Source organism: Mycetomoellerius zeteki, unplaced genomic scaffold (assembly GCF_001594055.1).
Source record: "Mycetomoellerius zeteki isolate Tzet28-1 unplaced genomic scaffold, Tzet1.0 scaffold564, whole genome shotgun sequence".
Taxonomy (NCBI): domain Eukaryota; kingdom Metazoa; phylum Arthropoda; class Insecta; order Hymenoptera; family Formicidae; genus Mycetomoellerius; species Mycetomoellerius zeteki.
The window spans coordinates 129,441-201,529 of record NW_017257571.1 but is presented as its reverse complement, the minus strand read 5'-3'; the positions used below and the strand labels follow the sequence as shown (position 1 = coordinate 201,529).

The 72,089-nt window shown below is 31.5% G+C and overlaps 4 protein-coding genes across 8 annotated transcripts in view; 3 read left to right on the top strand and 1 right to left on the bottom strand.

The window, feature by feature from the left end:
• Asx (transcriptional regulator additional sex combs) overlaps positions 1-6,329 on the top strand; it is a 7,266-nt gene extending 937 nt beyond the window's left edge. For both annotated transcript variants that reach the window (XM_018456203.1, XM_018456204.1), the window contains 6 exons: positions 593-852; positions 935-2,137; positions 2,665-2,943; positions 3,778-4,653; positions 4,771-5,010; positions 5,787-6,329. In XM_018456203.1, the coding sequence (XP_018311705.1) occupies positions 593-852; positions 935-2,137; positions 2,665-2,943; positions 3,778-4,653; positions 4,771-5,010; positions 5,787-6,203 (3,275 nt within the window). In that variant the 3' untranslated portion in view covers positions 6,204-6,329. The remainder of the gene's footprint in view (positions 1-592; positions 853-934; positions 2,138-2,664; positions 2,944-3,777; positions 4,654-4,770; positions 5,011-5,786) is intronic.
• A 7,387-nt stretch (positions 6,330-13,716) lies between these two features.
• LOC108727926 (mucin-17) lies at positions 13,717-50,977 on the bottom strand. 2 transcript variants are annotated; one of them, XM_018456233.1, is made up of 19 exons: positions 50,541-50,977; positions 46,811-46,898; positions 34,225-35,557; positions 32,940-33,607; positions 32,354-32,410; positions 31,837-32,007; positions 27,755-29,230; positions 27,347-27,499; positions 20,287-23,961; positions 18,716-18,889; positions 18,559-18,639; positions 18,036-18,227; positions 17,444-17,807; positions 16,985-17,121; positions 16,691-16,765; positions 15,642-16,380; positions 14,992-15,203; positions 14,642-14,890; positions 13,717-14,287 (listed from the first exon to the last, which is right to left on the bottom strand). In XM_018456233.1, exons 2-19 carry the CDS (start codon positions 46,895-46,897, stop codon positions 14,228-14,230), a joined length of 9,903 nt encoding a protein of 3,300 aa, XP_018311735.1. In that variant the 5' UTR covers position 46,898; positions 50,541-50,977; the 3' UTR covers positions 13,717-14,227. The 2 variants fall into 2 exon arrangements, with proteins under 2 accessions (XP_018311735.1, XP_018311734.1); XM_018456232.1 differs by lacking the exon at positions 31,837-32,007.
• A 5,514-nt stretch (positions 50,978-56,491) lies between these two features.
• On the top strand, positions 56,492-62,517 carry Pld (Phospholipase D). 3 transcript variants are annotated; one of them, XM_018456200.1, is made up of 14 exons: positions 56,492-56,831; positions 57,211-57,393; positions 57,910-58,105; positions 58,203-58,323; positions 58,393-58,816; positions 58,888-59,123; positions 59,288-59,555; positions 59,619-59,778; positions 59,848-60,340; positions 60,425-60,645; positions 60,707-60,943; positions 61,018-61,258; positions 61,851-62,180; positions 62,254-62,517. In XM_018456200.1, exons 2-14 carry the CDS (start codon positions 57,225-57,227, stop codon positions 62,353-62,355), a joined length of 3,198 nt encoding a protein of 1,065 aa, XP_018311702.1. In that variant the 5' UTR covers positions 56,492-56,831; positions 57,211-57,224; the 3' UTR covers positions 62,356-62,517. The 3 variants fall into 3 exon arrangements, with proteins under 3 accessions (XP_018311702.1, XP_018311700.1, XP_018311701.1); XM_018456198.1 differs by having other exon boundaries at positions 57,745-58,105; XM_018456199.1 differs by lacking the exon at positions 56,492-56,831 and adding an exon at positions 57,096-57,143 and having other exon boundaries at positions 57,745-58,105.
• Positions 62,518-68,589: 6,072 nt separating this feature from the next.
• LOC108727903 (uncharacterized) overlaps positions 68,590-72,089 on the top strand; it is a 31,072-nt gene continuing 27,572 nt past the window's right edge. The window contains 6 exon segments of the mRNA XM_018456196.1: positions 68,590-69,065; positions 69,459-69,911; positions 70,273-70,456; positions 71,042-71,195; positions 71,389-71,470; positions 71,810-72,089. The exon segment at positions 71,810-72,089 is cut by the window's right edge and continues 82 nt beyond it. Coding sequence (XP_018311698.1) covers positions 68,590-69,065; positions 69,459-69,911; positions 70,273-70,456; positions 71,042-71,195; positions 71,389-71,470; positions 71,810-72,089 — 1,629 coding nt within the window.

The window sequence follows — 72,089 nt, the reverse complement described above, 5'->3', positions numbered from 1 at the left end:
CTATATATGTGTTGTTAACTCTGACATACATTAATTTGCAACATATACCTATAATTCGATAGAATATTAACAAATTGTAATCTATTGATGTTTTATCAGTAATATTAGAAAATTACGAATAAAGAAGATTTGTTTTTCAGTTAAATAAAAAAATGAAAAAGGAAAAATATAAAGTAATGCTTTATATATATGTATAATAATATATACATTCATGTCTATTTATATATTACTTTGATATGATAAATTATATGTAAATGTCTCGATATTTATCATATTCAACATTATATTTTTTATTCTTAATTGTGATATGTTTATGAGAGACTGCAATGGATTTTTTAAGTAGTGAGAAAACTTTGATTAGTGTTTGACAAACATATATGTTTTGACAACATTTATTGCAAATACACAGATTAATATATATAACAATAACAATATTGATACTGTTATAACTTGAGCAAACATTAATTGTATAAGTTTATTTTATTTTCTTCAGATTATGCAAAATAAAGATTATAGTAAACAGTTTTATTTTTATTTACTAATGTGATAGTAACTCATTATATGAAATAATTCATATTTTGTGTGAATATAGCAGCGGAAGAACCTGCTGCCACAATGAGAGAAGTTTTGGCTAGTTTACCTGGATTTAGCTTAAAGTCAAGCCGCAGACGATCTACAAAGAGACTGTCTGCAACCGCGCAATTAGAAGCTGGTCTTGTAGATTTGGAATCTCCAGCGAGTATATTAGCAAGTACGAGCTTACGCGCGCTGTTAAATAGGCATACATTTCAAGGCTTGCCTCCACTGTATCAACGGAAGCTTGCACAACTCTTGCCTGCTGTAGATAGACAGGTACTAAACATAATTTCTCAGTATTATGTACCAATGAATTATTTGATGAAATTTAATTTATGTTATTCTATTTTATTTCTAGGATGCTGCTATCTCTGGACTGAATAATGAATTTTTTGCAAGAGCTTGCCTGGAATGGCGGAAACGTCTAGCAGAAGGAGAATTCACTCCAGAAAATCAGCAACGCCTGAAGATGGAAGCAGAACGAGATAAAAACAAGCTAGATCCATGGAAAGTGAAACATTTTGAACCAATATGGGGAGAAAAGCGAGAGCCTAAACTTAAATCGAATCTCCATTATATTAACGATTCACGTTCTAGTGGTGCAGTAACACGGTCAAGTTTAAGACTTCGTTTGGAATCTAGCGTGGATATTCCTACTGTGGATATTCCTACCGTGGATATTCCTGCCGTGGATATTCCTACCGTGGATATTCCTAGCGTAGATATTCCTACATCGGAACATGCTGTCTGTTCCATTGTAATGACAGATGATAAAGTCGATACTAGCTGCAAGACCGAAATAAGCATAAAGAGTACCGATGATCTAGTTAGTCCCGAAGAAGTGCAACAAAATTTAATGTCTTTGGATTATAATACATTATCAGACAATGTGACTGATGAGAAACATTTAGATAACTCCATGCAAGTAAATCCCATGGAAGTGACAGAAGATATTCAAATGCATGAAAGTAAAATAGAAGAAGCTGACAAGATTACAGATATTTGCGAGAAACAAGAATTGGTTGAGGCTAGTGATATTGCGAGACAATTATGTCAGGAAGCCATCTCAAATGTATACGAGGAAGAAACAAATTTTTCCACCAGCGAGAAAAATTTGCCACCTGTAGAAAATAACATAATCGAAGCATCAGAAGAAGACACTGTACTATTACCTGATGATAATTCATCACCCAGATCGAGTGAACAGATAGAACGTGCATCACACACGTCTGGAGAATCAATTTCGCAGCTATCCAATGAATATATATCGCAAGCATCCATAGATCAAATTTCTCAGATGTCAAAAGAACAGATTTCACAAATATCTAGCGATCAGATTTATCAAATATCGGATTGTGAAACCACGAGTATCCTTGAAAGTTCATCGCCACAGGATCAAGTTAGGCCCGCAGATATCGTTATAGAGGATACCAGTTTGATTAACAGTGATCAAACTGAAGTGACACAAACTTCTCATGAAAATACAGCGGACAGCGAATCACAAATTCCAGAAGGAATGGAAATCGATAGCGAGACTTTACAGCGTATTCATGAACTTGAGGTAAGAATTTTAATCCCCACTGCAAACGCGCTATTAAGAGATTGTAGATGTGTCATTAGCACAATCTCGATTGACTGTAATGTTCATGAAAATAAAAATAAACTAATTGTTAATGTGGCTCAATTAGAATAAATCAATAAATAAAAGAAGGGCAACGAGTCAATTATACTGTAAGATATTTAATAATCGTACATATACAAACGTTTCGACACCGATCGGGTCATTTTCAATGTAAAACAACAAAACATTTATTACATAAATTATCGGAAATTTTCGGTCACATTATAATGTCCAGTAAGCGGTCCATATTTAAAATATCTTAAAGGTGATCTCATCTCACTTTTCACAATTCTTAAATTGTCTTAATGATGTAAGTTAGACGCCGAGAAGAAAACGCAATTAACAAAGTTATGTTTAATAAAAAATAAGTCGTAATACTGTTGGATATATCCTCGACGATGTACAGCAACATAAAAATAAACTATTATAATATTGTTTCCGTCGTCCAAAATTTAATTATGATTTAGGTACGAGGAGAAATGCGAGAAATGTATGAAGAAATTTCGGGATGTCCAGAAGAGATAATATATCCTATTCTCGAGGGAATGGAAATGGCTTCAACTAATTCAGAAGTAACCGAGCCTCAAGTAGTAACTGGACAAACTGAAGATACTACGGGAACGGATGTAAATGCTGGTAACGAAGATGAAGCTTTGCGAGAGGCAAATAATTACGTCTGTTCTGAAATGTTAGAATGTAGCTGGACAGTGGATCCAACCATTAATAACATCAATAATAATAACAGGGTAAATATACACATAAATAATTTTTAACCCTTACAAGATCGGGTTACCGAACTCGATCACTAGTGATCGAGCGATTCCTGTTCGTGCAAGTTTCTTTAAGTCTTCCGGTAATTCTAAATTATACTACATTTTATTATTTTCCAAAATTGAGTTTCAATATTTATTCTAGAAAGTTGAAAGTATGTTAGTGAATTTTTAGAGATTTTTTGAATCATTCTGAATAGATGAAAAAACGGACAGATTCTAGTGATCCATGTATGGACGGATGAGGCAAATTGTACCTTGTATTGTAAGGGTTAATATTATATCATACAAATATATCAGTGATATTAAAAAATTAATAATTAAAGAGTTAATTTAAAAAATTTATATAAATTACATACAACACATTTGATTTTGTGATGAGTTGATATACATGTTATTTTTTTTTTGAAAATAACTCAATTCTTTAAGATACAAAATATTAGTATAAGATTTGAATACAAAACAACCGGGTCGAGTTTAGGTAATTAGAGGAAATCGGAATGTTTAAATTTAAAGACCAAGATAAGAAAAATTAGAATTCAGCACGTAATCACAAATAAGAAGCTCTAAACAGACGATAGTGATTGATTCTTTCTCAATGCTAATTAGAAAAATTCCATTAAAATAATTCTAGAATATTACAATATATTTATATTAAATAAAATTGTAATACGTAGAATATAGATCTTGAAGTTTAAAGAGAGATTTAATATAAGTATAAAGAAAAATTAGTTTGATAAATTTTGTTTATTTTCTCAAATATCCAACATTAACAAAGTTTTATATTAATTTATATTTTTCGTTGCAAAGACGCAAGAGGAGCTGCAAGTACCTTGGCCTTTAGTGGCGGCTGCTCTCGATGGATCTGTAGCGGCTAATATCACAGTAACAACGCAAGATGAATGCAGCGAAACTTCCACAACGACCGATTCTACAACTTCTTCACAACAGTTTATTAATGCGGATGCCAACGTGGAATCTGTTAATTGTATTCAATTACCGGTTGTTCAAGGAACCACATTTCAATCAGACTTAGCTATCAGCACACCGAGCAGCAGTTGTGTTATGAAGAATTTACAATCGCAAAGTCCGCCGATCATCACATTCCCGCAATTGCAATCTATTAGATTTGTGCAAACGAATTTTAATCCAGAACAAGAGACATCTTCACTGGCGAATAATTCTACTATCTCGGCTCAACTTCAGCCCCAGCAGAGTAACACTGCACAAGTTAACATGATACGAACGCAAGATACCATTACTCAAATAAATACTCAAAATAACAGTGCACGTAATAACGTGAATCAGAACACTATTGCAACGCAAGGTCAAGTACAAAATACTCTCCCGACTACGGTGGGAGTACAATCTCAGAATCGTGCACAAAATGCAATTGTTATTCAACATCAAACTGCTACTTCTGTTCAACCCCGACAAATTGCGGCTGTGCATCAACAACAACAGCAGCAGCAGCAGCAACAGCAAACACAACAACAGCAGCAGACACAACAGCAATATCCTGGACCATCACTAACCGTTTCGTCACGACCTTCGCGTGTGTCTAATCAAGGCAGCCAAAGAGGTTCTAGGAATAATAATAAAGAACAAGGAGGTAGATCGAGAAGCTCCACCAAAGAGCCTCCGGGTGCTGTCAATTTGGAACGCAGCTATCAGATATGTCAAGCGGTAAACTAATTTAGTATCCAGTTTAGAATTGTATGTGAATGTAATAAAGATATGAATTTATCGAACATGCGATGCGCAATTACATTGATAAATGTAGGAACACTGATATTATTTCAGGTCATACAAAGTTCACCGAATAGAGATCAACTGAAGGCCCATTTAAAACCACCGCCAAGTTTACTTGCTAGAGGAGATGGTGCATTCACAACCAACAAATCCGGTGGTCGCACCCTGACGACTGTTAAACCCCAGAAAACACAGCAAGCGATACAACACAATAAACAAGCTCAAAATAAGACACAAGCAGTTATGCTGAGACATGTATTCGCAACGGCGCGTCAAGCTGCATCAACGGAGGTATATAGCATTTATTACATATATTAATTATTAACATAGCTATTTAGATATTTATCTGTGCTGTTTTCTGCACATGTTACTTGCCATATCAAGGGTAAAGTATATTAATATCAAATTTCTCTGTCTCTCTCTCTCTTTCTTTCTCTCTCTCTCTGAATTTAACACTTATGAAACAAAAAAAAGTTAATTCTTAATACGACATACTCATAACAAATGAGATCTGATGAAATTCTACTAAAATTATAATAAATTTTACGAGAACAAATTAAGGAAATACATCACAGTAAATAACTATAAAAATACATACTTTATTATAAATATATCTTTCATTTGAGTTTATATCCTTTAATATTTCTCTTATATGAAATGTATGTACTGAACATTTTGACGTACACGCATACTATTTTATCCTTTTTTGTGTGTACAGTGCTAATCTCGCGGGTCTCTTGTGATGATCTCGGTATCGTACAGGTACCTAAAAAACAAGTCTTTACATTAGTTTTGGGTTTCTAAACGCAGTAGAGATAGTGCGTAATTATTAGATGCAATGACGCAGCAACGATTTTGTACAATGCTACAAAAATTTATTTATACAAGTCTGATAACAAAGATGATAAACGTACTTACGCAAACAGACTTAGAATGCTAATTGAAATGTTATTTGTTTAATATATTTCTATTATTGATTAAAAATAGCTTGAACGTGTAATATATCAGTTCAAGTTGCATAAAACATTTGTAATGATTTTGTTAATTAAATTTTTAATGCCTTGTAGGTTACAGAAAGCACTCCTATAGCGCAGCTTGGTTCCACCACCAGTAACGGTCTTGGGCAATATATACTTGTACAAAGGACGGGAGTTGGAGACAGTGCACCGAGAGCATCATCCGCACCTCCATTACCACCGCAGATCGCAGGAATGGGCGTTGGGGTTCATTTAGTGCGAGGAAGACCGGCCAGCGCCGGGGAGGGTTCCCATCAGGCTGTCACCCTGAAAGCAAGAGGCGCGGACAGCAGAGTGACAGGCGGAGCAGAACCTGGTGCACCCGGCATGATAATTGGCGGCGATCCGCCACCTCCATGTGAATGTAATATGCGAGGAGCCATGGTAATTTGTCGGCAGTGTGGTGCCTTCTGCCACGATGACTGCATCGGGCCTCAACGTATCTGTGCTACCTGCCTCATACGTTAATTCATCTTCAACTGTTTGTGTATAAAATTAAATCCGTTATAAGATAAGAGTGCTGAGCATTCAAGTTAGTAAACGGAAAATATCAAACATGTTATCGTATGAATTTATATATGTACATAACACAAAAACACATATAATATGATATATAAAGGATAAACAAAATAATATGAACACCTGAGAAATACACTATTTATTAATAAGAGATTGGCCCATCATTTGCTTTTAACATGTTTTAGAATAGAGTTACACAATGCTTGAATAATTGCCAATGTGATCCCTTAGTAGAAGATATTTCAATTGCTTATATAAATGATATTAGAGGAGGAAATTTCTTTCTCATTATTTTCTAAAATTATCTTCTGTTCTCCAAAACTTTAATATTTTTTCTAGCCAAGTAATCGCTTCATTTATATATCATCAAATCATTTGTAATTTTTTTTTATTTAAAGAGTAAAGTGAGAACCAGATTTTCTCTTTCAATATTTTCTAAGCAATTAAAAAATATTCTAGAAAAATAATATAACATTGCACTGTAGCAGTTATTATGCTATTTAAGCATAACTCTATTCTAACAAAGATAGAATTTATTAAAGACAAATGGTAAATCAACATCTTATCAATAAAATAAGCATTTCCTAAATATTTACGTTATTTTGCTTATTCCCTGTATATATGCATACATACACACATACATACAATGTAATATACTATAAAGTTATCACAAGGTAATCAAAAAGTTCGAACATCTTCTACATAACATTTCTGTAATTATTTATTAAATACCGCGATCAGCGTTTGCCAATATGTCATATTTTGTATGAGTAGTATTGCATTACAATTTTCATCCAATTTTACTTATTAATCAATGTTTATTAATAAATATACTCCGAACTTTTTTAGTCATACTATGCATTAATATGAATGTCAAGTTTATTTTATTCGTTCAGTCAAATGGATAAGATAAATGTTTCCAATTGCCCAAATAATTTATTTCAATCTCTCTTGTGGAATCGAGACTAAAAAATGATAAAAGATAGATTTAATTTGTAAGCTTTTACATATCTACAATATGATTTTTTATTTTCTTAATATATTGTATATTTAACAGAGGATTAGATTTTATCGTAATACAATGACTTTAAATAATTAGCTTGCAAATTAACTTGAGCAAATTTTCTTCACAAAAAGTATGAAAATTTATAAATTTATATTATAAAATGAAAAATATATAAATTTTATAAATTTTGTCATTCCTTTTCTAAATTTTTAAAATTTTCTCTTGCTTTGGATTATTATATATTATCATAAATAAAAAGATTTTATTTTTTCTTGTAAAAGATTATTTATATATTAGAAGTGCTCATATGTTAGAAATGCCTTGTGAATTTAGTATTCCAAAGTAGAAAATAGTAAAACTGATTTTGACAGTTTGTTATAGTAAAAATTAACACTATAGTGTATTCATATAAAATTATTTAATTTGAAAATTATAAAATATTGCCCAGCACTCTTATGTAAACGGAAGTCTTTGCAGATTAAGGGTAATGAAGGATACAGTTGTGAGTATTGCAAGATTTAACATCGCTACATTATACATCAGATAAAAAAATAATTACGGATCATTTTATTCTGTTATTTTGTCCATTATTTTTTTATTACAAATTGAATATCTATAATGATTTGCTAATATTCATAATAAAATTAATAGATTTCTATATAGACATTGTATACGAAATTATGTTAAGATAGTTCGTATTATAAGCGTAGCAATACTTACATAGTTATTTGGAATTGATACATGAAAAGATTAATCGTTGAATAATTAATTGGAATTTTATTGCTTCTTTGACAGTGTTTTGAGTGCTTTATTACTGTGTTAATTTATATATTATCACAATACTTCTGCTATACATTTTTATTAAAATATGCAAACAGAAAATTTGTTAATATTCAATATTCAATGAATAGATATACAAAAAAGTCCTGTGAAGATGCTTTGCGCAATGTTTATTTTTTTTAAATCATCAAACTCTAGTCTGTTTTATACATATACCTGTATATTCTTTCTACATTTATTTATTATGCTATTTATTGATGGTAATTTTTTTATAGTTTTTGTATTCTTTATTATATAACCATTGCCATTTTATATGCATGATTATCATGAAAAATATAATTACTTCATTCATAGTCATCTTATTTATTGATAATACTATTTTCATTTATTAATGCAATGTAATAATGTAATTTTAACTTCTAATTCCAATATTTCAACTGTATTCTTGAGACCCTTGCTCCTAAAAAGTTTAAGACAAAAAGTTTAATCTCTTATATATCGACCCTTAATACAGTCTTCCACTAAACATCACACTCTATAATATGTATGTTTGTTATTTATTTATTAACACACGAATTTATTTTTATTATAGCTGCGTAGAGGATATTCCTGTACATGTTGATCTCGAAGCTAAACGACGAATCCTTTGTACATGCTCTCTTTTAATCATTCCTTTGGAATATAGGATGATCTACTGAACTCCTCAAGTTTTAATGTAGCTCAGATTACCTTTTGCACATGTATTAGTACATGTTGTATGTCAAACTAATATTGTCAGACATTGTGTACAGGAGCAGTAATATATTATGAGAATGAATAATTGATTAAGATTAACGATTTATTGCAAATAATAGAGAAATAACTGAATATTCATAGTTCTAACATAGATATACATATGTAGCCTGTATCGTTCGATTTTATCTCCCACTTTGTTACGATTATACCCTAATGTTGTTAGTTATACCGAGGAATGATTTATTGAGAAATTGCGAAGAATATGATCATTAACATAATTTTATCTATGTATGCTCTGTAGTATATCTAGAAATATTCTGTGCAGTACAAATAATGCAGTAATGATCCTTTTAGGATCATTTAAAAACATCGTTTTTGACAGTCTTAGAATGATTAGTATCTTGAAATCCTAATTTGAATTGGAATATATATATATATATATATTATATTCAATGAGATAACTGTACACCTGAATGTTGCTGATAGATGCATGAAATGCACATGACAGTCAACTTTAGTTGTACCCATTTCTTCTTTTTATCTTTTTTATCTTATATGTATAAGATACATTTATTCCCTGTGTCAGATTAATGCAAATTGATCGGCAACTGAATATTATTTGCGAACATCATTATCCATAACTAAGTACGCATAAATTCAGATATTGTATATTTAAGAAAAGCGGCAGCTATTCCAGTGTTAAGATCAAAATATACATCGTAAATAATTCTAGAACCATGTAACAAGGAAGTAATTTATATAGTGAAATAAGTTTAAGAATGCAAGTAGGTAATGAAATTATCTTATTGCACTCGCTTAAATTTAATTTTAATTTAAAAAATTTAATTTGAGATTTAATAGTCAAGATACTGGAAATTTGAACTGATGATTTATTAAATTTTCTAACAAATTTTTTACATATTTGGAGTTGGCGCATTTAATAATGGATAAAAAGTGATATTTTTTGTCAGAAATACTTTCGACGAAATAAGAGAATTATTGTATTCTGCCATTTCGTCGAAAGTATAGTATAATATATAATATCTAATTTACATATAATATAGTAATTTGTAATAATTGATTACCAAAACACTAGTTTATTGTAAGAATTGTGCATAAAATTTGTGTCTGATGAATTCAGTATTTCATTTTATTCATAAGGATTAATATATTGCAACTTTTAACCAGCACTCATCTTTTACCGAGTTAATTTTTGTGCTAGTGCACAGTAAATACATACAACGCGTATATCTAAACGTATAATATTTGTATTTTATGTTATTAGAAAATCATTTACTATAGGAGTAAAGAAAGAACGAGACAATAGAAAATATAATGAAGACTGGGATTGATGAGATCATGGTGTGCAGTTGCAGCATTATAATACGTTTTATGTACATTATATTCATTATATTCATTCTATCTCATCTCTCTCTCTCTCTATGTACATACAATCAAATCCTCACTTGTCATTGTTACGATCACAGACTTCTATAAATCTTCTTTCTAGAATTCTGTGATTACGATCGTATAAGGATTTTAAATAATTAAAGAATTTTGAGGCAATAATATGCTAAATCGCAACGTAAAGACGTATCGGAGCTTAAGTTCTATAATTATTTGCTCTATCATATATTGCAATTTAAATCAATTATATTATTTTTTTGAAGAAGCAATATTCGAAGAAATAGATCTGATAAACTTTGGTAATTATTTAGAATAGGGGAGGCAGCACCGATGAGCTTGACCTTGACATATGTTATCGAGGTCGTGATCCTGATAATACGTTAATTTTTAAACTTCTTTTGTTAATAACTTTTTAACGAAGGACGAACGACGGTTAAAATTTGTCGGAGGTTACTCAGGGTCACGACCTTGATAACATATGTCAAGATCAAGGTTATCGGTGCTGCCTCCCCTATTCTAAATAATTACCTAAACTTTTTCTGTTATTGTCTCTGTAAAATTCATTTTGTATGATTTAACATGTTATCGCCCCGGCTCGTTAACTTAACAAAGTTAAAAAATACGCATTGCATTGTGTCATACTTCTCTTAAATATTTTTAATTATATTACGTATCGATATTGATTATCTGTCATGTCATTGTGATTATGACGTTTATTTTTTATCAGTAATGATAGCAACTAGTATTACTGCAATTCGATAGAAGTTACTCTGTATCCGTCGCTCAAATGTAAATAAAGTAACATACGTTTAATATGGGGAAGTTGTTTAATGTGCAAGTATATCACAATTAAAGAACGTTCGATACATACATTTTTAATAAATACTTTTGCAATTACGCATCACATATACAATTAAATCGTGGGTTGATAAAGTAATATCTGTTTAATGTGAGAAGTTGTTTAATATGCAAATGTACATTATAATTACAAGGTATTCGATGCGTATTTTGAATAAATATTACAGTAACTGCGAGAAAGGCATCATCTATATATCAAGATACTTTATAACTGTAATACAATTGGCGCCGTAATGTTAACTAATATTAGGAAGATATAACTTATTACGTTTATTACTATATGAAATATATAGGAATAACCGATTATACATATGTACAGACTTACACTGGGTGTGTAACTATATCATAACATATAAACGGACTGAATTATATATGCGATTTAAATAAGAAAAAAGATAATTATTGCTCATAAATATTATTTGATTTTCTTACAAACTTCCGGTACATAGTATAAGTAAATAAATTATGAGTCAGGTTATATCGCGATGTATGGCATTTTACTTACGCAGCCAATTAAACAAATTTTATAACAAACCATTTCGATAAATTGTATTGTTTATATATAGTAGATATGAGTAGATAATTATATATATATGTATATATATAGAAAATTATTTATTTTAATATCTTCACAACCATTTTTAGTATGCAGCATTTTATTACTCACCGCTGCGTTTTGTTGCTGGAAATCGCTTGCTTATCTTGTTCATTCTAATTAGAAGACAATAATTTATCTCTCTCCGCAGAAGTTCTATATTTTAAAATAATAATAAAATTAAAAGGGATAAACGGTTCGCGATAAACGATGCGCAGTTCTATAATAAAAACCTTTAATAATTCAATAAGTCAACGATATTAATAATTAAAGTTTTAAAAATTAATAAGCCGCAAATCCGGTTTATTAACTTTTATAACTTTAATTGTCAATATCGTTAACTTATTATGTTATTATATAAGAATTTTTTAATTATAGAACTGCGTACCGTTTATCGCTCTGACTTCCAATGTTCCTTTTAATTTAATTGTTATTTTGAATTATCGGAAACTTTTATTATTGCGTTTGCATTATATTTAATATTTTATTCGTGTATTTTTTGCCTGCATGCATATTGTATAGGTCCATGCATTCACAGCTCCGTAAATCCACAGTTTTATTTTGTAGATTTCAATAAACATAGAAAAACATTTTTCGCTCGATTTTTCAGAACAGCATCGAATTATAATTATCGTACAGTTTTAATATAATATATTAACATGTTAAATGATTGAATTAAGATTGTAATTAATTTTGAACCGAGCTCATCACTCAAATATGTACATTAATGTAATGTAGTATTACAAGGAATGACAATTATTTCGTGCTAACGAGGCTACTAGTTAAAAGATTACGAAGTAATGTCGTACATTATTTTGACGCATATGTCGAGTTTTTTCATTCTATACATATAAAAAAAGAACATTTTACAGCTCAATTGCTGTAAAAATATTGAGAATTGGAAATTAAAAAAATTTATTAAATAAAATTTCTAATACCTACTTACATTAAAAATATCTAAGTAATTACATTATTTTGAGTGGAGAGTCTATATTAAAAAATATTAAGTTTTGTCTATACCTTATTAATTACGAAACATACCGAACCATCAGAATGGGGACAACATCAAAATAACTCTCTTTTCGATCGAATAAACATGACATCTAAAAGTCATCTGAAGAATATCTCTAAATGAATATTTCTAACCTTTTCAAGATTTATATCATTTAAATTTTTCAGTTGCCTAAAAAAAGATTGCTCAAAATAAATTAGTTAGTTTTGTCCCATTTTTAATCTTTCTCAATCGCTCTCTAACATTATTCACATACATTAAAAAATACTATTACGTTTCACTCCCTCCCTACATTAAAAAATCTTAATTATGTTACTCTCCCTTTCTCTCTAAAAACAATTTAATTTAATAATGTACAATTTGCGTATAATATATTAATACGCGGATGCAAGGCGAGATGTTGAAGAAGTAAGAGCTCTCTTCTGAAATTGCAAAAGTATTGATCGAAACATATACAATTTTTTATTTAAAACTTTGCATACAGATGATGTGCGCACAGTTCTCAGTGTCTATTTATTTAACTTCTCACAGTTAGACTTAAAAAATTTAAATTATCTGTCACGAAGTTAACTTGCTAAATACCATCTTTCGCAGTCATTCGCATGCAAAGTATTAAGACGTTAACGATCCACTGAGCACATTCACCGTTTAACCGAAAGAAGGAGACAGTAGAAAAATAAGAAGAAAAGCGTAGAAACAAGACACATCGATAGAGCACAAGTAACGATATGAAAAGCGTCGCGCTAGTATATTATCTTAATTATAATGATCGTTACAAACATCTCCACAAGTACACCCGGAGGAAAATCGATAGGCTTACTTTGGAAATGTTTGCAAAGTTTTAGGATTGTTTCGACGTTCGAAATCGTCGTTGCGAATTATCACTGAACATTTTGTCACAAGATTATCTCAAGAAATATCGAGAAGGAAAAATTTATTCAACAATATCTTCAGCTTTCTATCGGATCTTTTGAATTAAAAATGAATCGAATTCTTTTGAATTAAAAATGAGTTCGTATCTAAATGTGAACTTTATAAAAAATGGAATGAATTAGTATATTTGATCAATTTTCTTTTTCGAATTTCAATGAGAATTGTGTCGGTATTAAATTTAGTGATAATTAACAACAACGAACGAAATATTCATTTCTTAAATTAGGAATCGACAAGAAATGTTCGATCAAGACATCGAGTACATCTTTATACATCGTACCAGTCAATTTACAATTATTTAAGTACTATTTATATCGAGATTTTGTTATTCAATATTTAATACTTTTTTATTTGTTTACTCCGACGCGAAAATGGTTTTTTTTTTTCAGGAAAAAATTTTTTTAAATATGATTTTGAAATATATTCACCTATGGTATTATTCGTAATAATCCTCGTAAAAATCCTAATTGAGCAAGTTTACTTCATGTTGTCTTGATTGAACTTTCCTAGCGTTTTGTCGACTTCCATGTTGCCATTATATGCACTTTCAACAGCAAGCACGATATTAATTAATAACTATCTCAATCCTGACATTTGTTTTCAGGTTGATTGAAAATTGATGTATATTATTCTTTTCCATTCTAATGTTATCCGGCTGCGCTTCTGGTACTATTTCTTAGTAAAGATTGTAACTGTTGAGCTGCACCCTAAAAGCCAAAATAAAAATGTTAATGACTAATATAATGAGATGATCTTTTTAAATAATTAATTCAATACGTATAACATAAAAATTTTTAATGATAGTAACTTGAGAATATAGAAAATAAAGTGGTTAAAAAAATTTTTAATTTGTTTTCATAATTTATTTTTAATTATAATTTATTATCCAGATAATTTAAATAATATTTTTTTGTAAGATAACTACGCAAACTCTTTGCAAAACTTTATTTATGTATTTATCTTCATTATACACAGAATGAAGTAGAATAAATTTTAAATTTTCATTAAATTTTCTTATTAATTAGTTAAAAAAGTGAAATTTCATGAAAAAGAATGTTTACCGAGATGGCAGCGCCAAGGAATCTGCCTATGGCTCTAGTAGCGGTAACCAGCCCGCTACCCGATCCACTTCCTCCGAAGAGAGGAGGCGGATACGTTGAACTTGGAGCCCATGTCGTAGTTTGTAATATATTCTCTGTTGGTCTTGGTCTCGCAAAAGGTCTTGATGTCACTACTTGTTTCGCTATGGTAGTCGGTCTAGTGGTTGTTGGCCGAGTCGTGATCGCATCCGGCGCAAGCAGACCTTGACTCTGATCGAGAAGATATACATTTATACATATATGTTTATCGATATTTTTCAATAAATCATATACGCAAAATTTCAGAGTATCGTGAAAGAAATATTACTCACTGATAATTGTAATTGTTCCCTAAGTTTCGTTACTGGTGTTGTCGGTTCTATTCCTTGTTGTTTTAAGAGTAGAGCCAGCAAAGCAGCAGGATTCACTTCGGTAGAGGATGATGTTGTAGTAGAAATGCTAGCCTGATTACTTAAAATCGCTCTCAAAAAGGCTTCATCATCCTCACTTAATCGTGTCGTCGCCGAAGTACTCGTTTTTGTTTCTGCTATTAGATATTATTTATTATGGATAAATAAAAGCTATAATAATCGGAGTTTGAAATCAAAATCAGATTTAGGAAACTGTAGAAATTGATTTTGGATTTTAAAATGGTTCTTCTATTCTTGACTTTGTTAAATTAACAATTTTAAATTTATAATTAATTTATTTTCAAAATCTAACTATAAGAAAAAATCATTACTAACTATATAAAAATTGATTATTATTCTTCATTTCTTGCCTTATTTTTACAGTCAGTAAAAATAGTTATAAATCAATTCAATAATTTCAAAAATATGAGAAGACACTTTTAGATAATTAACGCCTGATTAGTGAGATATCATTTTGTATTTTAATTTTCAATTGAATAAGTGTAATTGATAATTAAGTGCATATTTTATTAAAATATCTCATTAAAAAAGAAAAGATGGAAAAAATTTACCCGTTTGTACTGCTTGCAGGAGCGCAGCCAAGAATTTCGCGTCGTCCTCGGGTGAATACGTAGACGTGGAGACGTCTCTCAATCTAGGATTTGGATTATTTAAAAGCATGGTTGAAACCGTACTTGTTGACAACTGCGTTGATGCGGAAATGATATTGTCTGCTAGCGATGTGCTCGAAGCTACATGAATGTCCGAAATATCAACGTTTCTTGGCGTCGTTGGCGATTTGATCGAGGTCATTACTTGATTCGACTTAATGATCTGCGCTGGTGCTTGGGTGGAGCTGGCAGGTTTTCGAGTCGTTGCCTTAATCGTGGGTTTCTTTTTTGCAGCGCTCGCTGCAGTGGTCGCGTCGAAAAAATTGTTGCCAAACAACGCTCGCCATAAACCTGAACCAAATCCTACAGGCGCTCGAGGGGTGGTAGCTTTGGGTCTGGCTGTCGTCTTAGGCTTGGCAGTGATAACGACTGGTGCTTTAGTCGTGATAGTCGGCGCGGTGCTAGCTTTTGTCGTCGTGATTGTTTCAGTGTACTTCTTCGTAGGTGACATGCTGCTAGATATGCTTGGCATAGGTGACGTAAGTGGTAACAAATCGATTATTATTGGTTCAGAAGACAATCCAAATGACGTGCTCTTTGATGGATTCTTGATTACATTCACATTTGCATTCGAATTTGCGGTTTGAATCGCTTTTGGCGATCGCGTTGGCCCAGGATTAGCCAGTGCAAGAGACAAAATCTACAAAAAATATATAAGTATTAGCTGAATTAAGAGTTTATTATAAAGATATGAATGAAATAAGAGAAAGAATCCTATTTTTAATCGGATTTTTGAAATGGATTTTGGTACTTAATAATAAATGTGAATTTTTAAATATACATATTTTTCAGTAAAATGTGCTCCGATTTGGACTTGAAACATAATATTAGTCAAAATTTAATATTTTGCTCATTTTATGTATTAATTTGGAAGATAACTGTACTAAAAAAAATATTTTCTCTTTTCCGTACTTATGTTTATTATAAATGTTAATGTTTATTTTGCTTACTCTGTTTGCTAATAATTGCTCTACTTCACTTAACGTTTTCGGCGTAGTGGACTTAACATCGTTGTTGTTTTGTAACTATAAAAGATAAAGAATTCTTTATTATATTAACTTATATAGTTCATTACATTACACAAGTATTTTACAATATTTCTCGATATTTAAAGGCAGAAATAACTCAGGTAACAAACATATTATTTATTACTATTTTAACGTCAAAATGACGATAAAACGTCTGTTTGCTATTTGAGAACATTAAAAAATCTCTAATATAAATTAAAAACAAACGAAATTTACCAATGAATTCAAGAAAGCCAAATCTCCGTACGTGCTACCAAAGGGATTCTCCATCGTGTTTGCTTGTAATCTGCTTAATATGTTATTCGTAGATATTGTCGATGCAGTAGATGACGGCGGAACTGTTCCTATGCTTGCTGTTATATACGGTACAGTGTAAGTATATGAAAGAAGTTTATGAAAGAAAAAGCTTAAGCTAGTCGGCCCTGGTGAAAAAATTTCGCTGAAATTATTACACGTTTTGGAACATGTCAGCGAAATTGCTGAAAATTTGCTGAAATTTTACTGAAATTTTTGCTGAAATTTTGCTGAAAATGAATTTTTCGGCTAAAAATCGCTGAAATTAAATTGAAAATATTCTGAAATGCTAAAATTTTGCTGAAAAATGTTTCAAAACGTGGAATAATTTCAGCGAAATTTTTCCACCGGGGGGAGAATAATAGTAAATGGTATATGTACCTGGCGTTGTCGTTTGACTTGTCGTGGTCGTTGCAGGAGTCGTTGTTGAAGTAGTAGTCGTTGTGGTAGTTGTAGTGGTGGTGGTAGTGGTAGTAGCGGCAGTAGTCGTTGCTGCGGTTGTTGTTGGTGCCGGCGTAGTAGTAGTACTAGTAGTAGTACTAGTAGTAGTAGGAGTAGTGGTGCTGGTAGTAGTAGTAGGAGTGGTGGTACTGACAGTAGTAGTAATAGTAGGCGTAGTAGTACTAGCAGTAGTCGTAGTGGTTGTGGATGGAGATGTTACTGCAGTACTCACGATTGGTGTGAAAATTTCCACCATGGAATTTACACGCGACACAATCGGTGCATTGTTCCCGGTCGGCTCGTCCTAAAAAGAATATATTTATGAATAAAAAATATAACGAAAAAACAGAAAGTGTAACAAATATTTAAACGTCATTCATTATCCTATGTTTTTTAAAATAAATGTAACAATTTTGGGAATCTATTATTTAATAGAAACTTCTAATACTCGTTCAATCATATTTTGACAATATTTGAACACAATTGTTTAATTTTTAAAAATATCATTTGTTATTTTATATGTAATACGCACTAGTTGATTTGTTGCCACAGATGCTGTTTGTATAGGTGAGTTGGTAGTGATACCGAATATCTGATCAAGGGAGTCTCCCCAAGGAAAACCAGGAGGTGCTGTTATTACATTACCACCCGATTGATTGTTCAGTAAATTTTTAAAAGACGGGTTCGATGCTGTAGATGATGCCGTGCCTTCGTTCACAGAAGTCTAACAACAAATTCGTAGTAATTTAGTAATTCTATTTTTATTTTGTATTTCTATATATCGACTATCTGCAGTTGTTATTGTTTATAAATTTTTTGCAATATTTATTAGTTTAGTAAGTCATTAAAAAGTACAATACTCGTATCATGACATTTTTAACAATAAATTATATTTAATGTATGAAATGAGATACTCATCTATATATATAGTAAGCAATAAAGAGAAGCGTGAGTAATTTTTAATTTCCAAATTGTTAACAAATAGAAGCAAGAAAATTTATTAATAAAAAGAAATTCAACATTAAGAAATATCGAATTATCATTCGATTACTTACAGCCACTGAATTTATTCTTACATCAACGACTTTTGGATTGATATCAGGTGCACCGTCAATCTGATAATTAATAAATTTATCCTGAAATATTTATGATTGTGCTTTCAAGTGTTTCCTCCTTCAGTAAATAATTACATAATGTGATTTTGTTTACTACCTGTCCGATATATACAGCGCTATTTTGATCAGACGTCACTCTTGTCCGAGAAGCTTCGTTTCTTTCGCGATCTTGGATGATCCTCGGAGGGCCTTGTACTTGATTGCTATTTGGCTTCTGATTACCGAATGAGTTCGGCAACGTACCCATTTGAGAATTTAATAAAATATCGCTCTGAAATATTTACATGCCGCATTTAATAATATTGCTAAAAAAACCTTAATATTGTGAATAGAAATAGAGCTCATAAACTTGCAATATTTTTCAAATATTATGAAGGGAACAAGATTAGTGCGATCGTGTCATTTGCTATGAAATAAAAATATACAACTTTCATGCCCTTTAATACTTTTTAGTAGATATTTTCATAATACCGTCAATTCTTTTAGTTTTTAATATCATGAAATTTTATTTAAGTACCTAATTATATAAATTTATAATAATATAATAAAAATTTAAAATGTATTTTGTGATTTTTTTAAGAACGAAACATTGTTTTTAATAAATTTATTTGAGATTAGAGACTGTAATAAGTCCCGTAATAATAAAAATGTACATTCATCTACACAGCTTATTTTAATGTAAAATATAAAAATATTTGAACACAGTTCTGATAAAAAATTCAGGAGAATAATAAAAAAAGTTTCTTTTTAACCGTAGCATAACACATGTCGTGCTCGTTAGATGACCGAATCTGTAAAATAATAAATCTTTATAAAATGTTTTTTATGTATTATGAAATATATCAATATTTAATAGTGAAACGTATGATTAGGTTGTGTATGCTACATCTAACAAAAGATACAGTGCGTAAAAGAATTTTAAAAGTGCAAATGGGCAAACGAGAGTGCTATAAATTGTCACAACTATTTACAAATTTACAATGATACTCTGTGTACAGCCGTTGTACAGCATTCGATATTTTTGACCTGGAAAAAAGTATTAAATTGCATTTCATTAAAATTACGAAAATATATAAAAGCATATATATTATGAGAAGAAAGTCTGTCAAAAGAGAAGCTATGAAGACAAGTTATGAAGTTATGCTAAGAAATTGAATTGTTAATCTATCAATATTACATAATAATTATCCAGCGAGAAACAGAAAGAGAGTGTGTTATGAAACTTTACGTTCAATAGGAATAAAAAGAATTAGAAATGCTGGTCGTTACATGAATATCCGCATTTCGCTAAGCATGAGATTATCTGCTTCTTATTAATATTATATTTAAATATAATTTTTAAAAATTTCAGGCTGTAAAACTGAGAATTGAATAAATATTTATATTCTATAAAATATGTGTACTAAAATAACGACTTTTAAAAATTGAAGATAAATTTGCAATTTTTTAGAAATATAAAAATTGTAAATAAAATTAGACACAGTTATTCTAATAAAATTCTGATTTCTATTAACGTTAAATCACTTCAAGTTATTTTCGCGTTGCAACGATTTCTAAATGTCTAAAGAGCCAGGAATCGCGACTCGTTTCTCAATTGCGATTTGATTCTTGATCAAATTCGTTGCACGTATAAAGTATGATTTTGATGAAGAGATGAGATAAAGATACCATTTTGTTTGTGCTTGGGATGCTAGCAGGGGGACCAAATGGTCCCGTGAAATTGGGGCCTCCAGGGGTAACGCCGATCGCATTACCAATAAGTCCAAAATCAAAGGATCCGGGGTTCTGGGCGTCTCTCGTCAGGTCATCCACGGGTCTACCGTTATTATAGTACACCGGGGCTTGATACTGGTTGTTATAAACGCCTGCTTGGTTAGCCTGGTTATAATATGGCCTGGGTGCTGGTCGGTTAGTAGTAGTGGTAGTTCTAAGCGTGAACACAACCTCGACCGGGTTCCTGGGTGACTCCGGTATTATCGTTCCGTTGGGAAACTTCCGAACTAGTCTGCCGTCCGGATAGATGCCGAATATCACGTACGGGCTGTCTACGTTCCTGCCGTCGATCACATTGTCTTCCGGCCGCTTCCGCACAATGGTCTTGTTGGGATAAATACCATAAATCAAGTAGTCACGAACAGGAGCCTTGGAAGAGCTGGGTCTCGGAAGTGGAGTCATTTGGCTGCCGCCGAAACGTCCCAAATAGGGCCCTGGTTGGAAAGGTGTAGATGCCGGAAATGATGATACTCGATTTAGCATAGTAGTCCGTGCGGTAGTTGACGTGGATGATGTATTATTTGTGCCATTTGTGGGTGGTGCGACACTTGTCGTCGTTGTTGTTGCAGTCGTCGTTCCTTCTCCGTCGTTTATCCTCGATATCATGTTCAGATCCTCCGATTCAGTCGGGACGGTCGTCGTGCCTCGCGTAGTCGAGATATCAGTCGTTGTCTCAGTGGAGACGAGATTATCGTTTATGTCGGCAGTCGTAATGGTCATTTCGGACGTCGATTCGACAGTGGTAGTGAGATCGGATCGCGACGTTTCCGTTGATGTCGTTCGGAAAGTTGTCGATGTCGTCGTCGTGGTCTCCGTTGTCGTAGTTGCTATGGTTGATTCGACTGATGAGGATGGGATGGTTGATGCGTTGGTAGAGGATACGGGGGATGTGGTGGAATCGGTTGTTAGTGCGGTTGAAGATGTGATGTTAGGGACGGTGGTAGTGATGATGGTTTCGGTCGTTTGCTCGGGTTGGATGATTCTCGAACCAGCCGTCCCTTGGGCGGTTGTTGTATCCTGTAAACGGGCAATAAAATTTGGCATCTCGCTTACGAGATCGGTTAGCGTTTGAGGGGTGTTTGTTGTTATGTCGTTGAGTTGATTAGTGGTAGTGTCGGTGAAGCTTACTAAGTTACGAATTGATTCCGTGATAGGAGATTCTGTATCAAATGGCTGAGTATCGCTTGTATCGGATACCATTGGAAGTATTGTAGTGATATCCGATGCTATGAGGGATTGGTCGTTTGTAACCTGTAGGTCAGATACAGGCATTATCGTGGTGGGTACCGGTGTCTGATTAGTGGTATCTACGGCGTTCGTTTGTACAACGTTTATTTCCATCATAGCTACACTAGTGGTTAATTCTGTTACCATGTCTGACGTCGTGGAATTGTTTACGTCAGACGTGGACAGCATTCCCTCTGTATTCACGGTAACAGAGCTCGCTAAGGGATTATTGGTAGCGAATTCTAATAACCGATTCAACAACTGAGTCTCGTTGTTTGAAACTGTCGTAATAGTTTGTTGTTCAGTATTGTTACTAGATGATTCAATCGAATTAAATAATTGTGAGTCAGGCGTATTAGTAGTTAGTTCAGAACTCATGCTGGCCGTAACCGTAGTGATGTTTGATGTTCCGGTTTCCATCTGCGAAAGGGGCATTGTGGTAACATCATCTACATTGGTGGGTCGCGCGTTAGATTCCACTAACGAAATATTCGATCCTACAACAGGGTCGCGAGTAGAATTATCTCCTCTTTCATTTTCGGCTAAATCAATGAGTGTTGTGATGTCTATACGTTCGGTAGTGTTTTCTAAAGGTTTCGAAAGTTCGGAAGGTGCAGTGGTAGCTTCTGACGCGCTGTTCAACACGAACACGGTTCGATTTCTATCGTTTCCTACCGTGCCGTCAGTTTGACCCAACTGTCGCGTGTCGTTCATCGCTTCCGTGAAGAGAGTCTTCGCGATAGTCATTAGCTCAGCGAGTAACGTATCATTAGACGATCGGGGATCGTTCTCCGTAACAGACTCAATGAGTCGCGAGGTCGGTGTCAGCGTGGTGGTCGCAACTTCTCCATCCATCGTTGGAGCTCGCGCATCCTGAGTTGCCATTGTCGATTCAGGATCTGATGTCGTGTTGCGTTCGTTGCCTACGGTACTCGAAAATGTCTGTTCCGTTGTTGTATTCGAGTCCAGTGTATTCTGTGCGTTTATCCCTTGATCATTAGATTGACCCTGAAGCGTAGTATTCACACCTACTGTGTTTCGATTGGTCTCTTCTGATCCGTCCGTCGTAATCGACACGAATTCTACATCGAACGACTCCGTCGTTTCGTCGTTACCCGATCCAGCTATTCGCATGGTAGTCGTCTCTTCTGGTTGCGCTGGGCTCTCCGTATTTGTTGACGACGAATCTGGTATTGTATTGGACATCTCGGGAGAGACGGTCGTCGTGACGGTAGGTCTTTGGACTGGCGTGTTAATCGTCGTAACCTCCTTTTGCGATAAAAGTGATAGAATATTTTGCGCGTAATCGACTAATCGTGTGCGGTATGTAGATGAGAAAGCGGGTACCGCTGTTGCACGAATTTCTATTACGTCATTTGAAATATCTTCGGTCGTGGTTGACTCAGTGGTGCTTGTAATTTCCGTTGTTTGAGACGGATCCGTCGTGTCGGATTGCTGTATAGTATTTGTTTCTATATTCTCGATTGTGATGGTCGTTTCTGTTAGGCGAGGCGTCGTTTCTTCAGATTGTTGCACGGTATTCGTCTCAATACTCTCCGACGTATCGTTCATCGCAAGTATAGTCGTCGCTTCCGGTGGTAAGTGCATCACAGTAACGCTCTCGGTGATTGGGGATGGTATTGTTGTATCCGATGTATCATTCGCCGTTTGCAGATTTTGAGAAGCGGGCATGGATATCCTTGCATTCACCGTTTCAGTGATGAGTAGCGTTGCTACTTCCGTGGTTTTGGTGCTCAGTTCGGTGGATTGAACGTCGTTAGAAACGGATTCTGTGGAGGATTCTGCTGCCAAAGTTATATCGGCGACGCTTGTTGACGTGGCAGTTTCGGTAGTGGTGGACGGTGGTGGTGTGTTCGTTATCGCGTTAACGGGGACGGTGGTTCCGGGTATTTCCGAGGTGGGGACTGGAGTCGTTTCTCTTCCGTTTGTATCCGGATTTGCGGGGATTTGTACCGTCGTGATGGTCTCCGGGCTACCATCGGTACTATTCTCGGCACCTAATGAAGCGAGCGAATTGTTTGCCGATTGAACGGTGGTGGTAGTGTCTACAGTAGTGATATCTGGGGAGGATGTAGTAGTAGTCGCGGTGATTGATGGAGCGATGGTGTCATTGTTGTTAGCAATATCGTTACTGGCGCCGTTAGGTACAGTAGCGTTAGGGTCTACCTTCGTTACCACGCCAGTTAGTCTTTGCCGCTGAGACACGTCTTCCGCGCCCAAATTTTCATTTCTTATGCTAGCCGATTCTAACGCCTGATAAAAAGTGATGAATCTCGGCTCGCCGGGGCTGTTGATGGCAACGGGTGGTGCCGAACCGGAATTCTGCAATCAGAAATTCGGTGCGTGCGAGTGCTGTACACACTTTGGTGCAATTACGGTGACAAAGTAGTCGGGTACAAACGGAAGTCGGTTAACAGAAGGCTTTTTGTAACACGCGTAATCTACATATCGAGGGCGGCGTTTCAACCCTTAAGCGCGACTAGCTTTGGCGTGAGCTTAGTTCAAGCTTACAAAAATGCTAATCACAGCATGAATAACAATAGTAGTTTGCGCGTTTAAGAGTTAATACGTTTTAGTTATTCTATTTACAAATATGCGTTTACAGATGTGCACTCAAATGAATACAACGCAGCTATTGTAATATATACAATATCTCTTATTAGCGATTAGCGTGTTATTTGATGAAAATATTTTTATGGCCTAATATATAGCTAAACATTTATGGCAAATACAATTATACAAATGGACGTTATACGAAGCTGATACATCAGTTGCAAGTTGATCGCAAACTTGTGATAGCCAATCTAAAGCGTCAATTTTAAAATTGACGCTTATTAGATTAATTCTCGCAACAAGCTTGCGATCGATTTGTGGCTAATGTAGAACCAGCTTGAGAAAATATGTGAGCATACACCATCTTTAGGTACAAGTACGAACTAGTGCAAGAGGAAGGAGAATTGTTGCCGAATGTAAAGTTTTGATGTAACAACTGTGACTTGGAACTTGTTCTTAAGATTAAAGATATTAACAGCGGGGGGACTAGTTCCCCTCTCGTCTCCGACACTTTTTTCTCTTGTTCAGGATATTACCGGCTCTTACCTTGTGTCTACAGAGGCCTCCATTGATGTACTTTCGCTATTACATTATTACGGAAGTATTGCATTAACAATTTCTCGCACGATTGCCTGATAGAAGCCTCAAAAACAAACAAACGTTCGAAGTGGCACGTGCGAAGTGCTAGAGTTGTTCACGTTGTGAAAATTATCACGTGAAATTAATCCAATTCTGAATAACCGCTTCGATATTTTAAAATACTTTGTGAGAAAAAACTTTATATAAAAACATATATTAAAATAGAATAATTCCGAAATAAATTAATGAAGAAATAAAAAAGTTAAATATATTGATAGTAAAGGATGCTTGATGGCGACATATTCTTCTTCCATTGATATTTTGTATCGTTCTTATTTTATTATGTGCTACAGAAAGAGATAGAAAATATAGAATGCTCACTATACATATATCTCTATTATATGCACGAATATATACTTTCACTTCTCGCTGTCCAAGAGCGATATTTTCTTAATGAGATGGAGCATGCAAAGTGTCTTTATAGAATCAAGATAGATTGTATGTGCATTCGATGACTCTTGAATTTAGGATACAATATCGAGATAAAATATTAAATTACAGACAGAGATGCAATATGACAGATGGATGATAAATGTTGAGACGGACAGTGAAACGAATATCTGGATTTATTGTAAACACGTTGACAATTTCTTTGATTATATAGTAAAGTACAAAAATTTATTTGTATTACATTATCAAAAATTCAAATAATCGAAAACAACTGAAGAATCACAGAGATACATGTACTTTCAATGTTATCGAAGAGTCGAAAAGCTGTGATATGTTTTCGATATTTTATTAAGTTTTATTAAAAATAATAAAAGATATTTTGCACTTCTATAGTTATATATATATTCATCTAAATAATCCAATTATTATATAGTTTTCTAATTATAAATGGTTCTTGCGGTTCTTGCAGTTATTATTGGAGTCCGTAAATTGTTTAACTTTTTGCATTGTATACATATTCAAATAAATTTATTTTTACATCAATCGATGTAAACTAAATAGTGTTATAGAGAAACATCACGTGTATGTTGGTTCAAAACGACTCAATACTACTTTTCTAATTCACTCACAATTCTGTTACGTTTGTAAATACATTATCATAAGTACAATAAGAATTAAACTAGAAATTAATATATTTATTGTTTTCTTTTCTTTTAAAAAAAAATTTATACTTTTTTCTTAACAGATATATATATATTTGCAGATTTTTAATTCTACATAGTTAAATAAGGACAAACAATTGCTAATCGCGTGCAATGCTAAAAAATCAGTACATTTATTATTAAAAAATATAAAATTGTATGATACAATATTTGCACATATCACATATGTATATAGTGTATGATACGTGTGTGCTATGAGATAACGTGACATGAATCGATGACAGTGCATCTTCCTCGAAGTTAATAAGTCATCTTTCTAATCTTTCGAGACGAATCCTTCTCCAAAGTGTTAGAACGTGATATTTAATGATCTTTATAAATCGACCTTAATCCCAGTAGATCGTTTATGCAATGATTATGTTTGTGCTAATGTGCTCTTTCGAAGCGAAAGAAATGTGCCCTTTTTAGTGCGTTGATATTCACAAATGAACATAAACTAAATCAATCAAGGCTATTGTTAATACAATTTGAAAAATGCATCTGTAACTCGTACGACAGTTGTTATACTTCGGCTATTCGCTAAAAGAGATAAAAAAATAAAAAGAATGTGACGAATTGAAACGATTTCTTATTATCAGAGGATGGTCAGATTAACACAACAGGTTGTTTGCATCGATATGAATAAGTACGAGATTGCTTGATGAGGTTGTGGTGATAGAGTTGGTCCACGATGGCGGCGCAACTGCTTCGGAATCCTCTGGTACTTTCGTAGGGAACACCTTTTAAGCACAGAAAATTACCTCACGTAATTTCTCCTGAAGGGAACCATTAACGCGTTCGACTTGCATACTGTCTTACCTGGATCTTTCTGTCGCGATTTTTTTTTTGTATTACGATTATTAAGACTTATTTTTAGACTATGTGAAAAGTATACTTCATATACAGTAGAGTAGCGTAGCATAGTATTACATACATACACGTATACGCATATACATAAAATATTAGAACTTTATCTTGAAATAATAACAAAGTTAGATGTAATATTCAGTCATACATATATAAAAAACATATAATATGTTACTGTAAATTCGCAATATCGTCGTTATTGTTTTTAAAAGGATTTATAAGTAAAAAGGTTTTTTTTTACAAATATATCAACATGTATAATGCGAGATATTCACAAAAAATATGTGTAACACGAAACATATATATATATATTTACCATAAAATAACGAGAAATACTGTATTATGAAATAAGAATGTCGTGTCGACGCGAATTGCTGCTATTAAAACGTAAAATTAAAGCTAACAAGTTTATGAATTATCGCTTTCTATTCGACTGAGTACACAACATGTAATTGAAAGGTGATTATACAATGTGCATTAGTTAAACAAAAAAAGGTTCGTCTCTCCTCAATGACGTTCCCTTATAAAATTTTTTCCAAAATCCTCAAAAGTCTTACCTCTATTAGTGTTGAAGCCGTAGTCGATGATGTTGTGATCGATGGTATCACAGCTTGACCAACAGACGGTTTTCTTACAAACAATTCTGCTCCTTTGTATCTCGCGCTGAATCTCGGCGGGGAACCGTTAGGTGTTATCCTGGGGGCTGAATTCTATACGTAGAAAAAATTATACATTGTAGTATATTTCTTCCTAAAGTATAAAAATTACAATATATTTCCAAAATAAAAAAGAAATATCTCACTATGAAACACTTCTGCTTGAATATATTATAAAAATATAAGATATATTAAAATTATTTTTTCAATTATATTATAGATATAGAATAAAATTAAGATCCACGTATTAATTTAATTTTATATCGGATAGAAAATAAATGGTTTTCCGAAAATCATTTAATCACTCACTCCTGTATTCACATTAGAATAGGCTCCGGAGAAGATGGGGGTCTTGTCGCCTAAGTTGTTCAAGAGCGGTGCTACGGTGCTCCGTAGTTGCTCCAGCAGCGTGGTGGTATTCGCAGTAAGATACGTGCTTCTAGTGGGGTTGAAGATGTTGGAGTTTCCGCTATTACCATTGCTGCTTCCGGCGATACCGGACGCTTGCGAGGTGGTATCGTTCGAGGTGTCGATCCTCACGCTGACTAACGGATCAGAGGGTGAAGATCGAGTGCTCGGATCGACTTGAGCATGATACTTAGTCGGCTTTGGGGTGATAGCTATGCCGGCGGTCGTTTGCTCGATCGTCGTCGGCGGCTGAACTACCAGCTGGCTAGTTGGCACCTCGGAATGCCTCCTATAAGTCGACGTTCGCGGACGGAATTCTCGTCGCTTCGTCTGCGGAAGTGTCCCTTCCGTACTGGTTATCTTCGGAATGGAGTCGTATGGCGTGAAAACACCCGATTTTTTCCGGATGTACCTACTAGTGGGTCCGACGGTTCTTGACGTCACCATAGAAACCGTCACCTTGTCCGGTTGCTCCTGACTTGTATAACGAGATCGAACGCTGCTCTTATTGCTTGGAGTTATCGTCTTTTCTTTATCGCCCGACAAGTCGTTCGCATTCGGAATATAAACGGGATATACCTTTTCTAACGTGGACGACGAAAGTATATCATTTGCCGTGGTAACGGTCGGTGGTAGTGTAACTTCTTGAGGGAATTCCGTGGGGACTTTAGATTCTGTTGATGCATCAGTGACAGCACCTGATGTTGCAGTAATAGTTTCAACGAATGTTTTATCTAGCTTCAGCGGTTCGACAGTTGTAATGATGGTGTTTTCCTCTATAGCTTCCACCGTATTCGTCAACGTTGACACTTCGTCCCGCGATGCCGTGGTGCTCGTCGGGGATCGGACTTTTGTCGTATCAACAGTCGTGGCGGCTGTTCCTTCTACGGGAACGGCACCGCGCTGTGAAACCGTAATTAAACGTGGTACAGCGTTAAATTCTGTAACGTTCCTCGACGATGTTTCTTCGATGAACGAAGATGTTCTTTCAGAAGTCACTCGGATCTTCTTAGTCGTACCGGGGGGTGATCTAAGTGAAGATTTGACATTTTGGTCTTTTGTTGATTTTCTGGTCTCTAAGATCTTCCATCTGCCTCTTACAATTGATTTTTCTTTCGGTGCACTCGCAATTGTCGAACTTCCATGTGTGGCACGAGTACCAATGAGCTTGCTGGTCGCTTTTGTTGTTTTCTCTATGTTTCTGCTTTCGTTGACCGTCGAAACTTCTTTCGCTTTTGATTTACCGGAATAAGCGGTCGTCGTTACATCGAAATCGTTCTCGTCAACATTCAGTTCGGGTTTGATTAATCTTCTGGCTAACTCCAGTTTCAGCTTGGATCTTTCGGAGAACAGACTCGTCAAACTTGGTTTTGTGGCCTGAAAAGGTCGTTTAAAGAGCTCCATTTTAAGGACGCGACGAAAATCGCCAAGCGTTCGTAAGCAACCTGCCGAAAGCTCAGAAGTAAATTCTGTTAGTACGGCGACCTTGTACAAGGCGTTCGTCTTCCTCGACTCGAAGCAATGTTCTCAAGACTGTTTGCAAAATTCACTCGTGGAAACGTATTATTCTCTTTTTATATGATTACAAAAAAGCTAATATATAGATCATCTAAGGAGAGCTACATCCACCTTTTATTTTTTAAAGGAGGAATAGAAGTCTGATGAACTGAAGTAAGAAGACGATCCATGCAACCAGTTGGCTAAAGAACCCGAACCAAGATTTCGTTGGCGTGGACTGAAATTTTAATCGTTCTCGTCAAAACCACAATCTAAATAAGAATACTTTACACCTTGCAAAGCAAAATAACATAATGTGTGTAATGTAATGAATAAGCGAAATCGTCTACGGAAAATATGCAATAATAGAAAATATTTGAGGAAACAAACGTAACGTTAAGTGCATGAAGTTTAGCGAATTATCGAATACTATTGCTATCAGCATTTATTTGTAAAGCATATTTCTGCATAATATAATTAAAAATAATAAAATTATATAATTTTTTGGAAAATTATAAGCCACGTACCTTTCTATATTACATTTCTATTTGCAAGTCTACTCTATATATACAGTATTTACAAATATGTATTTTTATTAAATTAAATCGGATTTTTTTAGCACATAATTCAAGAAAATTATTTCTATATAATATATAAGCTTAAAATGGTTCGTATTACAATAAATAACTGATATTTCAAACTGTTATTTATAAGCGAGCAATTGTGCTCTTTCACTTATCTTTAATTGAATGTATCCTTCTAATAAGCAATTATACTGCAATTATGTATCATTTTTTAAACTATTTGCTTCCGTACTTCTAGCAATAATAGATATACAGTTCATGGGGCACAATCATTAAATTGCCTTTCTATTTCTTTTTTTCTACTACCAGTGTGACGGTCTCCTTCACTTTTTTTCATTAGACAGCAAAGTAAAATATTCTTATAAAAAGCTGAGTATAAGACAAAGGAGATTAAAAAAATGTTTTATACCGTAACACATTTACAATTTTATTTACATTGCTAATTACACGACGTTGCTTTAAATACTTCTTCATTTTGTAAAAACTGAAGATAACTAACTCTCTATTTAGCACCCTATTTAGTACTTCAATTAATAAACCTAATAATAAACTTTCACGGCATATCGAGAAGCATCAAATTAAAATCAATTATCTGTTTGAATAACAACGTGGTCATTACTTAATTTGCTGCAATGACCTACCTACGAATATACTTTCTCTCCTCGACAAACTGACAACGTAAGAAGAAAGAGAGGTTGATTATATCAAAGTCAGTTTGCAAAATCTCGAAACCAATTCATTCATTACGCGTCAATAATAGACATCTATTCATCTCATTCCCGGTCGTTTCATCAAAGGTACTTGAAAGTAAAACTAGGATCGCAATCGAAAAGATCAGCAAAAGATTATAATGAAAGATTTGAGGCTGCTCTGCGACCTTTTTGCAATTAGATATATCTTGAGAAAACTTCTTGTCGAGGATTCGCCACTCTTTGCGTCACGATAGCGTTCAAATCCAGTCTCATTTGGATGTTCATTGTCACCACGTTCCTAAAGCTTCTGCAAAACGCATCTCAAAAGCTTTCTGGCGAAAGCTTTAAAGAGTAGATTTTAAATTTTTTCAAAATTGTAACTGTTTCTGTCAAGTTTTACCACCACCGATCACCAAGTAAGCTTCACTGGCAGCGCCAGTCATAATGTTAATAATGCATCATTGTCCAGTTCTGATTGGTTCTTAATGATGCATTTAACGTGAATTTGCGTTTGTAGCAACCAATACACCATTCCTTATTTCATACTGTAATTCTTGTCAAGATTTAGTACCCCGGTTGTAGTGATCTCGAAAAGCGGTCGCGTTCAACGATTGACGATCGTAAGAAACGGATCTCTTTTCGCAATACACTCCCTGATAAAAAATGAAATCAAACCGAAATCTCAATCTTTGTATCCAAAAACTGGGAATAAACAGGTGGTAAGGAAATATATACTAAAGTTGGTATTTTTCCTATGAATGGAGATATCTACTCAGTTGATATCAATTAAAAGTAATTTAACATCAAATGTTATAATTTCGCATTCAATATTGTAATTATTACTCTTTAAAACTTTTAGTGTGAATTTTACTCTAAAGAGTGAAATCTAACTCTTATAAAGATTGAAAATTGAACCATTAAACTCTTTCTCAAAACTGAATCAATCTTTAGAGTATCACTCTTTAGAGTGAGATTTCACTCCAAATAATTTAGAGAATATATAACACCATGTGTTAAATTACATTGAATACGAAATTATAATATTGTTGTTATGTCATTTTTAGTTGATATCGAGTGAGTGTTTACAAAATTTAAGGGAAGCACCGAAAATCTCCGGAGCATGGGAATGATAAAGCGATTTCTCAGCAGGATTAGTGCGCAATCCCAAAGTGCCATTAAAGTTCTAACCAAACTACCGCTAAATTCTTACTTGTCGCGTATCTGGGTCGAGTATCGAAGTTAAGGGGTTCGTGGGAGAAGAGACGTGCAAGACTACGTCTGTCGCAAGCACATTTTCCACAGTTCTGTTTTTTTCGGATACATGCATCGTTTTCGTGCTGGATCGTATATGCCGTCGTAATGTGTGTTCCTTTGAATGTTCCTACGTGGGGCATTTTTTTAGCGCTTTATACAATTATAAATGTATAAGAATTATACACGTCGACGAGAGAAGTCACCACCATATTAATTAATTTTACTTCTACCGTATCATTCCCTTTATCGATGTAGGTGTACATGCTAATTGTTTGATAAAGATTCAAAAGATTAGCTATTTCATGCTAAAGATGCATTTTTAACATCCACAGATTTAACTGCCTACAAATGGCTTAAGTTGAGAGAAATAAGATGCACATTGTTATAAATCGTTAATATGTTAAGAGTTAAAGTAAATTAATAATTAATAATTAATTTAGCAAATATGTCGAAAGATCTGCATGCCGTCTTACCTGCAAGTTGGTCCTAGTTGTACTTTTTCCTTCAGTAGGTTTCGAGTTAGAATTTTTCTGAAAGTATTCTTTGACTGAGTGTGCTTGTTTTTATTGTGAATTTTTTCAGCAGTGTTATTAGCAATAAATAATATTATAAAGATTTCACGATAAAAATTCAAAACATTGCGAAACAGAATTGTGAAATATTTTTGCAAAGAAAGTTTTGAAATGTATTTAATATATTTATGTCGTACTATAATAATTTTAGATAAACAGGTACAAATATAGATATAAATACTGTAACTTTACAAAGTATAATAATTTAAACAATTATAAGTAGAAATTAGACTGATAAGATAATTTAACAAATAAATAAATATGTAAAAAATATATCTGCCTGTTTTTATGTTACGCATTTTTATACGTATTCTGAAAAGACAAACTTTAACCATTATCTGTCTTTTTCGTCTAATTTTCAAGATTCAAAATAAAGCTATACTTTATGTTCCTAACATTGGAAAGAATTAATACAAACGTAATAGACGACCAATTTTTTAAGATAAAGTAAAAACAATTTTTCGTATATAAATAAATTCAAACTCACCAATTGAGACAGTCTAGCTCGAAATGCAGGAGGATAATTGTCACTCTCGGGTTCTGTTCCCTTGGGTAGACCAAAGCTTTCGGATTTGTTGAAGGTTTTATTGCCTCTTGTTGTGCTCTTCGCCGCGACGCCCGATACGATATCGCTCTCGTCCTTTACTTTTGGTCTTTTGGTACCTCTTCGTCCGGCTTTTGTATTATTTAAGGGCGTTTCGGTGCTCCTCGGTGAATCAGTGGACAAGACAATTTCGTTGATCTGATCTCGATTAATTGGCGTGGATGTAGTTGAAGAAGAAACATCTTGATTGACGTGACCAGGTCGACGCCTGAGAGTCCATCCGGGATTACCACGTAATTGCGTTTCACTTTTAGGCGTAGTGGTCCTTGGTTCTGCAACAATTGAGGACGATGCCTCGGTCGAACTCTTTCGACCACGAAAACCTAGACCGTAATTAAAAAAATCTTCCTTCGGGGGTTTAATCGCTCGAGAACTTTCTCCTCTATCTCTTCCCCTGTTGCGTGAAACTCGCTCAGTCGAAGTGGACGTTCGAGTCGTTGTCGATGGTCTGATCGTTGTTGTAAAACTGGATGTCGTAATCTCTGCATCCACAGAAGAAATAGTCGTAATTTCGGCGATTGTCGCTTTCGGAATGTAAGTAGTAGTAACATCTGAAAAAAACGTGATTATTTTCAAAATTATGGTAAAGATTATTTTTAAAATTATGATAATATAGATATGTTGCGCTTCTCATTATTAGTTATCAATTCTGAATTCAAGAATGGATTCTCTAAAACAATATTTGAATTATGTAGAGAAGTTTTTGTGAAAAAACTTCTACATAATTAATTTAAATATTGTTTCAGATATCTTATTATTAAATGATCGCTACACTGAAAAAAAATATAGTCAATTTTATATTTATAGTCAATTTTATAGTCAATAAATATTTAATTCAGTACTGCCAACTAAACATTTACTTACAGTAAATAAATATTTGTTTAGTAAAAAGAATGATTGTTAAATCAAATTAATGTTCTTGTAACATTTTCTTGTAACAAATAAATCTTTATATTTAATAAATATTTAGTTGGTAGTATTGAACTAAATATTTGTTAAAACTGACTATATTCTTTTTCAGTGTAATAATATAATCAAAAGCAATTGAAGTGATTTTTATATAAATAAAAATAATGTCTTTTTGAGACGGTTTATTGCCTCCTTGAGATAGATTGTCAATTTATTAATGCTATATTAATTAATGTTTCAGGATTGAACTGTAAATTACCAAGGTTGCTCGTAGCTGCGCGTGACCGACTTCTGGATTGCACCCGGATATCTTGCTCGTCTACCTTGACTTCCGCTTTTGATCTGCTATCCTTGGATCTTCGCTTTCCCTCGGACGTTCGTCTGTCATTACGTCGTGTGTCCGTTTGTCTGTTTGCATTCGCTTCAGAATCGATGTCTGTATTCCTCTGTCTATCGTTATTTCTTGCTTCCGCCGTGACCGCATCTCTCGACTTATGTGTAGAACGGCCTCTCGAATTGACGTTCTTCGAGCTAGATCTGTGTCTAGAATTGGAGGATCGTCTATTCGTCTCCGCAGTTGCGGTACTGCTGGATCTGGACGAACTTCGACGAGAATTTGCAGTCTCGAAATTAGGATCCCTCGTTTTGGATCTGTTACGAGATTTCGATCGATTAGACTGTCTACTTTTCTTCGTGTTCGATCTTGCGATGTCGTTGCTCTCTATCTTTTCCCTGTCCGACCTCGAAGCTTGTCTCGGAGACACACTAACGGACGAAGCCGTGGCAGACGTTAAAAGATTGACGTCTTCATCATTTCCGACTGTCAGAGGAACGTTCACTCTTATACTCTCGGAACCCGACAACGAAACATCTTTTGAGTGATCCTTATGACTGCCAGAATTGTTCGTGCTTTTCGTATCTATTTTTTTTGACATGTTCGCTTTCGGAGTAACATTCTCGATCTTTGAACGTTCCAATCGTGCTTCTTCTTTTTCTGATTTTTTGCTCGGACTTTTAGCTTTCTCCACATTTTCATTTTCCGGAGATTTTCTGGTTGGGATTATTTCACCTTTCGATTCTCTCCCGTGATTCACAGAAATCTTTCTTCCTGTTCTTGATCTTAAGTGATCCGACTTGGTAAACACTTCGTGATCCAACTTTACATTGTCCACCCAGATGAGGGATGCGTCCGAAGACGTTCTTCGGGAAGCTGTCAATCGTTTCGGCGTTCGTGACTCAGGCGCGTTCTCTTTATTGTCGTCCCTCGTTATTTCTTCTTTAAGAGCCTGTGTAGCGTGTGATTTTTGACGATTTCGTGAATTATCAACACTAGTATTCAAATGCCTCGAACTTGTTCGTGATGTAGTAGTAGAATCATCTGCCGCCTGTGATTGCTTTAATTTTGTTCGCGATCTAATCGAACCTTCTTTCGCAAAATGCGTTTCATGCTTTTCTAAGTTGGCAACTGCTTCTGAACGGGAACTCTTATCGCGAGGCAACCTGGTTTCCGGTGTAGAAAGACTATTCGATTCCGTCGTTGATTTAAAGTTGTATCGCGCAGTACCGCGATTCGTTATTTTCTGTCTATCCGTCTGAAAATGTGCAGTTATATATTTATAATAATTTTATCATCGTTTTATTAGTAGGTCAAATTACTATTAATTAATTGCATTATTTCTATGTTACAAATCTTTGTTCCTGGAAAAAAAAAAAGAAAAAGAGGTTTTATTAATTTCTGGAACAGAACGTTTTTAATGATATATATTTCAAAACATTAACCCGATTAAAATCCGTACAATTATTATATAATTACTGAAGATGCTCTAATTATCAAGATGCTTTTTTATGTTAGTTAAATAATTGACGGTAATAGCGTTAATTATAAATGCGAAGTAAAAGGCATAAGAACTTTCATGAGAACGGATTACTGCATGTGCTAAATACTTAGAAAGTCCATAAATAACCGCCCGAGGACATTTTAGAAATATCGTTTATGTGATCGATAATCGATCAATTAAAGGCTATAATTGTTCGATTAACATATGTATAGTTAGACGATTAACGTATGTATAGTTAGATGATTATGATTTCTGCGTTTTAATATGAAAAAGATAAAATGTATCGTTAATCAAAAGTACACGTCGAGAGAAAGAAACGTCCTAGAGATACACGGTAATCCGATTGCAAAGATACCATACCTAATGAAATCGCAGGAAAGTACCAATTATACAATTAAGAGAATCCTCTGAAATTGGGATTAACGCAGATGGTAATAACCGGTTTTGACGGGTCCGATCGATCAGCTATCGTTGACAATAATGCCTGACAAACGCAATTAATTGCATTTCCAGTTGTTACGGCAAATAGGCCGTATTCGTCACAGATTATACCTTCACCGTTAGCGTTAATAAGCGGCATTAAAATCCTCGTGACTACATTGACCTGTCGATGCTTAGAGGAAAACGGCTCTAGCGTGCACACTTCTCATTTGAAATTTTTCTCCTCCTTCTTCGCAGTTGCAACAAACTTGTTTTCAATATTGGACGTTTGCACAAGATGCAAATGAGATGACAGTATCGTTTAATCCGTCGAATTTTATGAAGCAGTTATTGTAATTTTTCGTATCAAATTAATTCGCAGTGAATCGATAAAACTGTAATCCATTTATGGATAAATCCAACAATCCATTGACTCAACAATATAGAAACTTAGAAGTGCTTTTGAAATATCGCTTTTGGTGATATATTTCAAAGATCTTAATTAAATAATAAAAAATATTGAGAAGATTTACAAATTCAACGAATTCCAACAATTTAAATATTCCAAATTCTCAGTTAATCGATTGATCTGGATATAAAAAGCCAGACGTTCAACGATAAATGTTTGTAGATTTATACCATAATAGTAAAGAATTAAAAATAAAACTTTTGAGGCATCCACTGATATTTTTTTCAAAGAAGCTACGTGATTTGCGAGTTATTTTTGTGTTTTAAATGCCAATGTTTCGTAAAATATTGCAATTCACTTTACCAGGAGAACCACAACCTGATACTTAGAATATGTGTGTTAAAAAATTATTTAAAATCTTAATTCTTATATCGTTTAAATATTTAAAATATAAAATATAATACAATACATAAGAAGTTTAAATAGTAATATATTATCATAAAATATAATAAAATATTTTGTATTTATATTGTATAAATATTAAATGATAATTCTTTAATGTCAAAAAACTGTCAACAATACTTATTTCTGGATCTCCAAAATCTTTCACAATCAATAGTTCCTAAATATTAAAAAAATTCTTTTTTTATCATCCATATATATAGACAGAAATATCTCAATATATTTCATATTTCTACATATGAAATGAAAAATGTGAGCCTTTAGAACAACAGCTGTGATAGTGTTATATGCGATTCATGATATGTGAATATGCGTTCTAGTTTCATTACTATCTGTCTAAGTCTTTTAGTCGTCGTGCTATCGATACTGAAAGTAAAAGTCGGTGTCACGTCACGCCACGCTATTCCGCAAGGCATGCTGTTAAAAACGAACTGTCGCGAATCTAGTCGATCAGATTTGCGCGTAATCAAAACGAAGAAAATTGGAGAACGAACTTGGAAATTAGTATGTAAATTTGATGGCTTCAGTGAACATAGATGAAAGATAAGAGGATTATCAAGTCATTTAGCTATCAAAAAACAACCTTTAACGTTCGTTTCTTACTTGTTGGTACCAAATAAAAAATTTAATGGTACCACTATCCTACTCTTCTTTCAACCACTCCCACCAACTAATTTTATTTTTTTTTTTCACTAAAAATTATCAATTCGACATTGAAACAGCAGACCTGTGTATTATTTTCGATTTAGCAAAAAAAATTTATATTCAGGGACGTAAAGATTAAAAAACAGTGAAAGAACAGTGCCTCAAATATGATTTTTTGTTGCATTTTTCGTGAAAAGCCTTTATGATGTGAACATTTTTAGAGGAAGGCGATGACCGAGAATTGCAAGATACTTATGCTAAATATTAAAATAATTAAAAATGAAAAATATAAATATTTTTTATGACTATACATAACGCGCAATCGAGTAACTTGTTCGAAAAGAAACGTACGCGTTGTCGACGGAATTTATAAAGAAAAGAAAGGAACGGCGGGTAGAGAGTTCCGGGACGATTCATGTAAAAAGGAAGTAATGCAAATTGCGAAAGAAAGTCGAATTAATACAGTTATGACGCGTAGAAATCGAGAAAATTTTCGGATCGCCTGACTGCCTGACGATTATTACGAAATAGGTGCTTGTAACACACCGTGCGGATATTGGAAAAGTTCTTTGAACAGGTGAGAGGCTCGACTTTGCTCCGCGAAGGTGGACTGCTTCCACACCGACGAATCAAAAGGGTCGTCTACATCTGGGCACTATTGTCCTTGTCCTGTACCCCGATGGAATTTGTATCGATAATATTGTATTCAACCCATTTAATTCAAGCAAGTTCCATATGCAATGACCTTCTATACCTTTTGACGTATCGCCTTCTTGCGAAAGTTCACAGAATCATGTTGTGAGGTCGTTCTGCTTTTATTCAGTCTTTGTTATATATACCTGTATATATTTTTTCCGTTTACGAGCTATATAATTTACAATTTCCTTATCATTAACTTTACACGTAGTTAGCTTTAAGTGGATCTATTAGTTACCTACGATTAAAGCAGTAAAGGGTAATAATAAGGAATAATTAATAAATTTAAATCGTACAAATAATTATTTTAGTTCAATACATTTCTTTTACATGTTCCATTTTTATGTAATTATCAAAATTATTGCAATGTTATATTATAATAATTTTGATAATTACATAAATATATAGTTAGATTTTACATCAAATACTTGCAGAAACCTTTTCTAATTGTGAATATGTATGAAGATATATATTGTCAGTATTCCACAATAAAACATATTTCAAAGATAAAAAAATTGAAAGTTTTGATAAGTATTTATAATCATAATTTTAACAAATGCCCGAATTATTTAGCATTTTTGGAGACAAATATAGGAAGTTATCACGGGTTGGAAGGCTTTTCAAATATCTTATTTATTATCTTTATGTCACGCATATATAATGAGAGTATACATAAGAGCGACCTAAAAAAAAACTGGTCCGAATGGGCCAATTTTCAGGGTGTGGTCTCGGCGCCAGATCCAACTCAAGCAGTTTATAACAGAGTTAACTTAAGGATCGTTACTTTCACCCAAACTTTTATTCTTTCTTGGATATATATTTTACATTATATATAAAATATACTGAATAAAAATATATCTAAAAATGTCAACATTTTAAAGATTATATAATACTATAAAAATTATTTATTATAAAAAAGATATATATAGTACATATTTTATTTCATGCAATATAAAAAAATAAAAGACAAAAAATTTATAATGTGATTTATATTTAATTTATCCTTATTTAGAACAATCAGCATATTTAAGCGTAAATAAATGATAGAATTTTTGCAGCCTACAAAAACCAATTAAGTTATGAAATCTTATTCTTTATTTAAATTTAGATGAACTTTGTATTCTTTGTACAATGTAAAATTTTTATTAAAAATACAATTAATATAAGATATTTAATAGGTACAATCTATTATTTGACCATAGCAAATTATTAGCTTTACTTAAAATTTGTTTAGAAGTATTAACTTCCCTAATTTATGTTCTTAAAATTAAGTTTTCGATGATTCTAAAATATTTTATATCATGTCGCTCTATTGATAGAAAAGTAATACATATAAAAATTAGCATCTTTTCAGTAGAATATTTTTTTAATTTAAGCAATACTTTAATTAAGATAATGAATATGCATAATTTCACTTTTGTTCATATTATGCTTTCAATTATAATGTATATTAAAGTGTTGTGAATTTTTAAAACTGTCGTTTTAAAACACGATCGGTTTCAAACACTGCAATTTAAATGACAATTTTTTACTTGTGTCACTTTTACTTGTATCAATGAAGAGATATAATGTGAAAATGTATTTTGAGTCTGAAAGTAAACAGTTTCCTGTATTTATATGTAGCTTTATTAAATTAATAAACAAAAGATATTATAAGATCAATAATATTAAAAATTAACGTGTGATGATATTAAATAAATGTTAATACAGAGAAATGTTTACACTTGAATGATACTTGATTAAATGATATCAAAGAGCTTTTTGCACCTGCAGGTAAATGCAAAATGAATCACTTGAATGCAATAATCTTGACTAAGAGTTTAAACGTTGCAATGCAATATAAAGCAACTTTTCCCGTTAACGAGCGAAATCGAACGATAGCTGAAGGACACTCGAGCATATATACAAACATCACAAAGTTGAGTGCAGCGTAAACGACGTGAATAGGTTACTACGTGAATAGGTAGTTAATGCTGTACTTTCGACTTCTGACCTTTCGGGATAATTATGTGTTTTGAATTCATGTGATCAAATTAATTTATGCGCCCCGATCTTTACAGCTCTCCTTAAAAATTATCATTGATTTTATGCATTCGCCTATGAAATACAGAAATCACTATTGGAAATCTGAAAAAAAAGAGAAAGCACATTCTTTATCGGTATCCAATCTTAAAAAGAAATATATTAAATACATTGAGCTATTTTAAGAGAAATTTATGAAATATGATAATAATATTTTTGTTTACGGGCTTTGACTCTTGTATAGCTTCTTAGCTATATATCAAAAGTCTTTACTTATTCCGTGCATAATTTATTTTATGGATAGTTTCATATATTTAAGCTAATGTATTCGTAAAAATATAAAAATATTGATTTTTAATATAAATTAATTTAGCATTTAAGTTCTTAATGGGATTGAGAAAGAGAGAAAAAAACGCGATAAAAAGCGAGACAGCTGTAAAATATTATAACTTCCGAAAAGAAATAAGTATATTTTGTATAATTTATTTGATCAAAATGTAACATATTGCATGCATAAAAATTTTTTGTCATGGATCATAAATGACACAAAAAATTTAACTTTTATGATAAAAATTCGAATAATAATTCAACGCAATATCAGCGGTTTTAATTAATTGTGAGAACTAGCGTTTATTGTTCGCGGTTCAATTGTCTGAGAAATGACGCAAAAGAAACTGCTCTTGTTCAGGAATGAAGAATACTTTCTCGTGATATGACAATCGAAATTATTCATGATATATCGTTTTATATTATCGCGAAACACCTTTTCTAACGAAATTATGTCAGCTTTTGCTATTACTTTTTTGCTTTCGTTTTACCTGACTGCACTTTCCATTCAGTTCAAAGTTAATCTTGTAATAAGTCATACTGACGTGAAAGAAAAAATTAGATCTCGTTAGGGGTAGGTTAAAGTTGAACCGCTATAATTCTATTTATAACGCATTGCGTAAAAGATTTATATTGCGTAATCCCCATAAAAAGAGACTCTATCAAAGCTCAAATTTCGATGCGGTATAGCAATTTTTACATTTGCCATTTTTCAGAAAATTATTCGAAAGGAAGGGAAACAAAAGAAACTTTTCAACAAAAGATTTATGGACATTTGCGCATTTACTGCCGCGTATTCATATATTGTAGTTGTAGATAATTTCGAGCTTCATACCACGAGGAAATAGTTTTCGTTTCTCTCTCGTTATTTCTCAGATAATTGATACCGCGAACAATAAGTAAACACATTACAGTTCTCATAATTAATTAAGACAGCTGGAATTACGTTGTATCATTATTCGAATATTACAGGTAGAATGTGTAAGAGAATGATTTTACCATTGCAATTACTTCGCATTACAATTGTGATTGCAGGTTTCCAGAAACATTGTGTAAATGAGTTACTAACAATGAGTTTAATGTGCACGTAACAATGCGATATATTATTGCTGGCACAATTAAAAGAAAACATCATATATACTATATTATCATTTACTCCACAATTTCATCTATAAATAAAAAGAAATATTCAGTTTTATTCTTAAAATATTATATATATCGTGCAGATATTCTTGCTTAGTATTTTTAATATAAAATTCCGTTCCCATTTTCTTTCATAGAAAAATTATGTAAGTTTTACGTTATTTCTGACATTCAATTAACTTTATAGAATATAATTAGTCGCATTTCTTTCGCTTCTTTTGTGTTCTTAGTATAATTAATACATCGTAACAGTATCACCCAATTAGTATACCACGTAACACTATCGGATAAAGTTCGATCGCAATATATTAATGATGTGTATCCTAATCTCTTCGCACTAGACGAAGCTGTCCGAGTAAATAAAGACGAGACAGGGAGCGCGAGATATGGCAAATAAATCAGGAAGTCTGTTGAGGTAAACGATGCAGAAGAAGCGCTTTCTCCGATAGAAAACTCGATTTAGATCGCACTCGCGCACGCTTGTGCAACGTGCTACATCCGTCTGCGACGTACACTTGTCGGTGCGTGTTTGTGTATTCGTACGCGCAATAAAGCATCATAGGCGCGCATTTAGCGTGATATACGCAACCGCGTGCGCACGTACGCGAGCACGTTTCGAGATTGAACGAAAGCAGTGCTGAAACGTCGATTGTTAATCATCGATCTAAATTATAAAGCGTTCCTTCGGCCAAAGGGTACAATACGACACGCGTGACGGACATTTGTTAGATATCGATCGCAACGTTTTACTAGGGCGTATTGTGTAATTTGCTTTTCTAATTAAAGGCCTCGCACCAACCGTCTATCGAGAAAGAAACGAAGGCAAGTAGGCTTCGCGACTTATATTCATTTGCAGAATTGATTGCGATGTTAATCAATGGTTTTGACATTTCATTCGGAAGTAACGGATCAAGAAACAAGCTCGAGAAATCTGTAAAATCGAACCGACTCTCACTGATGATTTAAATACTTTCGCTCATGTGTAAAAAAACGTGCAAAACTCAGTGTATTACATTTTTAATTTTATCAGTTAATTAATATATCATAAAATATCAGATAAATAGAAAAGTAATATCCAGGTAAAATACAAACTCGTAATTAAATCATAATAATATTATAGGATATCATGATGTCATTTGTCATTTAAAAATGAACTTATAAATGACAAATAAGGTCATGATGATATCATGACTTCTGTGTTCCATTTGAGTGGTACTACTTGAAACTATATAGTCTCATTGTAATATCAAACTATAATGAATATGCAAAGAATCTATTTCGATATCTTAGCGTTATCGTAATTATTCCGAGTACATCTCCGTATTTAATTCAAGAATGATCTATTAAACTACATTCCTGAGGACATTAATAATTAAGAACATTACATATGACATGGTAAGAGGCGTCCGCCTTGAACTGTAAGCCGATTTCCGTCGGGACGATTTACAAATCGCGAGATCTTCATACTGTTACATAAATTATCCGTTATTATGATGAAACGAAAGATGTCGATGACGCTTTGTAAGAAGCTACTTACACAATGATAAAAAAAATTATCCTGGAATAAGAAATGTTTGTCTTACGTAACGCGTTATTAAATCTATAAGAAAAACATCTCGCTCTTGCTTCCATTAGATTATGATCATCGGTGCACACAGCGGAATAATTATCAACATCGCGCTTACGTTCACCGAAGGAATACGCGTTGCCTCGCTAGCGCAGGTAATCGCGAATACTAATGAAAACGAAATTGTCCAATCTAGAGCTTAACGATCAGGTAGCATCGACAATATTAATTCCCTTCAGAATTCATGTTGACTTCTTGATAAATTAGACTATTAAAGAGATGATTAAAAGGAGATCGTGATTAATACAATCTTGTACAACACTTGACGATTGTCAGAAAATAACGAACACTAGTCTGGAGATTGGAATATTTATGTTAAGTCTTAATCATTATTGTCTTTTTTTGATAAGTTTATTATTACTATGTTATAAAAATTGTAATAAAGATGAATTGTATTCGTCTATTTTTTACTTTTACTTTTTTTTTTAATAAAATTGTGATTTTACCTTCTTAACAATTGAGGACATAGAGCGATGCTTTGACTTTCATTCTGTGATCGATTATATTCAACTATATTCTACTTTCTATTTATTATGTTCAATTATAATTACTATATCAAACTGTAACATTATGAAAATAGGACAAACACATGGGAGAGAGATATTTTTGATCATGCGGTATATATCGTTCGCTAAGCGAACGGCGCACGACTGGGCGTGGTCCATGCAAACTTGCGATGTCTTTTTTCCTTCTTATCCTCTCACTCCATTTATATGTGTTCTAAGCTATATCTATGCCGCCTCGATATCTAGATTGGTGCGTGAAATGTTTGTACGTTTGATAAACATAAGAACTACAATCATATTACTGACGACGATAATGCACAGAATAGGATCAGAATTAGAAAATAACGAACACTAGTCTGGAGATTGGAATATTTATGTTAAGTCTTAATCATTATTGTCTTTTTTTGATAAGTTTATTATTACTATGTTATAAAAATTGTAATAAATTTGTTCCAAGAAAATTTTTATAAAAGTTTCTCTCTATCGTGTATACACATACAAGTATATTTCTGTTGCAAATATTGTTGCATAAAACTGAGAACGAAGGAATAAGCAAAAAGTTCATACGTGTCGAATCCGTTCGTTTAAGCTTCAACTGCATTATTCGTGGTAGTTTACGTATGTCCATTGATTGATAGCTAATGATAATAAATGATCATCTTAATGCGAAAGTCAATTAATGTACACATATGACAGTTATAATAGACCCAATAATGAAAAGATTTTTAAAAATAATAAAAATTATTGATTTCACAGTTTTATTTTCGCTTTGATGACAATACTTTATATGTTCATCTTTTTTGAATAAAACATACATTTAAAGAGCGATAGAGAGAGAGAATTCGTGAAGTATACGTTATATTCTTACGAGCTAAATTTGATCTCATAAAATTATTATAGTTTTATAATATTTTTACGATTAAATAATATCCTCGAGTTACGAAAGATTAATAATAACTAATATTGTATTACGCAATTATTATTGTACATTGTATAAAGCAGCGCTATATCTTTTTTATATTCTAAACATTTTTAATGTTCCATTTAAATTAAAAATTAAACGATAATAATCTTACATTCTTCCAGATTATTTAACAAAAGTTATAGTAACACGCGAACTTTTGAAATGTTGGGAAAGTTCTCTTCAAAGCTTTGGGTCGTGCTAGTAATTTCCGATGTACGTGTTAAGTAGTATTTACGATCGAACTTCATGATAATATAACCAAAATATATGCTAATCTGAATTCTTTTAATAGATTATTTGATCTATCGGAAGAATTATTATATTGTATACTTATATATTTTTGTATGCCACGAACTCGCTTTAACAACTTTTACGGTGAAAGAGCCGGCGAAAGCGTCCGAGATCTTCCTGGCAATCGTATTATTATAGGCGAATGCAAAACGAATAGCTGGAATCTGGACATCCAAGTATACGATCGAGAGGGAAAGACGAATGACTCATTGATGTTGACAAGTCACAAACTATTTCTAATTTCTCTTTTACGTGATATCGTTGCTTTCATCGTCACGTTCTAAATGTATAAATTATAATTATTCGTTATGTTATTGTAGAGTTTTGCAAAATGATTCTTATTTTATAGCAACTTATTTTAGACGATTACACTCGAACTTCAATTCAATAGCGAATTCATTGACACAAATATAATATCGAGTTTTTAAAAATGTTAAGAGGACGATTGTTTTATTTAATGTAATTCGTTAATGTGGATGTTCATCGCAAAATCGGATAATTTTATTGCAAATTAAAATTTAAAGGAAGTAAATTTTGAATTTAAGTAAATAACAAGTTTCTGTCTTTCGGTTGAACTTCTCGGAAGTTTCGACCTAAATCTTTGATAACACGGAAGCTATTAAGGTCTCTTTTTGATTAAAGAAATTACAAATCAATCAAGGAATTTGTCATCAAAGTGAAATCTTGGAATATCCCACAATTGAAACAAAATAAGACGACATTATGTTTAAATTAAATCGTGATGTGCGATTTAATCGAATAAGAAACGAAGTGTCGTGAATCATTCGCAAAGATTTTCTTTTTCGTTGTTATACGAATAATCGCATCTGGTAAAGGAACTGCTTCCTTTCTCGGCTTCTAATTACCGAGCATCGTGCGCCGCGTGCAACTGCACTCGTGCGATTTAGTCGAATAATACGAATCGACTCGTTCCGCTGGGTCGACGGCCTTCGTGAAAAAAAGGAAAAAAACAATACGCGCACGTTGCAATGTCGTAAACGCCCGATATCAAACGCGCATCCTTGACACAAAACACGTGCGAACACGGATCTTACCGGTCTCTTCATACATGTATTTCGTGTGCATTAATTTATAGATGATTATGCTCTTTTAAATCTCTGTCTTTAATTAATTTGCGTCTTTACGTACGCTTTATGTTACATAATGTATTTCATGTAACGCAAAGAATTGGAGAGAGAAATTAAAGTTTATATATATTATATATTCTTCAGGATGATGTATTATATTTAAAATTACCATTTATTCGCCTTCTAGTTAATGAATGTATACGCATAAATAATTTTTTCCTTTCTGAATAATTCTAAAATTTAGCTTAAATTAAAATCTAAAATTAATCTTTTAAGCGAAAAAATATCCTATAATTAACAATGTATTATATGTCATTATATAATTCTGAAACAATTAGATAAATCTTTTATATCTCTTACGTATCATCGCTTATATGTTTAAATTACATACTTTAGTAATCAATTACCTCATTAGTCTGTCCACGAGAAGCTTCGGTAAGAGCGAAGACCAGCAGCAACGCCACTATGAAGCTCAACAAAAACGTCCTTGCCATTCTGAAAAAAATATGAAGAAACCCTTTTTAGAATTTTTAAAAACATTAGAAAATTCTGGCTACACTGTTAGATATTAAAGGAGCGATGGTAACCAAATCCTTTTAGTTAAATAACATTTTGTTATTTTTAATTTTCATGTTATGTCAAAATGTAAATTGATCCGATTCTGTAATTAGTTTCAAAATAAACAATGTTCATATTAATGCTCTTAGTAAATAATAAACTAAATTTGAATCAAATTAATACATTTATTTAGTTAAATTATTTAATTCCATTGTTTTAATTATAATAAATTAACGATATATTGAGTAGGAGCGATGACGACCTATAGAAATAGTTAAAGATAACTCACTTGATTAAAAATAACTACAATTTGATATTATAAATTTTACAGTGTAATGGAATACGCATATATTTACAGAAAATTAAATATTAATACGTTTTTAATGAAAATTTATCGTAATTAAAAACATATTAATTGTCGATGTATCGATTCGAGAATTATAATTATTACAAATATTCTGGCTACATTATTGTTTGTAATTATCATTTCTTTCGACTATCAAATTTTTAAGTCTAAAATGCCTAACATCTTAAGAAATAATTGTATCTTAAGGAATAAATTCATCAATTGTTGTGTGAATTTCTATGTAACTATTTCAAATGTAATTAGCATTTTTACTTCAATAAGATATAATTAAATCGATTCTGTTTTTAAGAAGATTACTGAATTAATAAATAAAAACTAACGATAAAAATAATATAATTCCAATTTATTTTTTTGATAATTGTCATAATGTTACATTTATAAGAAAAATAAACCGTAACTTTATTTACAAAGGTGACGTGAGATTTTGTTGTCTGATGATGTTTATACCAAATTAGCGAATTTAAACTTTTGATTTTAATATGAAAATGAACTTTCCAATGTGCACACCGAGTGTACTTGAGTCGATACGCATATAGATCAAACGTAAGGCGGCATTGCCTGCGTTGCTCAAATTTACTTTTACTCTTGCCGGTTGTTAGTTTCTATCGACTGCGCTATTATTTTCGAAGCAGAGCAAGCGATACTGTTCTTCCCCCGTTGCAAACATTCTGGTTCACTCAATTTTAAATCTTATACAGCACAAATCTATGATTTTAGAAACATTATAGCAATATTGCAACGTTTCAGCAATATCGCAAGTAACATTGCAAACGTTGCAGCACCGTTACTGTAAGTTTCTGTATTGTATAAGAAACTGCACAAAAGTGTATTCGATAAAAAAAATAGAAAAAAGAGGGGCTCTCGTTATATCAAATTTATTATATTATAACAAAAAGTTTCATTATAAACCATGTAAAAACTATTGAGTCTCTATTTAAAATATTGTTTAACGTGAGATTTATACATTGAGTTATAAGGATATTAAGCACAAAGTATTATTCAAATTAATTAATTATTATTCAAATTTCATTAATTACTTTTTCCATCTTTCTCATTTCAAGATATTATAAATATTTATGACTTATTTATATACTTTTTATTTTAACGTATTTATATACACTTCGAATATTTATATACCTACGAAAAAAAAACAAAATTTTATTGTAATAACAATCGTTCTCTTATACACATTTATCATGCGCACATGAATGAATGGAAGCATCATAGGAGGATCGAGAGGGGAAAGATCAGTATCAAGGAAGGTTCGATGATTGTAGTACATGAATTACCATTGCTCCGAGACATCTGACGGTTCATTTGTTCCATTCAGTTCTACGGTAATGCCACGGTAAATGCAAAATGATTACTTGGTTACGACTTCTCCTATATATCCTTGCTAATAGATAGAGATACTTGTTAATAGCAAATAGCACGTGGAAATCGAGCAAATTTCCTTCGAACGAAGCCTTAATGCTCGTTACGAGTCGAATAGTTTTACGAAGACAAATATTTGTGGTTGCGTTTTTTTTCTACGTGGCAAAGAAGCGGTAAGTTTACATGCTAGAACTAAGTGACGTAGGTTTCGTAATCAAAGTATCAGCTTTAATTTTTCGCAGGTCGTTCGTACTTGCGTCGATAGAAAGTAAATTCTTTTCATGCCGTATACGCGATCGGTGATACTGTATCGACTGTTTCAAGAATGTTATTTTGTAACACGCACAACTCAGAGCATGCGACCAACTAAATTCACACATATATATATATGTATATATAAAATAAAAGTATTACATATATATTATAAAATACCTTCCACACTTTTAGTATTTCTCAGATTTCTTTTATATATTTGTTGTATTTTTATTAGTCATTATGGATAAATATATAATAATAAATATGCAACAAACACATAGAAGATATCTGAAAAAATGTTAGAAGTATTAAAAAATATTTTAAATATTTTCGTAATTTAGATTTGCTTCTCTCAATTTGGAACTATCTAACTTTCAAACTCTACAAATCTATTTCTACAAAACAAGAAATAAAATTAGTAATTTAATTAATAGATTCTTGCCTTAACATAGTTATGTAAAATGTGTGTGTGTTAATAATTTATATATATTTAATATTCGAGATCAAATATGCGGCACGAGTTATGAAAGACATACAATTATATCCTAAAAAAATGAATTCAATTATCCTCATTTTCTTTACGGTGCACTTTGCAAGCGCGAGCTAATAAAATCATCATCAGGTACTAGAGTACAACTAATTTTGTTTAAAGTCGTTGAAACATCCGTTTCGTGTCCGATCGTAAAGATGAAATGTCATCGAGTGAAATTGCAGAAACGACACGTTCGAGGGAAATGAGAAATTTTCGACATTTGAACAGTCGTTTATGATTACACGGGTGCCCGAGTTTTACGTAAGAAACGGAGGTCGTACATCTGGCGGTTTGCGCATGTGAAAGTGGTCTGCCGAGTTGTATCGGTCAGTTAATTCTGAGTCCGGTTCGTTAATGTTGCTCGCTCTTCTGGGCCACTTCTTGCGATTCGCGGCGAGAATCAACCGCGACGAGTGCAAATGAACGAATTATAACAACGACAAATTGTCGTAATTATTACAACGATGAATTATCAATCAAAAGCAAACACGTGCTTTTGAATATAATTGCAGGATGAGTTTTTCAATTATTGTGTCTCTCCATTATCTCATTTTCACGCGATCAGTTAACAAGAAGGATCAAAATAAATGATCGTCGGTTATGTACTAGCACACAAGAAATATAAAGGAGTAAGCATTAAGCAAATGGGCCAATCACAGATTGAGAACATATAATAACGTAAGCAATAGTAAATAAAAAATTGCTTACTGCATAGAAAAAAAATGATTTTAATAAAATATCTAAAAATTTAGCTAAATGATCTGAAAATAATTTTATTGAACCATATAACTATGTAGAACGCTCAAATTGATTGCTAGATCGAATGTTAAATTTTTTGCAGCATTATGTATTGAGTTTCCTACAAATTATTTTGATGATGCAACAAAATTGTTTTTAGACCTGCATCTAATTGAATTTTTAGAAAAATCGTTCTTTCTGTGCGTTTACGGAAATTTGTGTATGGAAGCTAAATCTCCACTCGTTGACGCGGAAGTTCCGCATGGCACAGCACACAATTAGAAGAGCACACAATTCGGATTTCCACGCTCACCTTGCAGCTGCTCAGTCGTGTCTAATCCTATGTCTCATTTCCGAGCCACCACAGCACAATTCGCCCCGGCAATCCGTAATACTTTCTCCGATGGCGAATTAAAACCAAAGAGAAACTTTAGGAAATCGAAGAAATAAATAAATCGGCGCGGCCGTTACCTGTCGAAAACAGAACGAGCGACACTCTTTGAACGAAATTTCAAAACGGCCCAGGTAAAAGTTCGCGGACTTGATATTCAACTCTACGCGACACTCCGAGAGAAAAGGATAGAGAAAGAAAAGAGAAAAGATTCGATCGAGATCACAGAATTCGCGCTCGAGACGATGAGATCAGACGGGTCAGACGGGACGTTGCACGTGACGCATTTTCGGATGCGCCGATTTTTCGCGCGTTCGTTGCACGAGGGACGTTGTTCGGGGACGACGATCGGATAGAGTGCTCCGAGACAAATGCAAGTACGATCGGACGTCGGCCGTGTCAAAAATCCCGCTCGCCAGTCGAGGGGGAAAAAGAAAAAAAAAGAGCCACTCGACCAGGTAGTTTCCCTTTCGCCAGAATGCGGGACCACCACCACGCGATCGCCACCATCCGCCACCGTCACCACCATCACCACCACCACCATCGTTACCGGTCGCAATTGCCACCGCCGCTGCCGCTGCCTATCGCCATCACTACCGTTACTGTCACCGATGTGAAAAATATCGAATGACCAGGACAACGATAGACGGACAATCATAAAAGTGAACGGACAGGACGAGCCTCCGCAGTAACGATCTTGAATCTTTAGGAAAACATAAACGATCCCAGACAGGCATAATATGTATGTCCTAAAGACGTCATTACAAAGCCACAGAACACAAATTGATATAGCAACATTACATCAATAATTTTCCACTCAATAATATAAATGTAATGCAACACGTGTTGTACATAACAGTTATATTATTGAGTAGCAAATTGATGTAATGTTATTGTTAGTTTGTCTTTTGCGGGAAGTCTTTTAAATTCGTTTAAAAGGTGTTTTTTATAGCGAATTTGATTGGACGCACGAGTGCGTATTAAAATCACTGATTTAATCTGTATAAAAATGGAACGCAAATATTTCGAATAGGTATAAAATACAGATTTTACTTAACATCACAATAAAATGTATTGAAGATTTCATGATTTAATCCGTTTTTATATATATATTAAGTATATATTTTTACGTCAATTTGTGTACGATGGCTTCAATGTGCACCAGTGCACATGTGTACTAAGTGCAATCAATCACTATTAATGATGTCTTTAAAATATCCTATGTCCCAATCTTGGACATGAATGCTGTCTGGGATCGGTTGTCGTCGTGCGGATTTAGAATTATAGAGCAAAACTAAATGTTCCTCCAAATTAAGTTTATTCGGTGGAAACAAATTGTTCCTATTAGTTTCCACCGTTAATTAGTTAAAATCGTTTGTTTCTAGTAACAATAGGCAACAAGTTCCTGAATGTTTCTTTGGTGGATACGCACCTTAACAGATACAAGAACTTATTTTAATTTTAATACTATCAGACAATAATTATTTTTGTCAGATCAATCGTTAACTAACCATTCTTTACTTTCTGCATGAATACCGCATAATAAGATCCACTGGGCTCCTTTTTCCGCACTCATTACTGCTATAATTATTGTGGATCGACCGATGAATTCGTGTGTCGATATTTTCAACCGTACAAGTAATGCAAAAGATCCTAAATAAATATTTGCTCGCAGATCGAATTGATTCTTCATGCATGAAACAAAATCACTTCATGCAAACATGAGGCCTTGAATTTTTCATACCATTTTTCATAAGATAAACGTATTAACTTCTAAACGCATGAGGTTTCATAATAGAATGCGTCGTCCGATGTAATCGGAAAGTAGAAGAAAAGAAGTCTAAAGCCACGAATTAATAAAGAGAAAGGATCTTTCAAGGAGTTACGAAATAAAATGAAATAATATGGAGGAAGGTCGAAAAAAATTCTTTTTTATATAAATGAATTCTTTTCAACCTCTCTCTTATTCTCTCTCGATTTAAGTTATTTACTTAAGTTTATTACATTTGTTGTTAACAATGAAACTAATTATTAAACCATATTAAATTAAAATTCAAAAATATTTTGAGATAAATTTATTTAGTAATAGTAACATTTTTGCACAATTTTAAATCATAATTACATTCTTCGCAATTATGCCAATTAAATGTAAGTAAAGAAGGATATACATTATAATTTTTAGAGTGTTTAATTTTTTAAAAAATAATAGTAAATTTCTCAGTTGTCAAAAACCGCTGTGGAGATATTTAACAACTGAAAAATTATACATTATTGCAGGAATTATTTTACATTCTATTGTGTTATATCGGACAAATGTTTTAATTTACTGCATATTTTATAAGTTTTATGATTACGAAATTATTATGTTTTTAAGAAAAAAACTAAAAATAGCTGTATTTAAAGTAAAACTAAAAAAAAAAGCAATTCGTTTATTGTGTTATTTCTCGCCTCTAACAGAATATGGCGTCTCAAGTCTTAAATTGTTACATACAGTTATTATAAAAATATAGTTTTTTATTTAATCAATTCAAATATCGTATATTTTATCAATTTTAATGCGAGAAAAGTAAATTTACAATTACAAATTTACAAATTTGATCGATTTTATTTATACAATATAAAATAAATAATAATTAATTTTATCATCACGTATATAAATATTAATTGTTAATGTACAATAGATAACACTCGAAAATATTTAGAATGAGAAATATATGGTTTAAATTCTTATTTGATTAAAAATAATGGTAATATTAAGCAAAGAATATAATTTAGAATAATATTTATATCGTAAATCATAAATATGAATATTGTGTTTCGTAATTAACGATGTGAAATGACAGAATAAAATCAGTTGTTTATATTCTGGCGCCAGCCTTGAACTTTTTTCGAATCATCCGGATTTTAAATCGAGGTATGAGTGAAATAGAAGTTACTAATAGATTTACGAATTGCGTTTATAAAAAGAAGTGCCTATAATAAAGAATTAATTATGTACTCGATTCAGATAGAGAGATAATGCGAAATAAGCAATGTCGAAATAACCAATCTACGAAATATTCGTATAACAAAATTTAATCTGAAGGATATCTGGCAGATATATGTTCAAGGATTTTGAAATGCCTATATGTACGTATATATACAACTGAGACATTATAAAATATTCAATGTAATTAATTCACTTAAATTTGATTTATAATATTAAATATTAATTCATTAAATATTTGTAGAAGGATGTAATGAAATATTGGCATTTCTCCTTAGAGAAATTTAATTCTGAAAGGTAATAATTAACCATTTATAAATGCTTTTAATACTCAAATAAGAAATTATTCACTATGTACCTACCAGTATTAAATTTCTGTAAGGCTCCTCCTTAAACTATTATAATATTCTCAAAATATATAATCTTAAGTTATTTTATCGAAATAACATGTTTTTTAACGTTATTTTGCACAACATTGTTATAAAAAATTAGATGCTTTTTCTTATTTTAGAACTGAAAAATGTGTTTTTACAAAATATGTTCAAATTTTTATTTAGCAAATCTTAATTTTATATTTAATTAAAGCAGTAAACTATTGACTGACACGTAATTATCTTCTCTAAAGATAAGACCGATGTATATGGATTTCTCTAAAGATATGCAATGCTACATATGTTGCTCACGTTTACACATTTAAAATTTTTATTCGATGAAATATCTCTCGCATACTCTATAAATATATTCTCACAAGTATATTGTGATTATAGGAATTAAATAAAAGTTGCTAATAAATTTCGAAGTTTTTAAAGAAATGAATTTTCTGCGTCTTTCAAATATCTTCTTACGCTAAAAGTAAAATAGATTAGAAAAATATTATTCATAAAAGAGAGAAAGAAAAAAAGACGAAGTCTATAGAAAGTACGACTAAGACTAAAAGGCTTATATTAACTGATTTGAACACCGTTACAATGAGATAAATGTGTATAGTTAATATGTGGGTAATTAAATACAAAATTGTACGATAAAAACTGATAGAACATTGTGCAGCACATCACGATACATCGCTTTCTCCTTGACATTCATGCAAAGAAGTGGATCATTATATAGGAAGGTTGATAACGCATGATCGATATTCCATTGAAAGTCGGTTAAAACACGAAGAAAATGACACGCGCGATCCAATTACTTTCGTGATGTGCCTGTTTGCGTTAATATTGTATATTACAACAACGCGAAGTATAAACTTCACTTCTATTTGAAAATGCGACTGTTAAAGGAAGTGAAAAGTCGAACGATTTCTCGATACGTACTTCGACTCATTGGTAATGGTCTCTCTTTATATTCATTCAGATCAAAGCGAAAGCGCAAATTCTTCATAGGACAATAGCAAAACATTAAAATACAAAGGAATTGAGATTAGAGTCAAGACGACTTTTCAATCGAGGAAGAGTACATTCTTTTCTGTGTCACATAAAAAAAAAAACCACTTTATCGACGTAGTTTTACGCAGGTCAATCTCTTTTCAGTCAGATGTCGAAAACAGATAATTTTGAATTTTTTTCTTTTTAAATTACTAATTAATCTATCAAATTCCATGAGATCCTTACGCGCTTTTCTGTTTTAACTAAATCTTTGAAACTCCTAATAAAAAATTTTAAACTGATTTACAGGTAAAAAGAATTAATCTTTTTGAAAATCTAATCAGTAACGGGATAAAATGTCTGGAAAAAAATTTAAAGGTCGAAAGTGGAAATAAAAGTGAATACCTTTTTATTAACAAAACTAAATTAATATTTAACTAATAAAATATAATTGTTATTTAAAGTTATCTATGATGCTTGATATATTATTACTTAAATATTTATTATAGACAAATTATTATTTAAGTGATCTATAATAATTATATCGATGTATAATATTTTATTTAAAAAGGTAGGTAAAATCATTTGTTAGTTGAATATTTGTCAGTAAAAAATGGTTAGGGGTCACATACTCTTATTTTTACCTTCATTTTCAACAACAAATCAATTTTCGATCACTATTTTCAATCACGTTTTTTTTTCAATAAGCCGTTTCTCTTTTTTCCGGGTTTTCTTTTTTTTCGAACAATTCGTTTTATCTAGAACACGTGTGAGGTGTGAAGTAGGAACGCAGACCGAACCGGAACCGGAACTCATAATGTGTTCCATAACTTTCTTTATTTTCATTATGATCCCGAGTTCATCGATCAAGTATATTTAAAGAAAATATAAAGAAATTGATATCATTTCGAATATATTTATATTGTTTTTTTTATCTTTATACAGAGTATTTCCTATAATTTGGTCATTTAGAATATTTCTGTTATATTTAAAAATATGAAAAAATATCATAAGAAAAATATCTCTTGTAAACATATTATTTATTTTTTGCTAATTGTAAGTACTTTAATACTTTTATGCACAAAATAATGAGATAAATCAATTAATGTGTAAAGATAACACATATAGTATTTATTTTTAAAAAATAAAAAATGAATGAGTTTACGAGATATTTTATATTTTATGTCGGTGTATGTCAAAATAAAATATAAAATGTCTATAATATTCTCAATTATATGATTTTTATTAAAAAATTTTTTTTCTTGTATAGATAGAATAAAAATATAACGATACATAAAAAGTGAACAGAAAAATGAAAAATATAATATTGTAGAAGAATTGTAATCATAAACTGAAAAAACTCGTTACAAATGGTTCCTGTTTTCTTCATTGATTAAAAAACCGAAACCGGAATAGTTTTGCTCCATTTTTTTTAAATTAAACCATAACCGTAAGGAAAAAATATTCTTTCGGACCGAGTCCCTGGTGTGAGGGTCTTGAGAAACGCAGTTAGAGAGCGTAAAGCGTAACGTCACTCAATGACAGTATACGGACTGGTATACGTGGTTGCGGAGCAACTGCAACAGCTGGCCATGCGGTCATCGCGATGACTAAACGCGTGTGCGCCTTGCCGGACCATCGCGTAATGTAACATACTTAATCGGCGTATTCAGCCAACAGCGATCGCGATGATCATCGCTTGATACGTGCGATCATTCTCAAGGCGGCGACAATTGTTACAATGCATTGATGCATTGTTGTGGGAGTTGGCGCGAATACCTGAGGTACAGCCGTACAGGTCGATGATATGTTCGATAGGTCGAACATTTTTAGGCTAGAATTGTTTTAAGCCTTGCTTAAAACGAGGTAAATATATTGTTTTTATTATCAGAAAATGCGATAAGCATGCACTATGACGTATGCGTACGTGGCTTTTTTTCCAAAAGAAACACCGTTGCACAAGTAACTTGAGGAAAAGAAGTTGTTTTGTTTATTTTGGTATTCTCTTCTTATCTGGTATTTTTATAATATGATTGATATCTAGTATTTTATCAATACACTTAAGATACTTACTATCTTTTTTTATATAAATCTTCAATTGAACAAAGCTATTTCTCCTATCTTGGCTCTGGTAACTCTACAATTAAGATCATATTTAATACTTTTACATTACCTACTGTGCGTCTTTAATATAGGTAGGTGTGTTTATATTTAATTGCATCGTTAAGATATAAAAATTTTACAGAAATCTTGCCAAAGATGACCGAATTGGTTGAGATTGCTTCTCAAGGGATAACCCGTGCGATGTCACAAGATTCTGAGTATGATGACGCTTTGGAAGTACCTGATTCATTAGAAATAACAGTTGACGAAAATGGCGAAACAATACGAATTCGTAAGGAAGACACGGAATGCATAGATAGCAAAGGTATGAATTTGTGTTTTACGTAACGTATCTTGCTTATTTCTTAATAGCCTTTTATTTGATTTTGACCTTAATATAATTTTGACCTTTTCTGTGTTAACAGTTTTACATATATGTTTACTCTTATAATTTATGCGTTATAAAAGAATATGCACTTTTAATTTATACTCATACTTTTATTTTATATAAATCTATTTTTTTCAGCTAAACTTCTTGTATAGTTTATCTCTTTTCCCTTTTTCTCTCCAGTGTGAAGAGAAAGAGAAAAGATGAACTGTGTAAGAAGTTCAGATAAAAAGAACAGGTTTATGTGATTTCCAATTTTATATTATGTTTTTTCCCCTGTATTGGTAGAAACTCCTGATGTAATACCTTTCACCGTTATACACAATACATCGACAAAGTTCAAAAGTCAAACTCGCAACGTATTTATTCCTGGTAAAGAAGTGCACGTAAAAATCGTAGATAATGAACGTAGTGTGACTACGCATCCTTTGAACCCAAATCTGTATACCATAGAATTTAGACATGGACCTTTTGTTTGGACTATTAAAAAGCGATACAAACATATTCAATACTTGCATAATCAATTGAAAATATATCGTGCTAGTTTGAACATACCTTTTCCTACAAAAAGCCATAGGGAGAGGAGGAACAGCCTGAAAAGTTATAAAACTGCAGACGAGAAAAAGGCCAGAAAAAATGCTTTACCAAGGTATGAAAAGTTTTAGAGGAAAGGAAAATTATACATTATGATAATTTGTATTCACAATAAGAAAATTGGATAAATATAATCAGAATCACTTTTATAGATTTCCTAATAAACCTGACATTCTAGTGCCTTATGAGCAATTAAATCATAGACGAAAGGAACTAGAGGATTATCTAAGCAACTTACTCAACATAGAAATTTACAGACGTCATTCTGAAACTGTAAGTAAATTTTTACTAATAACACAATTAATTAATCTGAAGAGGTATGTCATCATCATTTATTTACAGATCAATTTTTTGGATATTTCACATTTGTCTTTTGTGGCTGACTTAGGAATGAAAGGAAAAGAAGGTACAGTTTTGAAACGGACTGGATCAAATGCAAAAACGAGATGTTATTTTCTTGGCTTGTTTAAATGCGGACACTGTATCAAGTGCAATTATCTCCGCACCTCTTTTTGTGGCAAATGGCAAAAGAGGCATCTTGTTGTTAAAGAAACCTTCGTTGCATATCTTAATCCTCAAGATGGAGAAATAAAATCTGTTATTTTAATGGATAATGGCTTCGGGATCAGTCTTGGAGTATATACTACGGGTTCACGAAGCGGTATGCAAATTACTAATCTCAGTAGACATATAGTTGTCAAGTGTTGGACAAAACGAAAAGCTAAGGAATGGATGGAATTTATACAAGAAGTTAGTAATAGAGAAGGTAAGATTTCTTTCAGAAAATATAATGTATATGTCTCTATTCTATATCTAATTGATTAAATTTTGGTGCAGGCAAAGATTTTATACAAACGAATCCACATAACTCATTTGCTCCATATCGTTCACCTATATCCGCGACTTGGTTCGTGGATGGAGCCGATTATATGTCTGCTGTGGCTGATGCATTGGAAAATGCCAAAGAAGAAATTTTTATCGCAGATTGGTGGCTTTCACCAGAAATTCACATGAAAAGACCAATGTCTAATGGAGATTATTGGCGACTGGATAAAATTTTACAAAGAAAAGCAGTGAGTATAGTTATGATGTCATATAGCTTAATAACATTTGTAATACAAATATTACAAATTTAAATTAAATGTAACTGATTAATAGTAACGACAAATTGTTATTCAAGATTGTTTAATGTATAATACAAGAATGTCCTCATCTCTTACAAATATTTTCTATACAGATTCAAGGTGTTAAAATATTCATATTGATATATAAAGAAATTGAAGTCGCTTTAGGCATAAATAGTTACTACAGCAAACAGAGACTTGTGGAACAATGTCCTGAAAATATAAAAGTATTGAGACATCCAGATCATGCAAGAGCAGGTGTATTTCTTTGGGCTCATCACGAAAAGATCGTAGTTATTGATCAATCTCTAGCATTTCTTGGTGGCATTGATTTGTGTTATGGCAGATGGGATAACAACGAACACAAATTGACAGATTTAGGTAAATGTCATATGGATTTTTTAGTATTCATTTTTTTATCAACTAATAATGTATTAATTGTAGAATCCATTCATCAATCGAGTATTTACATTCCCTCAAGAGACAAGTTAACTAATACTAGCAGTAAAAAGGTATTGGGCTGTACAAAAACACATGTGTTATTATCATTAGCAATAGCAACGAATACTATCGCTATGGCTACCACGAGATCCATGCCTTTATTGTAAGTAGTATTTAATTAATGTTAAATATGGACTAAAATTAAAAATGTGAACATGTTTTATATTTAAAGACCGATAATGGATGAAAAAACACAAAAGGATTTAATGTTATCAACATTGTCAACGGATAATTCACTTTTTATGCTGCAAGAAAAGGGAGATAGTGTTAAGTGTAATACACCTGAAATGCAAAGGAAGAATCTGTTCGATGTCGCCAAAACAACCGTCGATAAAATGAAGAACACTGTGAGAGTGAAAAGACAGGAATTAATTAACATGGTATATACTTCTCATGAAGCGGATACCGATGACATAGATTTATCGGTATCTGAAGATACAGTAGATTATAACTGCAGTTTACAACCCACAACCAAATTGTGGCTTGGTAAAGACTACACAAACTTCATTGTTAAAGACTTTAACGATCTTGAAAGGCCCTATCAAGATCTGGTAGATAGAACTACTACTCCTAGGATGCCCTGGCACGATATAGGAGTTTTAGTGCAAAATGCTGCCGCTAGAGACGTGGCTAGGCATTTTATACAGCGTTGGAATGCCGTCAAGGTATACATAACATTTTTGATAATATGTATTTTAAATTCAAATATTCAAGCAGGACGTTGAATACTGATAAAGTATTTATTGTAGCTAGAAAAAGCGAATTTTAATTCGTGTTATCCTAACTTATTACCGAAATCATACAAAGACTGCAAGAGCTACGCTCCGTTCATTAAAGAGGCAAACAAGCACAATGTCAAGTGTCAAATACTGCGTTCGGTAAGTTCTTGGTCGGCTGGCTTTCTTGATCCAGAAACTGTAGAGCAGAGCATACAAGAAGCTTACATCCAGGCTATTAGTGAAGCGGAAAGGTAAGATTTCATATATTCCATAATTCCATGTGGCATTTTGTTAACTTGATTAAATGTGTAGGTATATATACATAGAAAATCAATTTTTTATAACACTTGCCTCCATGGACAAAGGTGGCGTGAAGAATCAAATTGGTGAAACATTATTGAAAAGAATCCTGAGAGCGTACAGGGAAGGCGCGGTGTTCAGGGTATTTGTCGTAATGCCGTTGTTGCCGGGTTTCGAAGGCGAAGTTGGAGGACCAAGCGGCACGGCATTACGAGCGATAACTCATTGGAATTATAATTCTATATCAAGGTATTGCATCATTCAACTAAGTATGAGAGAAAAGCGGCACACATAAATTTTTTTCTTGTTTGATGAAATAACAGGGGAAAAGATGCTATTCTAAATCAGTTATTGGAGGCAGGTGTAAAAGATCCCAGCGAGTACATCACATTCCATGGCTTGAGGAATCATTCTATGTTAAATGGTACGATGGTAACGGAGCTTATCTATGTTCATAGTAAGCTAATGATAGTAGATGATAACACAGTAATCTGTGGGTCAGCTAATATAAATGATAGAAGTATGGTTGCTACAAGGGACAGCGAAATAGCCGTAATAATTCACGTGAGTATATTTATTATATCATATGCGATGTAAATTATGCCTATATCTTCAATATACAATAGAGTTTTAACATATAACATATAAAAATTTTTTACTACTATACAAAAGATTTATTATAATAACTTCCATAAATATATGGTATGATAAGATAAGATCATATTATATTTTATTTATATTATATTTATATTATATTTTTTATACCAATGATATAAATAATAATTAATCAGATAGGCAATTCACTTCTATCAGTGATGAATACATTTATAAAATAATAATTATCATTTAAAATTTAAATAATTTTCTTTTTTTTTTAACAATAATAAAAATATGTTATTTTTATGAAAACATATAAGAACATCGATAATATTTTAAGCTTATCTTATTTTATGTAAAATTATACATAAATAAACACAAATTTTTTAAAAGAACGTTGAAATTTATAATTTGTATATTTTTTACATTACATTGCTATGTCTTATTTATATTGTATTTTGCTTTATATTAGTTTATAAAACAAGCTCCTAATGTTATCATGATTCTGTGTTTTTTTTATTTACTTAAATCAATCAATGCTGTTATATTTGCAAAACAGGACCAGGAGTTTGAGGATGGACGTATGAATGATATACCATTTTCTTGTGGTAAATTTGCTTCTTCTTTGAGAAAACAATTATTCCGCGAACATCTAGGACTACTGAATACTAAAGAAGACATCGAAATCGATGACATCGTTATAAAATCATTCTACAAAGACATATGGTGCGCTAGAAGCCAACAAAATACGGAGATATATGAAGAAGTATTTCACTGTATTCCTACCGATAAAGTAGTCAATTTCGCTATATTGAAACAATATCAAGAAAAAGTACCTCTCTCCATATCTGATCCATTATTAGCGCAAGAAATGGTGGAGAATGTAAAGGTAAGTATCAAGCATTTTAAATGTTTATGCATCGAATTATCGTTTGATCACATCAAATGTGTACTTTTTACAGGGACACTTGGTCGACTTGCCACTAAAGTTCTTATGCAATGAAGATTTAAAACCTGCTGTTGGGACAGTAGAAGGAATGATGCCAACTGCGTTGTGGATATAAGTTTGCGTTCTGACGAATAAATGTTTTTGAAATTTGTTGTAATTCGGCGCAAATTAATAATAAAAATTTATAATAATTTGTTTTACTACGCAAACAGGGTATGCAAAAGGTGATTCTTGTGTTTTCTATATTATACGACTTTTATATTATGATAAACAAAAAAAAACGGCTAAATGGATCTTTTTATCACTTTGATATCTTGTATAGATGTATTTAAATTTCTGTCTATTTGTATATTTTATATTGCCTCATATGACAAGGCTGATCGGATTTTCCGACATGCGATTTAAGTCTAATGTAAAATATTAAATTAATAATTCTTAACAATACTTAATACCTCAATTAATATTTTTCTTAAAAATAAAGAGTATTATAGTATAATGAAGATTAATTATATATTATTTTTATTTGAAATTTATCAAATTGATTTATTTTGTTTTTATTGTGTTAGATGTTAATCATAATTACTTTTTAAACATCATGAATTCTCTAACATTTGGATCAGAATTCTAAATTATTTAAAAATTCTAAAAATGATATATTAACTTTCTAGAAGTAAATAAATAATTTATAACTATTTTTTGTTTTTCTAATATAGTTTATTTTGTTCAAATGTAATAGGCATTATTACTTAATAAGTATTGCATCTTTAAAGTTTAGCATATTTAATTATCTAACAAAATTTAATTAAAACTTGTTATTGTATAATAACTAGTGATTCAAAATCTTTTGATATAATCATAAGTAAACAAATTATGTCTATTCAAAAAATTATATTTGTAAAGAAGATGCAAATACTTCGGGATACACTAAAATCTTCTATATAAAATTTTTATATATTTAATTGTTTATAATTTAAGATTCAATATGTACCTGTGTTTACCAATGGAGAAAGGATGTGTTTTCATAAAAAAATAAAAATAGCTTACAATAATTGACTATTGTAGGAGAGAATTGTATTCTATGTGACAGGAGATCTTAGTGTAAACATGTTGTAGAAAGTATTAATATAAATTAGATTACATTCCATTTGATGCAGCTATAATATTTAATATATAATACTAAAATATAATAAATGAGATTAATGAGAGAAAAAAAGAGACATTATGTATAACAAGTATGTTAATTTATTATAATTACGAGTTGTGCCTATTATTAGGTTAAAATTTTATTTAGAATGCCAATAACAAAGCAGTATAATAATAATAATCATGATTTTCTTAATTTAATAAAAATTTTATTGATTTAATAAATAAAGCAAAAAAAAATGTGCAATCAAATGCATTAATCGATTCATTGCAAATACACAAATGAGTTTTGGGAGATAAACAAGTTAGATAAAATTATTAATTCTTTATATGTAATATACAAAATTGCATTTGATAGCACATGTAACTTCAAATAATAATTTTTTTGTATTGTATTTAATACATCAACTATTTTGAATTGTCGAAACTAAGATAAGATACATAAGTTCGTAAACTATAAAAAGAATAATAGCACAAATAATGTACAAGTCTTTTACAGTTCCGGTAAAAAATTTTTTATATAAAAATATGATAATAAAAATAATTGATTGATTCAATATTTAGAAAAATAATTTTTGTATTGTTTTTTCTTACAAAAATATAAAATTACGATTATATTATATAATATATTGTATAATATATAATATTTTATATATAATATGTATGTAACTTTTTGATACGATTGTTATATATATATGATTAATGATTATGTACGAGAAATTTGATCTCGTTTCTTTCTTTATTTTATTTTTTATAAAAAAAACTGATGCGAAAATTATTCTTTTAATTTTTTATTTCTTATTTTTATGTATTTTTAATTACTGTTTATTTTTCTTATTTATATGTACAAATTTATATATACAAATAGAAATTATACAAGAGAAAAAAACATTTTCTTTGGAAAATTGCAAGCTGTATAGTCTTATTTATATAGACTTAACTGATAGAATTGATATGTATTACTAGCCTCATCACACATAGTAGTAATATATTCCAGTATTTCCATCATATAAGTCTTACTTTGTATTATAATAATATCAAGTGTTATAATCATAATACATTTCTTATGTCTGCTCGCAAACTAATTTGTAATACAGTTGATTCTGCTACTTGTTTCACTTGATCTGCTATAGGTCGTATTCCGATATACATTGCCAATACTGAAACCTATAAAGATTTGTCTCAATCTCACAATGTATATATGTTTTTGTACAGCGCAAATTTTGCTCATTAAGTTTCCTTCATATAGTTTATCAATTTTGTTCCGTTGTGTTTTTTAATATGATTACGTAGTTTATAATACATACATATATTATAACATAAATTTTATAACATAAGGCAAACTAGGTAGTTCTTCTGCAAAATCTTTAAATTCTGACACAATTTCACTTTCTTCACGCATTTACTATGCATTTTACATTCATTTATAATTTAATTACTAAAAACAATGTGTGTGCACATTGCTACATTTTATAATTATTAAAAAACGATAGAAAGAATTAAAATATCACACAGGAAATATTTAGTGTAATCTACTTTAAATTCTAGTGAAACTGCACTAATGAAACATATATTTCATGTCTTTTTTTAAAAATAATACAAAATAATTTGTGAACATTTTGTATAAAATTGCCAATATTTATGTATTCTTATATGAAAAATGTTTTACCGGATTATAATATCTAAAAGATTTTATAATGTACAGTCTTAGTGTGATCAATTTTCTGAATTCTTCTTCATTGAAGAAGATAATGCTAATGTTTGGACATCCGTGTGATATATGTATACAATTGATATTTTTTGAAAAATTGACAGAAACTGTTTTTATACAATTGTAATATTTTATGAGATGCATTTATTGAATATATTTAATAAATTTGAAAATAACATGTGTATGTCATTCCGTTCTGTTCTTGAACATTAGAAAAAATAATAAAATAAAACGATATATTTAAATGAAGATAATAAAGAAAACTTTCGACATTTTATAAAATTTCGTTCTGTTTTTGTAAATTCTGGAAATTCTTCCTTATTTTCTCTCATAGTTAAATCTATTTTAAAATATAAATAATTAATTGTATCAATGCTCAATATATTAGATAAATTATTGATTATTGTAAACAGTTATTTATTCTTTTTTTAAACGCGAATTTTATGATATAGATTATAGAAAATTATTTAGACTGAATTTATTTTATTGTAGTTTTAAATGAAACATTTTAGAAATCAGATGCCTATAATATAATACGATATGATTTTAACAACATATGTGTTTTAATTAGTTATACATTTTTCAGAAAAAAAATTTGATTATGAAAGAAATCAAAATCTTTATCTTATAATCATTCAGCATGATTATCATTAAATACATTTTTTTATTCAATTGCTCTAATTATTTGAACCGATTATTTCTAATCGTAAAAATATCGCAAAAAATCTGAAAATATATATAAGTTTTCCTATTCTCATTATATGCATGTATATTATATTTATGTAATCTTGAATATTAAATTTCTGCTGTTAAAATAAGATCTACTAGAGATACACTGTCGAAAATAATCTTATTAATTTAAAAATAATATAAGAAAGCGGCTCAAATAATTTATAAAATCAATATAATAAGAATAGGGCTACGAGTCAAGCAAAGTGTTGATGTTGTGTTGTTAAAAACAAACAGTTTATTACAATTACAACATACGTTTCGTCCCAATTAGGTCTCAATGTTAAAACACATTAACGTAATTTGAAATTCAACGGAATTAACTAATCATTCTAATGACAAAAAATTATAGAAACTTATGACATAATTGATTTACTTTTAATATTTATTAAATTATCATCATTATATATAGTTTCTCTATGGAAAACTTCTTATTTTTAATTATTTATAATTCAAATAAGTCACAATACAATGAGTCTCAATATTTGTTATCGAGAACAAAAAATTGACAGTTCAACATTTGGTAAAGATTACTTTTTATGTTGACCTTACGACATATTTACATACAGCATCAAAAACATTGTACATGCTCATTCGGGATCAATCTTTCGAGGTGGCAAGACGACATCGCAATTACGCTGACATGTTTCTAATATTAAAAAATCGAGAACTATAATTAATCAACTATAGTTACTGCGAATCAACTGTATTTTGATTTCCACGAAGGTGCAATATATAATGTAAGTCGTTAAAAATAATAATTTAATGGGTATTTATCTCACGCGTGTTATATGAAAAGAATATATAAAATATAATTCAAATAATTTTAAAAGGCAAAAATACGACTAAATTTAAATCTATTTCTTCGAGATCTTCTAATCTCTTATAAATTGTGAATTTTTATAATTAATATTTTTTTTTTAAATAAATCAACATATTCTGCCCCTATCATTACAATTAATAATGAAAAACGAGATACTTAATATAATTTCAAAATAATCTTCACACATATAGAGTTTCAAATAAAAAAAATATTTAATTAAACAAAAAATCAGATTATTATTATTATCGGTAAATAGATAGAAATAATCTAATAATGAAAAAAGTTTGTTATTTTTATTCCTTAAAATAATGTGAATTGTTTAAAATAATGTGAATATTTTATCCTTGTGTTTGAGGAATATTTCTACAGAAATGATACAAGAAAAGAATTAAGATGAACACTCATACACAAAAATAATAGATCAGTAAGAGTTTTATAGCTTAAAATACGTTTACTGTGTGTGTGTGTGTATGTGTGTATATGTACCATATGTATTCAATTCCATTAATAATGTGTTTTAAATATAAATTAAAAATTAATTTATTTCTTACACTCTCTTTTACTTTTTATATCTATTTAAAAACCGAGAAAAATGACAACTATAATTCTAAAATGGTATTTAATAATTCCTAAGAAAATTTTATTTCTTAACAAATTCTTAGTAAACATTAAATAGATATTAGACAAAAATATATATCAGAATGGTCAAATAATCGAAACAAGAAATAGATTCAAATTTTTCATTTTTCGAATAAGTGTATAATTCTGTGTGAATTTATTAAGTATGGAGTCCTCTAAACTGTGCGCCGAAATAATTTTTCAGTTTTGAAACGCAACTTTACTGAACTACCGCAGTAATACCATGAGTTAAATTGAATAGCAATTTAACAATTCAATGCTCTTACGCAAAACGATCTTAATAATGCTGAATAACATATTAATATCTAAATAATTAATTTCTATTGCGAAAAATATTACTTCGGACCTCGGATGGGAGTCGAACCTGGATTTCTAGGATTCCGTGCGAGCGTCCTAAGGGGCTGCGCACAATCAACAAATAGGAACAGAAACAGAGAATAAGAATTTCAACTTATCAGAAACTATGTGTTCTATAGTGCATCATTTGTGATTGGTTGAAATTTTTATTCTCTATTCCTATTCCTTGATTGTACACAGCCCTTAAGCCTTTAAATTAGACCACAAGACATCCGGATTCGACTCTCGGCCGAGATAATATTTTTTGTAATAGAAATTAATTATTTACAGATTTTAATATGTCATTCAGCAATATTAAGATCGTTGTAAGACGCGTAAGAGCATCGAATTGTTAAATTATTATATAATCAATTTAACTCGTGGTTACTGCGACAGTTTAATAGAGTTGCGTTTCAAGACTGAAAATTATTTCGGCGCGCAGTTTAAAGGACTACATACGTAGTATATAAAATCACATAGAATTATACAAGAGCACTTGAGATCTAGCTAGACCGTTAAAGGCATTTAAATAATTCTTTTTCATGTTGACATTATATGTTTACATTTTTTGTTTTTAATGACAAATGTTCTATGAAGTCAAATATGAAAAATTATTTAGATGTTAAAATTATCTCTTTTAGATTGAATATATTTCTTTTATTTTGTTTCTTTCAAGAGACAATTCTATGGAAATAAGAACAAGATTAATTAATTACGAGTACATTAAAGTACTACACCTACACAATATCAAATGTAAAAAAATATTCATAATTTTCCTAAAGTAGATATTATACATGATTCTATATTAATAAAAATTGCAAAAATTATTTTTTTCATTTCTTTCTATTATTATATAAAAATTAACATTATATATATAAATTACAATAACTTTAGACTTTATTGTATAATATTATATTTATTTCACATTTAACGAAAAATTGTAGATTATAAGTAAAGAAAGAACCGACATGAGATTCCCAACATTGTTATTAAATATTGGCGTAATATTGATCACAACAACGGTTTCTTGCATCGATAATAATTTAGAAATTATTGATCGTTTACCCAACAATACAATACCAATTCACTATAACATCAATCTGACACTGTATCTTGAAGAAGACAACTTTACTTTTCATGGTGAATCCAATGTCAATATCAAGATTCGTCATAGATCGTCCAAAATAACCTTACACTCGAAAGATTTAAAAATAAATGAGACAGCGACAACATTGATTAATGACAAAGATAGAGTTTATAAACCGATGACACATATTCATAACGATGAAACAAACATTTTGACACTTAATTTCGACGCTGTATTGTCACCTGGTTTTTACGTCCTAAACATGAAATTTATTGGTAATCTACTTAAACCTGTGTCTCGACAAACGGGTTTTATGAAATTTCCGTACACAATTGATAAAGGAAACGAGAGAGACACGTAAGTAAATATTAAAATATAAAAAATTATTTGCAACGTAATAAAAGTTTTTTGTTATTATCTTCATTTGTTTTTATTATTGTTACAACACTTCAGAAGCTCTTCAGAGGAAATATAATTATATATATATAATTATATACTATATATGTATATACATGCATATACAATACATATATATGTATATAAAATACATATTATAATATTTAAAAGGGCAATTTCAATTTTATATACGACATATAGTTATACGGTATTTCGATTTTAACTTTTAACAAAATTTGTATTAAAGATAATATAAATAACAATAAAAAGTAATTAAGTTTATAAAATTCTTATGTTAATCGACATAAGTGAAAAATTTGCTATCATTTTAATAATAGTATACTTATTAAATAGTAAATGGTTAGCTGCAACGCATTTTGAGCCGAATGGTGCCAGACGAACATTTCCATGTTGGGATGAACCAGCGTTAAAAGCTACCTTCAACATTTCTGTAAAGCATCATCAGAAGTATGGTGTATTGTCAAATATGCCAATACGAGAGCAATTTTTAGAACAAGATGGCATGATGCGGACACACTTCGACATCACTCCTATAATGTCTACTTATATCGTAGCGATTGTAATGTCTGATTTTGTCCGCGTTCCCAACGCGGACGAAACGATCAATATGTGGTGCAAGTCGTCTTTGATATCAAAAGTAAAATTCGCACATAATATTGCTGGAAAGGTCATAGAGTTCTTAATTCAATATACCAATAGTTCTCAGAAGGTACCGAAAATGGACCATGTTTTGGTACCAGGTTTTACAAGTGGTGGCATGGAAAATTGGGGACTCATTATTTACTAGTAATATTTATAATTAAAAAAATTAATTAAGCTATTACAGCGCGCTAGTCAAAATTTCGTTCAGCATTCAAAACTTATGAATTTAAAACATGTGCTTATCTCACAAATATTCAAAAATACATGTTTTCATGCTTAGATTGTCATAAATAGTTAACGTATTTAATACATTTCCCCCTTCTTTTCACTCCCATAAATATTTTACATTATACTATTTTACGTATTATGTATATAAAAAGAAAGAAACCAAACTATAAGTTATTCGTGTATGAGCTTTATGAATAACATAATTACTCGGAAAACATTCGACTGCATATTCAGGAATATTTTACATAATTATATCATGTAATATTGTGTCTTTTAGTGAATCGAAAATTATCTACGATGACAGCAGCCATCTAATATATCAGAAAACAGATGTAGCGTTGACAGTAGCACACGAACTTGCGCATCAATGGTTTGGCAATTTGATTACTCCATCTTGGTGGTCTTACCTGTGGTTAAGCGAGGGATTTGCTTCGTTCTTCGAAACGTACATAATAAACAAGGTTACTCAATATTATTAATCCTAAGTTATTATTATAAAAAAGGTGTTGAAGTACTTCTTAATATAAGATTAAAATAATGCCAATTAAATGCAATTAAATACTATATTTTTAAGATGGAATTGAATAAAAAATAGGACATGCTTTAACTTATAGAATTATATATAAAAAAGTGTGCGATTTTTTAAATAATTATATAAACATTTTAATAAAAATCCTTATTGAAAATTAAAGATCATTCGTTTTTTCTACATATATTTGTCTATTGAAGATCTACTATTTTACTTTTTTTTATCACAAGAATCGTAAGAACACTAATATTTTCATTAGAATTAAAATTTAACATTTTGGATTTTTATATTTTTCGTATTAAGTAATCTCTAAAAAACTTTTAAAAATAATTAAACTAGGTATGCTCTCTTTGAAAAAAAGATTCGACCTGAAAATGTTAATACAATTAGGTGTAATAAAATGTAAAATAGCATTTTCGGCAAATAAACTAGTTTTGTATTTATAATGCGAGTTATAATGCGAATTTATAATTCGAATTTTTGATATTTAGTCACAGCGAAACATTTCTTACTTCAGATTTTCAAAGATTGGCGGATGATGGATCTTCTTGTGATTCGGAAAATACATCATTGTTTCCTTAAAGATATAGGTTTAATGAATTCTGTCACATTAAAACTTGGCAATACTCTCGACAAGGAGTTATTGTTTTCTGATGAAGTTTATAAAAAAGGTAAAATTATGTAAATAACATTAAATAATTATTCATGGATTCTTTAATGCAAGCGTGAAATAAAAGATGAAACAGAAAGCTATAATAGCAAATTCTTCTTTAGTGCAGTATTTATATATAATAGATATTAATTTTATATGTACTTTGAATGTATTAATTATTATTAATTCACATTTTTGGTGTATTATCGTAGCGCCACTTTTATTGCGCATGTTACATAATACAATTACTGATGAGGTATTTAGAAAGGGTCTCATTACATACTTGACCAAGCAGTAAGTATATAATGTAGTCTGAAATTATTATACATTACAATATTAAGTACATGGATATAATAATAAGTACTTGTATCCATATTAAAAAATATAATATGACAGAAATTTGAATTCAAGTACTCAATATTTCATTACTATTCAATTATAGGTCATACATTTCTTACTTCTTATTCAGTTATAATTCAATTTAAGTTAGTTTTAGATTACATTTAACATTTTTTTACATATGTATCTACATTCAATTGTACATTAATATTCGCATAAATCCTTTAATCCGTAGTCAATGTATATTCTTCGATATGACTGCAACCACTGACAATTGTCATTTTTCAAATTTAGTCAATTTAGTTCGACCAGTCCAGATGATTTGTGGAGCGCCATGCAAAGTGCTCTAGACGAATCTGACGTCCCACACAAAGATTATAGAATAAAAGAAGTGATGGATACTTGGATGAACCAAGAGCGTTATCCTTCTGTAGAGGTGGCGAGAAATTACGAAACTGGTCAAGTGACACTTTCACAAACATGTATCAGGCAGTATACTGGGGAAACTAAATGGTGGATTCCTATAACTTTCGCTACGAAGTCCAATCCGAATTTCTCCAACACTGTACCTCGT

Coding starts and splice junctions, on each gene's coding strand:
- Pld (XM_018456198.1), top strand. CDS start 57,225: ATGACCGAATTGGTTGAGATTGCTTCTCAAGGGATAACCCGTGCGATG. Junction 61,259..61,850: donor AAATAGCCGTAATAATTCAC/GTGAGTATATTT, acceptor TTTGCAAAACAG/GACCAGGAGTTTGAGGATGG. Junction 62,181..62,253: donor AAATGGTGGAGAATGTAAAG/GTAAGTATCAAG, acceptor TACTTTTTACAG/GGACACTTGGTCGACTTGCC.
- LOC108727926 (XM_018456233.1), bottom strand. CDS start 46,897: ATGGCAAGGACGTTTTTGTTGAGCTTCATAGTGGCGTTGCTGCTGGTC. Junction 33,608..34,224: donor CGCAGCTACGAGCAACCTTG/GTAATTTACAGT, acceptor CGTTTTTTTCAG/ATGTTACTACTACTTACATT. Junction 18,640..18,715: donor GCGCTGTATATATCGGACAG/GTAGTAAACAAA, acceptor TAAATATTTCAG/GATAAATTTATTAATTATCA.